Source organism: Telmatherina bonti (assembly GCF_933228915.1).
Source record: "Telmatherina bonti genome assembly, chromosome: 8".
Classification (NCBI taxonomy): Eukaryota; Metazoa; Chordata; class Actinopteri; order Atheriniformes; family Telmatherinidae; genus Telmatherina; species Telmatherina bonti.
Genome location: NC_136626.1, coordinates 32,567,431 through 32,634,717, shown reverse-complemented (window position 1 = coordinate 32,634,717; position 67,287 = coordinate 32,567,431). Strand labels below are relative to the sequence as shown.

At 40.2% G+C, this 67,287-nt stretch overlaps 6 protein-coding genes across 6 annotated transcripts; all 6 read left to right on the top strand.

Annotated features, from left to right (window-relative positions):
* Nucleotides 1–2,056: 2,056 nt before the first annotated feature.
* Nucleotides 2,057–6,237, top strand: lnp1 (leukemia NUP98 fusion partner 1; the record flags this gene model as incomplete). The annotated part of the gene is made up of 4 exons (XM_079245716.1): nucleotides 2,057–2,242; nucleotides 4,004–4,237; nucleotides 5,719–5,817; nucleotides 6,070–6,237. 4 exons carry the CDS (start codon nucleotides 2,057–2,059, stop codon nucleotides 6,235–6,237), a joined length of 687 nt encoding a protein of 228 aa, XP_079101842.1.
* Nucleotides 6,238–18,438: 12,201 nt separating this feature from the next.
* On the top strand, nucleotides 18,439–24,401 carry tmem45a (transmembrane protein 45a; the record flags this gene model as incomplete). Its single annotated transcript, XM_079244880.1, has 6 exons — nucleotides 18,439–18,474; nucleotides 19,973–20,180; nucleotides 20,332–20,544; nucleotides 23,756–23,940; nucleotides 24,017–24,159; nucleotides 24,305–24,401. The coding sequence occupies exons 2-6, from the start codon at nucleotides 19,985–19,987 to the stop codon at nucleotides 24,399–24,401; spliced, it is 834 nt and encodes a 277-aa protein (XP_079101006.1). The 5' UTR covers nucleotides 18,439–18,474; nucleotides 19,973–19,984.
* Nucleotides 24,402–27,386: 2,985 nt separating this feature from the next.
* Nucleotides 27,387–30,554, top strand: LOC306759969 (uncharacterized protein; the record flags this gene model as incomplete). The annotated part of the gene is made up of 1 exon (XM_079245715.1): nucleotides 27,387–30,554. The coding sequence occupies one exon, from the start codon at nucleotides 27,387–27,389 to the stop codon at nucleotides 30,552–30,554; it is 3,168 nt and encodes a 1,055-aa protein (XP_079101841.1).
* Nucleotides 30,555–32,914: 2,360 nt separating this feature from the next.
* On the top strand, nucleotides 32,915–37,177 carry sft2d2a (SFT2 domain containing 2a; the record flags this gene model as incomplete). Its single annotated transcript, XM_079245363.1, has 8 exons — nucleotides 32,915–32,980; nucleotides 33,078–33,167; nucleotides 33,344–33,429; nucleotides 33,631–33,712; nucleotides 36,489–36,524; nucleotides 36,626–36,684; nucleotides 36,773–36,802; nucleotides 37,138–37,177. 8 exons carry the CDS (start codon nucleotides 32,915–32,917, stop codon nucleotides 37,175–37,177), a joined length of 489 nt encoding a protein of 162 aa, XP_079101489.1.
* A 1,501-nt stretch (nucleotides 37,178–38,678) lies between these two features.
* On the top strand, nucleotides 38,679–58,459 carry chd1l (chromodomain helicase DNA binding protein 1-like). Its single transcript, XM_079245446.1, has 25 exons — nucleotides 38,679–38,852; nucleotides 39,059–39,171; nucleotides 41,688–41,794; nucleotides 41,886–41,997; nucleotides 42,578–42,609; nucleotides 43,691–43,772; nucleotides 43,882–44,044; nucleotides 46,364–46,519; nucleotides 46,613–46,705; nucleotides 46,793–46,889; nucleotides 47,577–47,650; nucleotides 47,738–47,848; nucleotides 51,211–51,325; nucleotides 52,115–52,268; nucleotides 52,352–52,532; nucleotides 52,747–52,892; nucleotides 55,019–55,182; nucleotides 55,271–55,464; nucleotides 55,558–55,656; nucleotides 55,743–55,813; nucleotides 55,992–56,106; nucleotides 56,314–56,422; nucleotides 57,812–58,025; nucleotides 58,122–58,208; nucleotides 58,296–58,459. The coding sequence occupies exons 1-25, from the start codon at nucleotides 38,759–38,761 to the stop codon at nucleotides 58,413–58,415; spliced, it is 3,003 nt and encodes a 1,000-aa protein (XP_079101572.1). The 5' UTR covers nucleotides 38,679–38,758; the 3' UTR covers nucleotides 58,416–58,459.
* Nucleotides 58,460–63,361: 4,902 nt separating this feature from the next.
* traf3ip2l (TRAF3 interacting protein 2-like) lies at nucleotides 63,362–66,306 on the top strand (the record flags this gene model as incomplete). Its single annotated transcript, XM_079245714.1, has 8 exons — nucleotides 63,362–63,953; nucleotides 64,038–64,080; nucleotides 64,176–64,240; nucleotides 64,316–64,413; nucleotides 64,801–64,869; nucleotides 65,095–65,211; nucleotides 65,299–65,373; nucleotides 65,488–66,306. 8 exons carry the CDS (start codon nucleotides 63,362–63,364, stop codon nucleotides 65,632–65,634), a joined length of 1,206 nt encoding a protein of 401 aa, XP_079101840.1. The 3' UTR covers nucleotides 65,635–66,306.
* Nucleotides 66,307–67,287: the final 981 nt, after the last annotated feature.

The window sequence follows — 67,287 nt, the reverse complement described above, 5'->3', positions numbered from 1 at the left end:
CATGGTCAGGGGGAACAGGCCCCAGCAGGCCCGGACCGGCAAAGCCCGGCTCCGCCGGTCACCGGCCATCCAGGGCAGACAGAGTGCGGGCCCCAGGACCCCAGGAGCCCGAAGGCAACCCCCCCCACCCCCATAGGCAGAAGGTACGGCCCATGCCATTGGCGAGTCAGGACAACCAGACCGCCACCAAATGGCACCGGCCGCGCTCCCCAATCACCAAGGCCCTTTCACCCCACCCACTCACTCACTCACTCACTCCCTCACTCACTCACTCACTCCCTACACACACACACTATCTATCCTGTTGCTTACAGACACCCCATCTTGCACTCCCCCGCCCCCCCACCACATTCATACACTCTCATAACACCCCGCCTCACACGCTCCTCTCGACACACCCTCACACTCATCATGCACCCCCTACTCAGTCCCCATCCACACACTCTTCTGCTTTACACTCAACCCACCCCAGTTCCCCTTATACACTGTCCCACTATACATGCCCATACTCCAACCCCATCCCTTCACCTCGCTCCACTTCTATACACCCACACACACCCCATCACATACTCCACTCTACACACATACATACCCCCTAACCCCCCTTCCATCCGGCCTCATATTCCTTATACACAAGCACACTACATCATACACGCATCCATCTCATTGTGTCACCCTCCTCTCTCCTTCCCAACATGCCCGGAGTGCAACGCCCCGTGGGGACAGAGGGCAGGCAGGCCCCGACAAAGGCCCCCATGACCACCACCCACCACCCCCAGTGCCCCCCCCATGGTTTCATAGATTTGTTTTTATTTTATCATTATTGCAGAACAACTTATAGTTGAAGAGCCTTAGCAGTAGATAACCTATAATATGAATCATGGAATATTTTCCTGTAATTAAAAAATATAGTATCATCTACATAAAAGAATACTTTACATTTTAGCATCATGTTGACATGCATGAGACTACTTTGTCTGCAGATGAGTCTTTAACTGATCTTTCTCTTTGACATGACAGCAGATTACTGTAATCTCTCTGCTGAGTGGGGGTTACATGACTTCCAGCATGAATGTCTCATAAGGGTGGCTGCTCAGATTAGTCCTTCTCCTTAAGACGCAGGTCTTTAGGGTTGTCACCTACAAACAGATCCTTTCAGGTTGTAAACAAATGAAGGAGTATGTTGTTTTTGTTCAAATTCACATTTCAGTGTTTCTTTTTTCATATGAAACAGTTTAAGCTTTTCACTCTTTCAGACTGTAGATTAAAAAAAACAAAACAGCGCTTTTTGTGCAAATCTATTATATTTACAGTATAATAATGTTTACATGAGTATGTGCACAAGCTTATGTGTTCAACATGTTTTCTTTATTGAATCTGCAGTTTCTGGCTTTGTTTTGCAGAACTCAGTTTTTCATGTGATTTTGTGATAAAACATTTTTTAAAAAACATAAATAATATTTAACCAAGTTGTATCTGGTGCACTACAGTAAGATATGCTCTCTGTTTGTCCACAAGCCCCAGGCGCTCCACGCGCGGTGGCAGACAGAGTTGTCAGCACTCCATAATTATTGATAAGTTTGATGTAGTCTGCCAGTGGAAAGTATGGGGAAATTGGAGTTTCAGTTGTCTACCCTCAGGCCCGCCACTGTAATGGAAAGATTAGAAGCAGCGGCCCCATCACCCACCCACTGCTAAAATACCAGTAGTTACTCCATGATCAGTTTGTTTCCTCCACATTTACTTTCTACCAGCAGCGTTAAATAGATTACAGAGGATCCTCTTTATTTAAAGACCTGAGCAAAAGCTGTGCTGTTTATTTTTGGATCACCCAAGAATAACAGAAGAGCAGAGCTAGAGGCAGTAGGGGCATCTAGTAGAAGTGAGTAACCTTTTCATTGTGGGACAGTTGTGTGCAGTGGAGCAGTGAGTCCGTTAGAGACTCAGTCGGTTAGCTGAGTGTTGCCTTTACCATCTGCACCAGTGAGCTGGGATCACATTTATATCTGCTCTGCTGGGACTTGCTGCACCAAGAGACCGCCAGCACGACTCCGTCATGTCTCTCAGACTCCTGCCTGCTATCGTCATGGACAACGACGACGATGATGATGGTAACTTCACCAAATGGATGAGTAGCTACTGGGGTCATGGAGCCGAAAGTGGGCATTCAAGAGATAGGAAGCGGAGTTTCAGAAGGCCAGGGAAAACAAACATTGATCGGAGGGCATCGCTCCCCACTGTGGTAAGGACCGTCTGGGTTTCATGTGTTACGTCTCATTTGCACCAACATAAAAAGCAGCATAACACTTTATTTTTCTACAAATTCTACCTTTTCCTTTCTGCCATGTCTGAATAATGTGTTACGTTTTTACAATAAATTATATAATCAAGACCCAATATATTCTCATGGGATATGTAGCAAAGTTTTTCAAAGAAAATGTCCAGAAATAAAGGTGAAAATGAGGAAAACATGATGTTAAGTATATATTTAGCAGCAAGTAAGGTTAAAGCATGTTGTCATGAACACTGTGGAGGTTGTGTTGGTCTGTTATGGTTTTTAGTTAATGTGTCCTATGCTGTGTTTTGCCTTAATGCCATTAGTGCAAGGCAATAAAAACAGTAATGTGTAGATGAGTGCACACACAGACACACAGATCAGCTGTACATGTGTCAGCCAAAAAATAAGCAAATAAATAACAAATACAAACCTGTAAAATATAGAATTTGTGATTCTTGCAGTAACAAAGCCCGTCAGAGGTTTTCTAAGGACACAACACTGTTATTATGAGCATTCTACAAGTCCACTATTTCTCACATCTCATACGATCATACGATGTCATACAAACTGGGTTTCCTATAAAACAGTTCAGGTATTCCAACCTACAGAGGTCATAGGTCAACAACAGGACTCATCCAGTGTGTTTGCAGTGGACTCAGGGACAAATTAGCCGTATTTATATGTATTTTTATATTTTCTAGAATGCACATGTGCAAGGTTTGTTTTAGCTCAAAGCTTTTCATGGATGATGATGCTAAATGGTACTTTGATTGATACTTATACATATATCCCATTCAACCAAGTCACCAGGGTATGAAGCTATTTATTTATTCTACATGTATGATCTGAATGTTCCTCACTCTGTGAGGCGTCAGTGCATCAACTCTTATCGTACTCAATCTTACTCAAAACCCAAATAGAAGAAAATTTGGATGTCTTTGTGAAAGCTGAAGACCTTCATTTGTAGATCAACTTCAGCACGTGATCCACAGCAGTAACATGATGAAACCTTTCAGAAACCGACAAAAAGCACAAATGCATTTTTAATGAGTCTTAATGAAGGCACAGATTGGAGTGTTTAATGTAGATCAGGGCTACTCAGTTCGGTCTCATGACTGCTGCAGTCCTGCTGGTTTTCACTCATCTTAAATGAAGTTTTGCACACTAGCTCATTATGTTGGTGAGGTGTGTTAGAGGAGGGATACAATGAAAACCTGCAGGACTGAATAATGCTGATGTAGATAAATGGACGTGCATACTTGTGGAGCTCTGCCTGTAGACAGCTGTCTGCTGAGATCTGGCTGGTCTTGTTCTCCGTAAAGCATCACTCAGTCTCAGAGATTTACACCACTGCTGCCAGAAGATTAACACATTTCATCAGTGAAGACAGCACAATATTCCCCTTCCTTTGTCAGAGAAAATTCTCTTTGCTTTATTTCAAGAGTAAAAGTTTTGTTTTGCAACAAATGATGAGGAGATTATCACTAATCAATTGAGTGGGGAGTCTAAGTTAAGAGGCAAACTATAATTAGGCTTCACTAACACCTTACCTAAAGACATTAGTGAGCAAGTGATTAACCTCATTCATAGAAAAAAGTCTAACCTCCTCAAAGCTACTCCTGATGTTATCAGATGTGGTGTGAAATGCAACAACGTGACACTGGAACGAGATGTGTGTAACTGTGGGCATGTAAGGACCACCTCTTGTCTCTGTGTGATCCACAGTCACAGTTAGATGCCATGAAGTTGAATAAGATCCATGCAGCGACCATGGCACCGGCTCCCAAGACGAGAGAGGAGAAGGGGGAGGTCAGACCTCATCTGAGAACTCGACGTCACTCCTCAGACGACAAAGGTCCCAAGACGACCATCCCAGAGAGCCGCATTGCCACAATCCCAGAGATCACAGAGTCATTTGAGAGGAGGCTTTGCCTCAGCGATAACAGGGCCATGTCTCTGGTGAGCTCAGCAGAACAGAATAAAGTTTTGCTGTTTGCTTATTTATTTTTGTTAAAGACGGTCATCTTGGTGGAGATGATCTATTTATGTGTTGGGTAAGTCAGTTTTGGTGACCATTGCCTTCCTTCATAAAGGTATTATAAAGCTCTTAAAGATTAAGGAGCACTTACAGAGTATTAAAAGGTGTGTTACCTCAATGTACTGGCAGGGTGACAAACTTGTACAATCTGCATGACATAACCAAAAAGCTAATATTATTCACTGATACTTTAAGCACTTTAACACTAAGTTATGATGAGATCCAACTGCTAGTCTGCCGTTTTACTATTTTATTTTAGGAAAAGTTATTTTAGGATAATAAATATAATTAATTTATCTATTTCTACTTTTAACTGAAACTGTGCAATGAGATTAATGTTAAAAGCAAGATATGTTATTGTTTCTCTGCAAAATGTTTTCATGTTGACAGGTGTGTAATATTAAAGTTAATGTTGGTGGAATATCTCACAGCTAATTAGGTTAAGGAGAAAATATCACCGCAGTCTTTTACAGATGCAGATGCAGAGTTCTTTTAGAATAGAAGTCCAGAAAGGATTTTCCTAAAGAAACCTGGACACAACCGAGCAGAGAGGAAAGGCAGCAGCAGCTTGTGCTGAGGACTGAGGTAGCTATCAGTGGTAACTCTGCAGGGGTTCATTCACACTGAATGAGTACACGTTTCAATAGTGTGACTCCATAGTACAAGATTTCAGGCCTTGAAATAGCTCATCTGCAGTCCAGACTCTAATTTACCCTCCAAAATAAACTCCTTGATGCATAACAATAACTCATGTCAAACTCAAAATGAGCAATGCTGATTTAGCGAAACACAAATCCTCATTTTGTGCATGTTTATGATGTATTTCCACAGTTTTCTGTTAAAGATGAGGCCGAAATGATTTGCAGTTCATTCAGTTTGAATTTTATGTGAAGTTTAGACAAACCGGAAATATTTTGTGAATCGATTGAACAGTTTCAGGAAATTTGCTGATTGCACCGCCTTAAAGGTGGAGTATGTAAGATTTTCAATATTTAAAAAAAAAGAAAATTAACTAAGAAAATAACTACAATCATAATTAGATAGTTTTTTTTTTAAACATATAGGTCCATATTTGATGTGTTATTAAATTACAAGTTTAATTAGTGACAAAGACCCTTCTTAAATGTTTGCCTACCAGTAAAAAAAAAAAGGGCTTTTTGTCATTCGTCATTAATTAAACTTGTAATTTAATAACGCATCAAATATGGACAGACTGGAACCTGCATGTTCAAAAAACTATCTAATTATGATTGTTGTTATTTTATTAGTTAATTTTTTTTTTTAAATATTGAAAATCTTACATACTCCACCTTTAAATAACATTTATTCTGAGGATAATTCAGCTGGAATTACAATTTGTTTGGATATGAGTAACAAAGCAAAAGATGTTTTTGTTTTATAGAGTGAAGAAGAAAAGCTGTGCCTGATCTGTCATAAAGACATGTGTATGACTAGAGGAGGAATTCAAGAGCTTCACTGTACACATCACTTCCACAAAGAGGTAAGACAGCTTGTACAGGTCTTATCTGCTGCATGCGTCCTGTCTGTGATGTTTCCTCTAATCCCAGCCTGCCAGACATCAGATCTCAGGTGCATGGTGGCAGTTTATTCCTCATCATGCATGATGTAAGCTGGTATGAAAGCAATGAACAAGTAAAAGCAACCTGCAGTGTGTCTGTAGAAGCATGGAGCACCCCAGCAACCAGTTGGAACACCGACTCACTCTGTCGTCTCCCCTTGGTGGGTGTTAAAGGCCTCTAGGAGGTTAGAGAAGAGCCTTTCCAGAAGAAGCAGCGAAGCAGCGGCCTGTCAGATGAGGAAGCTCCCAGTCGAGAGGAGGAGGTCTGCAGATGGGCCGATTAACTCTGCAAAGGAGCAGCACACACACCATCGTCAGCTTTCCCTGCGGAGACATCGCTGATGTCATGCTTGTCTGGAAAGATTGTGGATTTCCAGGTTTCAGCAGAAACCAGGCGTGTTGGGGTTTAAAAGACTGCTGTGGTCCTGACCTGACAAGAAAACTTTTCTGTCTTTACTACGGAGGCGTAGCGCTGTCAAACTAATAAAACTTATCATGCTATGACGTGATAAGTTTTATTGTAAAAGCGGGAAACTTATTAGATTATAATGTGTCATGTTTTGTGGAAATGTGGGATATATACAGTACTTGGTTTTAAATGAGGAAACTGCATGCAGTAGATCAGAGAAATGTAATTTAAATGGGATTAACTTGTACTTTATAGGAGATACTGTGATGGGGAAGCTCGGAGGATACTCTGATAAACCAAACAGATGCAACTTGCTGTCGACAACTTACTTCTCCCGGTTCTAGTGGAGCACATAGCCTTCATCATTTTACTTTTCAGAAGACATAAAGGCCATAGTCTAAACACTGGTATATGTTAACTAAAAGCAACACACACACCCAGACAGGCGCACATCATCTCACCGCAAACAAGCAGGTGACGTCCACATTCTTCCGCGGATAACAATAAATCAGAGCGAAACAACTAATCTTTGACCAAAACAACCAAAATGTTTCTGCTTGACAAACATAATTTCCATAAAATGTATTTTAGGTTGCAGTATCATCAGCATACACTCGGCTACTTTGTGTTTCATGTTCTTACAATAAAACGTATTACTTATAAGAGGATTTGTTTCATGTTTTCATGATAAAACCATCACATTAGAAAGTAACAAGGTCCCAAATTGTTTTTTTGTTGTTTTTTTTTATTAAGCTGACAGCTCTATGCTTCCGTAAATAACAGATCTTTCCCTTCAGAGTAAAAAATTTTATCCATGAAGATCTGAAATATGCACTGACAACATCTCATAAATACTTAGATTTTGTGATTTTTCTTGAGGGTTATAAAGAATCAACAATTCCATCTGAGTTTAGAGATTGAAGGTTTATTTGTCTTCAAAGTCTCCTGCTAATATTAGTTTGTTAACTGCTTCCAAATTGCATTTCTATATAGCAAAAGTTTCATTAAAGACATTTATCAAATATGTCAAACATTTGCTTAATTGGTTTGGAGATTATGAATTGTGAATTATTATGGCTTGTTGCAAAATCATCACCAAAATCTCAAAAGAGTCAATGCTTGTTGTTGTTATATACAAATGAGTAATATTTAATGTACAGTCCCTTAGATTTGACTCACTTCATAGCTTTTTTAATACAGAAAACAGTTTGGGATTAATCTAGATAGAATGTGGCACCATTGTCCTTCCAGTTTAGGGTCAGTGCTGATCTTGTTGTGCACGTGGTTACAGTCGATCAGCATGTGAGGAAATCGCATCAACAGGGCTGGCATTGGTGTAGAAAATCAATACCAACCCAAAAGAAATAAATAATTAAATAAGAATAATCCAGTGTGGTCACTAATGTGTTTATAATGTGTTGCAGTGCATGCAGCAGTGGCTGTGGAAGAAACAGACGTGTCCCACATGTCGAGTCCACGTATCCATGATGAAGCCTCTTTACTGGTCTTCGTCCCGTACCACTGTCCCATGATGGTCCTGCACCAGCATTGCCTGCATGTCCATGTTGACCCATTGGTTGAAAGATCTTCAGCAAACTTTCTTTCCTCAGTCCTCCTGCATGAACTCCCAGTCATACGTTGCCTCCTGCCAGTGGAGGGGTCTGGACGCCGTTTGCGAGTTAAGAGAGAGACGCTGTGACCTGGCAGAGCCTCACACTGCTTGTTTATGTCCCATCTGACGGTTCTGCAGAAACAATTGCTTTAATAAAAACAATTAAGTAACAAGTAATGTGGAGGATTTAAACAATATTTTGAATCTTCGTCTGGTTCAGGTTGAAAAATTCTGATCTTCTCACCTTTATTTTACACCAGACTTACATGACATGTTGCATTTACTGCAAGTTCGTTCCCTTTGTTTTAAAAAACATATCTCATGAACAAATCTAGTTTACACTTGTAAACCAGATGAGAGAGAGGTAATGTTTGGTTTGTTCTGGCAGGATGGATTTGGTATGCACGATTAATATTTAATGTGGAGATGATAGCCAATTCCAGAGAGCCCATATTACGTTGGTTATTTGCACATTTCAACAAACTGAAGCAGTTTGTTTTTTTTTAATCTAACTGCTTTTCCATCTGCATCCCTTTCTTCCTCTGCTGCTACCCACCAGCTGCAAAAGTGTAACAGTAGATTTCACTTTGTGGCTCTGTCAGTGCATGTGTGTGTTTATGCTTGCAATTATGGTCAAATTTGGCACCTGAGATACGAATGGTGGGTCACACAGCAAAAAAGGCATGTTTTGGTACTTTGGTAGGTGTTTATCTGCCTGGATGTCTGAGGAGATTTTGTCAACACAACGGCGTCACACAAGTGTGTCATGAAACGTGTACAAGCTTGTAGCCGAGGTCGGAGTGAAGGCAAGTTTGTAAACAGGTTTGGCCGGAGAATTTGTGGGTTTGAGGCAACTCTGATGTGCACTGCAGCTGGTGAACCTCATCGCGTGATAGTTTGCAGTTGTGCTCGTGTAGGTTTTTGCATGTCTTTTGTCTTTAGACTTTAAGCTTTTAAACATCTCTGTTGTGTTGTGTGTCTTGCACTGCCAAATGATACGTTGTGTCCAACAGTTCAGTAAAATCAGACTTCTGTATATACATATATATTCATCCATGTAAATATGTTACACCATGATTTTTTTTTTTAGCTATTTGCAGACAAGTGTCTTTCTATATGTAGCTCTAAAATCAGTACATTAATGTTGTTATACTTTAATATTTTAAATTTCACAGTATTTTCATGAACAGTGGTAACCTTACGTGACTATTTCTGGATTTGTGGCCAAACAACATGAATCTGTTTACATTCTGGTTTACACAGAATATATGTGTGTATTATTTTAACATTAAAGATACACAGGATGTTCAGTATCTTATATTCAACAATTTACACTACATTTCATACCAGCGCGAACCTCCGGCGGTAAAAAGTGAAGCCTATGCGGAAGTGTATAAAACTGCAGTTCCCCCTTCATCCACTAGGGGCTGCAAAACAGAGTGAATCCTCATAGACTCCCATGTTAAAAAGGCCAACTTCACAGCAGAAATAAACATGTTTACAGCCTGGTTCAATAATCCATTTTCGGTTTAATAGGTCAGGTTTACCTTCATGACAACTGTGGGGGGAGTGACCTTTTTTCTAACTTGCCCGTTTAATCTCAAAATTCTGCATATTTAGGGGTGTGTCCCTTTGATTGACAGGTACCTGATCTCCCGCTTCAAGTAAGAAGAACACAGAACAACTGCGGTTTTCAGCCGGTTAACAATTTGACTTAGCTTTAGCCCGCTTACTTCCATTAGCTGGTTAGCTCCTGTTATGTCCGGGTTATCTTGGTTAGCTCTTAGCTACAGGTACATCTCAGAGTTCGCTCAATGTCAATCATCCACCATGACGCTCACAGCCCCGTCTGAGCTCCACTTCGTTGCCCATATATGTGTTTTTTGGGCGAGGCGACATGCATGCCCCTGCCAAGATGGTGATGGTAGGAAACCGAACTTCAATTCAGCTCTTCAGAAACTTACGAGTGACGTCACAGAGGCTACGTCCATCTCTTTATATACAGTCTATGATTTCAAATCAACAATCCTTTTTTTAAAAGTCTGGATTGATGCTGATAAACACACACCATGTCTGTAGTGTCCTGTGTTTCCCTGTGTCTGCTGTGGTTTGGCTCTTTTAATAAAACACACTGATGCTAACACACCTTTGTGACACGTGACTTCAACTGTGCTATTTTCTGTTTCTTAACACACAATTTGGAAAAGTTATCTCATCTGACAATTCAGATAATTACACCATGGCCTTTTATAAAAAGCCAATGATAAGCATTTTAAAACATTCAAATCCCTTAATAACACAGTTCAAACACAGTTTTTCACAAACCAGGCAGCTGGAATTAGCAGTAAGTCAGCATCAACAATACAACAGCACTGATACTCAGTCAGTCAGTTCCTCAAATAAGGTTTTTATGTCTTTTTACAGCATGTCTACAATAATTTATAGGACAGACATGTTAAGCAGACACATTAACAAACACGGGCATGCCATAGAATTTCAACTCAATATGTCTGCCAATGAAAAGGCCCATTAGAATCCATGTTCTTTCTTCTGTAATGCTTCATGTTCTGGGATTAAAATGTATTATTGAGGACGTGCCTGTAAGTGGAGGAAGCAGAATTGTCACCTTATTTTGAAATTAATGAAATGAAATGAAATTTGTTTTGTTAATATTTTGAATTGTGCAGAGATCCAGCTAATGTGGCAGAAATGGCAGATGTGTTTTTTCATGTTTTGACAGCCTGGCTACTGTAGTTGCTACACCCTGTGGTTTTTGTTTATTTTATTTGATCTTCTTGTTTATTTACATTTTAACTTCCAATATATGTTCCTGGGATAAAAATTCAGACTAACATTAAAAAAAAGTTTCGTTCTTGTCAAACTCTCACTAAGAAAGCAGCTGCATCACTGTTCTTAATGACAGTTTTCTTGTTATTACTTTGCAAAAGTAAAGAATTTTCTTGCATAAAAACAACAGAAAACAAAGAAAAAACTTGCTTTAAGAAAAGAAAAGCTAATATACTGCCAGGATGCTAACAACTCAAGTAAAAATACATAGTTATTACAATAAAATAATAATTTTATATTAAAAGTGAAAACCAATTGTAAAGAATCAATGAATAAAATAATTTCATTTAAAGTCTTTGTGCAAATGTACATTGACTTATTATTTCCCACCCACTCAAGAGGTGTTAATGTAGGCAACTTAGTATATCCTTTTTATTTTTATTATTATTTTATTTTATTTTCATTTTAAACAAGAAAAATACTGGCTTAATACATAACCAATTCAAAGACATCATCCTATAACAAAACTGAGCTTAATAAACATCCAAAAACAAAGAAAGGGCTTAGGTTTGAAAATAATGCATAAACTGAATCAATAAACAGTATAAAGCCAAAAACTTGTTTAGACAAAAAATAAATAAAATAAAATGAGCAAGGAACAACGAGGTCTAATAAAAAGTGCATAAGCGATTATAAATGTCCGAAGCTTGTTTTGTGTCAATACGTTTCACAACTTTTTTTACATACAATAACTCATTCCTAAATGTAGCAAACAGTGGTTTCATATTTAAAAAGCCACGTTTGTGTATAAAATGTTTAGTTAACAAAATAGAGCTATAAGAAGAGTTCAGTTTTTTAACTTTTAACTTTAACATGCCATTTAATGCCTCAAAATCAATATTTAACCCTCCTTCAGCGACTGATTTAACAGCATCAGCTTATGTAATGGTGTTTCTTTTTCCAGACAAAATCAAATATTGTTCAGTTGACTGACTTAATGAAGCTGTCAGAGAAAGCAATGGAAAAGGCAGGGTGTAGTATTCTAGATATGGCTTCTATTTTGGTAACAAGAATTCGGCCAAAAATCGTTAAGTCCCTTTGCAACCAAGAGTTAGGCAGAGATTTTACTTTTTATTTAAACTTTCTATCATATTTAGATTTTCTCTGACCTTAAGATCTTTGGTAATAATAACTCAACATTTTATTTGAGCTTTCACTGGAATACCACATATGTCTGTTAATGGGTGGTCATTAATTGAAAGCAGCAAGTAAAGACCAGAGAGCTTAGAAAAAAATCTCTATCTCACTAATCACCACTGGTATTTGGTCTGGGCTCCTTAGGAAAGTTGTAGTATCATCTGCTAATTGAGTTATAGAGAGAGGATTATCTGCTTTCAGATGAATTATGTCTTGGTTGCTTTTAATATAAATAGCCAGGAGTTCAGATACTAAAATAAAAAGAAGAGGGGATCATGGGCATCCCTGACGGATGCCACGTTTAATTTCAAATCTCTTACAAGTTCCCCAGGGAAGAGAGACCGAGCTGTTGATATCACAATACATCATGTTTACAACTTTTGCAAATTGTGAGCCAAAACTACAAAAAATATTCTACGGCTTTTAGTATAAAGGAATGTTCTAGTGCATCAAAGGCTTCATAAAAATCTAAAATTAGAATAAATCCATTATCTTTAATTAAGAAGTTGTAGTCTAATAAATAAAAAACCCAAAGTAAAATTGTTATGAATGGACCTATCTTTCATAAAATCAGATTGTGTGTCACTTATAATTTGTCCAATACCCTCTTCATGCCACTTAGCAAAAATTAATGTCAATAGTTTATACCTCAGTATATTATTCAGTAATACCTTATTGGTCTTAGATTTTTAATACATCTCTTATCCTTTCCTGGTTTGGGTATTAATGTTATCTGACCTTGTTTCATGGTTGGTTGCCTTCTTTTCTGCTTTTCTGGTCTCCAGAATCCGTGGCCAGATGGCCTCTCTCGCTGCCTTGTCTGCTGCAGTCAGGTCCTCTCTGAAGCAGACTCAGACCTTCCTGCAGACCTCCGACTCCTTTGTCATCCTCCAGATCTTATCTTTATGTTGGCCTTTCACAAACTGGATAATGATCTGGCGATTTTTCGCGTGCTCTCTGCGTTCCCCCCGGTGCACCATGTCTACACACTCCTCCATCTTTTGCTCGGAGCTACTTTTTTCAGCAAAGCGACAACTTCGTCACATGTATTCTCGTTCAGCTGTTCTTTCATACCTTTAATTCGCAGATTCCAGCGGCTACTCTATTGTTCAAAATCTCTCGTTCTGTCTTTCAGTGTTGCATTTTCTTTCTCCAAAGCGGTCACTTTACTTTCCAAGGTCTTAACTTTCACCTTGCAGTCTTTCAGTTCGGCAGCATTGAACTCCAGCACCTGGGCAAGGCTGCAGATCATCGTGCTGTTTTCCTTGATCTGACGATTAATATCCTCCAACTTTTTCTCTTGTGTGTCGAATCTGGAACCCAGCAAGTTTATCGCCGATAAAATAGGTTCAAATGATCTACTGATCTACCCCATTTTCTAACAAGGGAACCCTTAGCTGGTGATTCGGCAGGGAGTCTAGTTCATTGATGTTTCTTTTCTCGGAAGCTGAGTTCACCACCTTCATGTTTTCAAGTTGTGGAAAAAAGTCTGTTTCTGAAGTGAAAAAGATTACAAAGTTTATTGAACAGAAAATAAGAAAGAACAGAATAATACAAATTGCATTTTAGAGAGACAGTCCAGAGGTCCGACGCAGCAGGTCTGGAATGCTCAGAGTTCTGGATTGAACCATCCTTTTACCCTCGGATAAGGGCGTCAATTGTCTGCCCTTGATGTTATTCTAAACAAGAAATGTCTGTTGCTTAAAAAGTTAGGTCAGACTGACCCCTAAGTTTATAATCTCCCTAACGACACGATAGTATCTGACTCCTTAGCTGTAAAACTCTTCAAAGGAAGAGAGTATTCTAATTAATCAGATCTCAGAATACAGACATCTCAGGGCCTCTACACATTGCTATGACTGTAAAGGGGAGTAAACAGACACTGTGTAACTAAGCTTCAGTTCTTAAGTTCATCATGACCTTTTCAGAGAGCCCATAAATGAAATATATGAAAATCTAAGTCAGAACATAAAATTTCCACAACAACACCCCTCTTCTGATCATAATGAAACCTGTTTCATATAGATCACCAAACAGAAGAAATTTTATGAACAACAACAAAACAACCACCTTATAAATGACACACATGATAATCAAACAAATCAACGGCCAACTAAGACCCTGAAAAAAGAAACAACAGAACTCAGGTGAGGAATCACATGCACAACAAACCGTGCCTAAATCAAAAAAAAAAAAGAAAGAAACAAAAGAAATTCTTTATTCAACAGGACAATCAAATTGCATAACCATAACCCCATATAAGAGAAAAGATTAAACACTCGTACATAAATCAGAACCATAAACAGTACACAAATTATATGAAAGAAGAAAGAAAGAAATGGCACAGAGCACACCCAAACCTACACGCCGAGCATAAGAAGAAACACAACCTCAGGCCTCAGTACAGCAGCCCGCGTTGCCTCCAGCCTCCTGAGTTAAACCATGTCCAAAACTCGGAGTGAGAATATGATATATATAGTCATGTTGTAGAAGAGTGTCGTGCTTCTTACCGTTTTTCACATTTTTGTTGTTGTTGTTTGTGGACATTTCTTCTTTTTTATTCATTTTCTTTAGTATAGATCTGAGAGTTTTTCTGAGAAGTGCAAATTACACTTTTGAGGAATTTTTTGGAGAGCGCGAAAAAAAAGTGTTCGATCAGGAACTCCCAATTTATAATATCTGCTCTGCATCCCCAGATACACCTGTTACTTGTTGACGCCAATGTTTACTCAGCTAGGGTCGCCACCCATGTTGCGTCCCGTATTGAACCAATACGTATTTTCAGAACTTTCCAGCAGCCTACACATGTCAGTCACACACATCAACAATAGGCCGCACCTTTGCCGCACCTTCCCGGATTGTTATTTTTCCAGAAATTTCCCGGATTATGAAACGGGAAGAAAATAAACAGACACAATTGTACAATTAAAATATTTTATTTATTGTGTTTTCTTTTTGAGGCAAATTTGGTAGTTTGGATGTGACATTATAAATACGTTTGTTTGTTTCAAAATAAATTCGTAGTAAGCTGTAAAGCTTATATTTGATATTCAACTGATTCAGGATTCATTTTTACCAAAGAACATTATGTTGTGATCGACTGGAAATCTGGGTGATATTCATGTGATGCAATTATGAGAGTGGGGTAAAACATACTGGAGCTTGTAAAAAAAAAGTGCATCAATTGGAAGTACAGATGGTGGGAGTGACAGAAATAATCGTGACTAATCGACTAATCGAAAAAATAATTTACAGATTAGTCGACTTTTAAAATAATCGTTAGTTGCAGCCCTAATCAACACTCAATCTAAAAATAATAACTAAATAAAACACAGAAAATACAACAGCAAAAATGTTCTTTTTGTGCAGAATCTGCGCAGGTGCAGCCTCCTCCCCTCTAGGCCTGTTGGACAGGAGCCTAGAGACAGGCATGACTCATGCACGCTCCTTTTAAAAATGTCTACTGTAGCCTACCTGGTACTCTAGCTCCTCAAAATAAAAAGCACATGTAAAATAGACGTGAAGAGGTGCGGCTGCAGCGTCAGTGAAGATGTTTATAAGTCAAATTGTTCAACGTGTCAGCGACCACGGGGTACTGTCTGACATCTAACAGCATCAGGAGAGCATGATCATTTATTTGAACACTGAGAGCATACAGTAATTATAATTATATTAGCCTATATAAATACCACATATACTGATTAAAAAAAAGTATTTTCAATGGATGAAACGTTGATAAATACACGCAAAAACACATATAGCCTACCTATCGGGAAACGTTTATTTTTATATGCATTTTCTACATTAAAATGTTTAGAGCTTTATGTTTTTGAGTAAATTTTTAAGTAATCTGTAGTAAGTGATCATTTGATGAATTAGCCTTTTTATTGGTGTTGTTAAACTGTTATGACATGACTTCCCTTCAAGTCATGAGACAGGCAGCAAACAAATACAGTCCAATACGTAGGAATAAACAACGAGGAGCGGCATTTTACGGCACGACGCGGAGTCTAGACACCACAACTGTAAACATTTAATGACAAATGTTTATTTCTGTTTCTTTTTTTGTTACAAAACTCACAAAATATTCTAAAGTAGGATATAGGAACTATTTTATGTTGGCCTCAATAGTTTTTGTGCCAAACAACTGTTGTTCTCTCATTCACCTGTCAAAAATCAGCTGATATGAACCAGCTGATTAACGTGTTGTTATAGCAACACCCTTAAGGGAATGATAAGATGGTAATTAAACTTACCCAATTATTAGTGACCATGATATATGTGATACAGTTGTGCTCATATGTATTCATCCCCTTTCATTAAAGAAAATGCTGAATTAACAACAGTCACTCAAAAAAACTGGAATCTTAAAAAAAGGAACAATAACTAAAAATGTGAAAAAATGTAATTTAGTAATATAAGACACTGTTTTTTCATTTAATTGAGTTGAAGAAAGAAAAAAAAAGGAAAAATTGGTCCTGGACAAATTAGAGCACTTTTCTGTTGAACAGTGGGACAAAATACCTGTCAACAGGTGCAGAAGTCTGACTGAGAGGAACAGAAAACACCTGACTGTAGCGGAAACATTAAAGGATTGTTCAACTAAATATTACTTTATGAGTGATGTAATATCTAATAAATTATTTAATTAGTTTGCTTTTTAAAAAAAACCATTTCTATTGAACCAGAATTAGAAAGTAATGTAATGATTTTCATAAAATTTTTATTTATTATTACTTTCGCCAATTTCAGCTTATTTTACAGGCAGCTGCTTTTCCTTCTTTAATGAAAGGGTATGAATAAATATAAGCACAACTGTAGGAATTCATCTCATTCCTCCCCTCTTACTGGATGCAGGTGAAGTGACACAGGTGTTATTTTATGGAAAGTTCAGTGTTGCACACACAGAAATCTTCTTTAAGGTTAATTAATTACACAATAGCTAAGTTTTGTGCATATGGCACTTTATTATATAAAGTATTTTCCTCATGTTAGAGGAGATCCATGTAATCACAGCTTTATGTTGCCTAATTAGCAAAACTTTATATCCAACAATGTTGGATATAACATAGGGCTGCTTGATTATGACAAAAATTTTAATCACAATTATTTTGACTGAAATTGAGATCTCGATTATTTCACATAATTATCCAGTATTTTTAAACAATGCTGTGCGTCGTGGTGTTCTCGACTCCGTGTCGCGCATTATAACCGTCTAATTCACGGTTCCAAGTTGTTTAATCCGCTTTTACCGCTTATATAGGAACTATTTTACGTTGGCCTCAATGTACGTTTGATGCCATACAACCGCTGTCAGGCTGCAGCGTGTTTCTTTCATTCACCTGTTAAAAGACGACTGATCTGAACCAGCTCATTAACGCGTTGCTATGGTAACGCCCCGTAACGAGGGATATTACAGTGTTTAACTCGCCAAACTATGTGTACAAAAATAATGCAACCAGTTTTCACTGAAATTGGTATAAACTAGATGAACTTCCACAACCTACTGCAGTTATTCTACATTGACCTGCAGCCGGAGCCGACTGAGACTGGCCACCTGGGAGTGCTTTAGGACAGGAGAGGCTCCCGCTGCTCCTTCCTTACAGTAACTGCAGAACAATATGTGCCTTCAACTCAGTTGGCAAAACACCAGAAACGTCTCTAATAACTCCAGTAAAAGTTGCTACATTTGAGAAAATAATCGCACCCTTTTATTTTTATGATCGTTGAAAACCCACATCGTAATTGAGATTAAAATCCGATTTATCGCCCAGCCCTTATATAACATTGTTGGAGCTGTGGTGTGCATCCCTTATTTTAATTAATGAAAGGTGACAACCCTATAGCAACATAATACTTGTAGTCATGTAGACACGATGAAGACTTGCTGAAGTTCAAACTAAGCATCAGAATGAGGAAGAAAGGAGATTTAAGTGACTTTGAACGCAGCATGGTTGTTGGTGCTTACTGGGATTTTCACACAACAATCTCCAGTGTTTTCAGAGAAGGTCTGAAGAACAGAAAATATTGAGTAGATAAAGAAAAGAAAAGAAGAATGAGGGATGAAACCTGGCTTTTATCAAAGCGACGTCCTCCAGTTGCGGTGTATGTGCAGGAGCTCTTGTCTCGCGACGGCCTGCCCACTGGCACAACGGAAAGTAGCGGTTTCCTGTGAGAAGAGATGGACCGAGCCGATCCGAGCCGGAGCGGGCGGAGTGAAAGTGCACACGTGGACACCTGAGACGGACGTGTTGTCCAGCCAATCACGACGCAGACTGGTGACGCCAGCGCTCCGCGCTCATCCAATGGGATCCACGGTGGTTAAACTAACAGCAGGAGAAAAATTAGAGGAAAAAAACGGTTGTGAAACGGATCTGGGCTGGAAGCTGCTGTGATTCAGCCTCAGAGAAGATTGTTGATGTTTATTTCGTCTCGTGCGGAACAACAAAGAAGACATCCCTCTTCCTTTCAGTGGAAACATGATTATTGTGACGGGAAGAAGGGAAGACTTTGATTTTTCTCTCTGAATACAGAGTCCAGAAACTTTAACATCTTCTGAAACAAACACTTTTGGGTAAGACCCTCTTTTCTTTTTTTTCTTTTTTTCTTTATTACTGGGACGGAATTCAAGCAGCCATATCCTGTCCAGAAGCTATTTCTAGACCTTGAAACTAGTACAGCTACTTTATATGCACTTATTGACTTTTATGTTACTAAAAGATGAGAAAATCATCTCTAATCTGCCTTAAAACTCCTCTGCTGGATGCTCCATTTTCACTTTGTTCTTGTCATTCTGTGAGATCAGATAAAACTTGCTTTTGCTTAGTTTTCCATGGAAAACTATGTTTTTCTTTATGGAGAAACTGCTTAAATAACATAGTTTTCCAATAATATTGTTCTTTTCCAAAATAACAAGTGACTACATGTTAAATAAACTCTGTAACTGAAACAGTTATTCATGTATGTCTCCAGCAATCCAATCATGTAACCAACTTAATTTTCATTTGGATTATCTACTATCTGATTGTGGTTGCCATATAACATGTGTGAATTGTCTTATTTGGAAACGAGCACAGATGTTGTTGCTTTTGTAAGGAAATCAGCCAGATACTGATCAATCTTCCAGTAGCTCTTGCGAGAGGCAAGTGGGGTCGTCATAGCTGCTGAAGTGGTTTCCTCAGACTTAAAATGTTGGAACATTTAAAGAGGCCATCTGACACACAGATGAGCCCAGTTTAACATCTCAAATATTCTATTTGAATTGAGTGTCCTTCAAAAGGCTCTTCTTTTGTTGCCGGGTACAATATACTCCGTCATTTCCATCACAAAGAGACCACAGCCACGGCCTTGTTAGATTCTGTGCTTATTTTATTTTACTCAAATGTTTCTCAATCCTTTTTTTTGTTTTGTTTTGTTTTCATTGAACTCTTGTGTCTTTTTATTTTTATAAAAAGTGTTTCTAGTGAAACCATGGGGGAGTGATGACACAAAAATCACAGAACAACAGAGCCTGAAATGACAACCTGTTGTATTTTATTTGTTTATTTTTTATTAGAAATATTTTTCACTGAGCGAATTGATGTGTAAACATAAACTGCAGGCAGAGATGCTGTTGTAAATCAGAGTCAGGTTTAATTGTTACGGAAATGTTGGCTAATGATTACAAAGAAGGAAACTGCATCCTGTGTCAGTTGATGCTGTCTGACTTTGTAGAGCTCATAAAAAGCATGTTTTCATTTTATTCTTATAAAGTTGCACATTTTAACACAGGAGGCTTTTTTCCATCTGGATTTACTCCCTCAGAGATGAGCTGAAAGACTGCTGCCAACATAAACAATCATTATGTCTGATTGCGTTACCTAAATTACAGACAGTCCCTCATTCTTTAAAAATTGAGCCTTTATAAATGCTGTATTTGCCTACATCTGTCTGCTGTATAGAATATTTACCTGTTTATCGTGTGACTTGGTCTTGTTAGATTACAGGTCTCCAACAATGAAAGTGATTAAGATGAAACAAACGTGATCTGTTTCAGATCCATTAATGCACTTATGTTTGCTAATGTGATTCAGGCATCGTGAGTCATGGGCAGCTTCAAGGGCCACGCTCTCCCTGGGAGCTTCTTCCTCGTAGCCGGTATTTGGTGGACGTTAAAGTACTCGCTCTGGCACGCCACCCGCAGGAACAAGAACATAGGATCCACTCGTCTGGCCAGCAGAGCCTCACAGCGACGCCTGGAGATCATCGAAAGCTCTGTCGTACTCTTCTTCTCGTTAGTTGGTGAGCAGCTTGTTGTTATTCCCTTTAAAATTCCAACATCCAGCTTTTTATTAATGTGTTATGTTTTAGTAAAGTAGCACACAAGCTGCTGTTACTGTGTCCAGTCTTTAATGAAGGACATCTGAGTGCCTCCTCCCCTTGTGCTCCTTAGGGATGCTGGCAGAGCAGTTTGCAGCAGATGGGCCAAAGCTTCAGTTGTATGATTTTGCAGAGAAGCACTGGAAGTATCTGATGAACTGGCAACACGCCACCATGTACCTGTTCTTCGGAATGGGTGCAGCTGTGTCTCTGATCATCCACACCACAGACGGAGCGCCTCTGGCTCTGGATCGGTTAATGCTGGCTATAGCATTCTTTAATGAAGGTACATAGAAAACCTTTTGTTCGTCATTGTTGTAAAAGAAAACGTATGACCTTTTTATTGATACAACTTCCTGAATTTTTTATTAAATGTCTGTAAATGTGTCAAAATATTATTGGGATACTGTACAACATTTCCCTTTCAACCTGGTCATCATAAGCCTTATTTTCATCTTCCTTCTGCCTGAAATGACATCCAAAATAAGTACAGTATATCCTCACAGCTACAAGGGATGTATGTATAATGTTGGTCTCACAAGAAAGTTGGGACATGTGGGATTACTACAGAAGAGTAAATGTACCTTATAGACAGTAGATCATTTAGATAGTTACCTCTTCCTGAAAGAAATCACATTACTTTCAGTGTAAACCAGGGAATAGAAGCCCAGTTAATCTAGGAATGACTAAAGTCATATCTGATGAAGAAAAGAGTTGGAAAAGTAGGATCTAAAAAAGTGAATCAAGGGATTTCCTCCAAATTCACCTTAGAGGTACCGAGATGATCCAGAAAGAATGAAATCCTGAAATAATTTACGATAAGAAGAGAGAATACTTCACTGTAAACCTCCTTCATCTCCATGGAAACTATGAGGACCTTCATGATTGTTTTCAAAGGCAGAGTCATAGAAGACACACAGGCAGAGTTTCACAGCTGGAATAAAATCTTTCACCACAAAACACTAAAAGTAAGACATGATTTATGATCATGGGAATTTTTTGTTTTCTACTCTGGCTGCTAGATTGTTGAGTCACACAATGATGAGACAAACATCTCTGTAATCAGCAGAGTCTCTGCTTTCATGTGACACCTTACTTGTGTTGTTTTGCTTAAAGCTGGAGTAGGTCATGTTGGGGAGCGAGGAAGATGTGAAAGTTGCGCCCTGTCTTGGCTCCTCCCCCTCTGGTTTTGTTCCTTGCGTGATCCAAGGCTTTTTTATTCGCAACTTTTTCCACCAACAATTTTCTCTTTCTCGGCTGTTTAGCAGGAGGCAAATAAACCAAGCCGGGTCGGGGAAATCCTTCCTGCATTTTCTCAGCCATGTTTTCCTTCAGGGTTTCTTCTTCACTACTTTGTATTTTCATCCTAACACACTGTTTATATGCAGGATGTGGCTATCAGGTATGTGCTGCTGGAGGGGGAGGAGGGGAGCCGGGAGAAGATGATTTTAGCCCAATAAAGAAGACCTTTGGCCCGAACTATTTCTATATTTTATGGAAGTTTTTTAGCAGCTTATGTTAATATATTTGTTTTTTGGCTTTTGTTAAGACCTCTTGATAGCTAAACAATAAGTATGAGGAAAACATCTCTTATTTTCCACTTCCGATGTGCATAAAATGCAGCAGATGGGAAGGATCAGTTATACTGACTAGTTGGGAATGTGAAATAAAAAACTCCTGCGATTCTGAACGACTCAGTGACTTGTAGAACATATTTTTAGACCTAAAGGGTCCCAAACAAAGTTCCAGGGTTGTTTTCTCTTCAAGTGACGTCAGCCACCCAGCTATTTGCTGAAAAGTTGGCAGAGCTCAACATGGTGTGGAGTGTGTTCATACAAAGAGAAAAAAAAAGTTTGTCAAAACTGAACTCTGAACTGGACAAGTGGAGGACAAAAACAGAAGTAGGCCTAGAAAATCATACTGGAGTATCTGATCTACATGGAAGGGTGGCTGTCAAGAAGCCATTTCAAAGCAGCACTGTTGGCCACTTTAGCAGATTTTAGCACTTTTTGGCACTTTGGTGCCTCGTAACGGCGGCTAATTCGGCATCCATCTTGCTTCCTGTCTCTTCTTTGAGCTCTGTCCCGCCAGTAAAAGTCAGTGCCACGTTGAATTATCTCGTGCGTTGTCACTTTAACCATTTCCAACATTACCATGATAATAAATGACATTTTATTCTATATTATATTCTATGATGTATGCTCATCATGTTTATATCCAGTTTCTGGTGTGTGATGTGGTGCCATGAGCCTGATGTCCTTGGTTGGAAAAATATTGTTGTGAAGTACAGACTGAGCCTTTGAAAGCTGCGGGCAACAACGGCTCCAGGAATGTGCATAAGGAAAATCACTGTACCGTCAAAACGAGTCAGAAACTCAAATGTTTAAATTGGAAAATGATGCAGTGTTGCTTTGAGGAAGGGAAACAATGAGGAAAAAACTGAGGTTATGCCAAATTACACCAAAACTGGACTGAAAATCAGTGCCAACATGTATCCCGGTGGAGGTGAGGACCCAAGTGCAGGAACAGGAGCCAGGAATGCTGAATGAAGAAGTTTTAATGGCCGAACTCTAAACTGAACTGACATAAATTGAACTAAACTAAACTGAATTAAACTAAACTAAACTGAATTAAACTGAACTAAATTAAACTGAGCTGAACTGACTTAAACTGAACTAAACAGAACTGACTTAAACTGAACTAAACTGAATTAAACTGAATTAAACTGAACTGAGCTGAACTGAACTGAACTGAACTGAACTGAACTGAACTGAACTGAACTGAACTGAAGCAAACACTAACATGAACACGAGCGAAGTCAATGACCCAGCCAACAGAACTGAAACAAAGGACTATAAATACTGGGGGGCAAAACAAGACACAGGTGAAATGGATGAACTAACAAACCAGGTGAAAACTATGAACAGGAACAAAGGCTTCACAGAAAACAAGGCAAGTGAACTTAACTGGGAAAAACTACTAAATAAAACAGGAAACTAGAACTAAAGAAACAACACAAAACACATCGTGAAACATCATATCATGACAACATGTCTGACTGGGGCATGACTCCTCCCCAGAGCCCACACCTTCAACATTATTGTAGCACTGTGTGATCATCTGGACAGAGAATGAAGCAAAAGAAGAGAAACATAAAAGCTTTGGAAAGTCCTATAAGTCTGGAAAAACATTTCTGGAGCTTGTTTACACTCTGATCAGATCAAATATTGATTTTTCAGCCTATTAACACTTTGCATACCTAATTTAATCTTTTTCCATTTAGGTTTGTACATGTTTTAGCAAATTGCTGCCCTCATTTCCTGTTCATTTGGAAATGTTAAAAGTAACAAAGATGGCTTCAAAGACTTCTCCACAGTCCTGTACTCTTCCTCGGCTTTAAGAAGTTATTTATGTTTATGGTAGTCAATGTCAGCATGCATGCTAAGATGATCATATTTGCCAGAATCTTGTCATTTTCAGTTTGTTGTTTCCTTCAGGATTTCTTTTCCTCTATCATCTGCATGGAAGGAGCATGCTGGACATCCACGTGCATCAGCTCCTTCTCTATGCCGTCTTCGGCCAGGCTCTCATCGCCTTCGTGGAGGTCTTCCACAGAGGGAACATCATCCTGGAGCTGCTGCGCTGCACCCTTACGCTCCTGCAGGGAAGCTGGTTCTGGGAGGTAAATCTGAACAAGAGCTTTCAAGTGCAGATTCTAACTTCTCCAAACTCCTGACGTTACCTTTCTTTGACCACAGATCGGGTTTGTGCTGTACCCTCCTAGTGGCTCTGAGTGGGACCTAAAAGACCACAACAATATGATGTTTATCACCATGTGCTACTCCTGGCACCTTGCTTTCGCCATGCTGCTTGTGAGCGTGCTATATTGCACCGTTGGCTGGTGAGAACCTGCTCCATATCAAGCTTGTTTATTTGTCCTACAGGATTCCTCCTCACTGATGTAAACATCTCGATTACCTCTAAGAGCATTTCTGCAAAACAGTTTATGTTATGTGCGACTGGTGTTTGTTGTGCTTTTTCTCCAGTGTGCTTCGCTCCAGACTGAAGAGGACTCCTCCTATGGAGATGGGACTTCTGAAGGCCAGAGAGCGGGATGCAGAGTCAGAGGATGAGATGCTATGAGGCGGACTCTTCCTTGCGGAATATCACAAACTAATCAGGGATGTGACTCTTGCAGCAGCAGCAGTGGGACCAGACGCACTTCACAGAGACAGAATAAGGATATGAACACATTTCACCTTAGAGATATATCTCTACCTCTTCCTTATTTAATCAGCTGTAAAACCCTTACTTGTCATGATATGTGCTGCCCGCCTTCTCACCAACACACGCAAACATGACCATATCTCCCCTGTACTGTTCTCTTTACACTGGCTCCCGGTTCAGTTCAGAATTCAATTCAAAATCCTTCTGTTTGTTTTCTGCTCCATCCATGGCCTTGCACCTCCGTACCTTTGTGACCTCCTGACTCCTCACCAGCCCAGCAGAGCCCTGCGCTCCTCTGATCAGCACCTCCTGGTGGTCCCTCGGTCTAGGTGTAAACAGTGGGGCGATCGGGCCTTCGCAGTGGCAGGGCCCAAACTCTGGAACTCTCTGCCTCTGGAGTTACGCTCCATCATGGACCTGCCTCTGTTTAAGGCCAGGCTAAAGACTCATCTGTTTAGAACTCATGTTCTCCTGTTCATGAGTTCAGCTGGTTTTATTTTCTGATTTGTTTCACCTGTGTTTAGTTTCTTCTTCTGCTGGGTCCTGGGTGGCTGGTTCATTATGTCAGGGTTGGAGTGGAGATGCAGACGGGAAGCCAGGATGCAGGAAGTAGATGAAAATTTAATCCAAGAACAAAATGAGGGCAGAAGAAACAAAATGAACCAGCAACTGACAACGCAAACCAAGGGGTATAAATACACAGAACAAGAAACAAGACACAGGTGAAGCAAATCAGAAAATAAAACCAGGTGAGCTAATGAACAGGAACCCAGACATGAGTGAACTAAGGAAAACTACAAACCAAAACAGGAAACCAGAACTAAGGAGAAACACAAAATAACATATCATGACATTACTTGCTATTTATTTTGCCACAGTGTAATAATTTACATATAATCTGTCATATCTGGTGTATATGGTATACATTTGCACATGAGAGTTAGCTTTTTATAAATTTACTGCTTTCTTCTTTGTTTGAGTTAGGTGTCATGTTGACCTAAAAGCAGTCTTCATCAGTGCAGTATTCGAATATTACTTGAAAATGTGTCTTTACTTATGTGGCTTTTTCCTTTGTTGGTTTCATGATGTAAAAAGTTGAGTTGCACGTGTGAGTCAAACCAAAATGGAAGACAATAAGAAGTTTATTAAAGCTGTATAAACTTTCAGCTGTTATGTAATATGTAGCCCAACACAGATTGTAATATGGTGGGAGATTAAATCATGAGTTTGATCACGATATAATATTTTGATTTAATGGATCACATTTCTGTTTGCAGTTTGTGTCATGGTTTGCTGTTTGAGTCTGTGCAGGTTGCCATGGGGACTCAAGGCGGAGTCTGGAGCTTCAATTACAACCACCTGGAGCTCATCTTCCTGATTTATCCTGCTATTTAAGGACAAGCTGGAGCTCCAGTCTTCGCCAGATTGTCTCTCTTTACTGCGTGCACGTCAAGACCATTACAGACATCCTCCTGGATCAAGATCATTTTCCTCAGCCAACTTCCCCAACTGCTTATGCCTGCCTGCTTCTGCCTCAAACCAAGGCCAACCACCACAACCAGAGGCCACCCCCCCAGCAACCTCCACTATCATCAGAATTCCAATTATCTGAGAAGTTCTTCCCTAGACCAGACCAACAGGATCTGAGTACTAAATAAATACTTCATTTACCTCTTCATCTGTACGTTCTGCTTTTGGGTCCACCCCTCCACCCCGGTCTCTGACCGTGACAGTACAATCTGGCCATAACATGGACCCAGCGAACACACTCCAAACAGCCCTGACTGAACAGGGAAAACTTCTAGAGGAGCATGAGAAAGCTTTGCACTTCCTGGGTGAACAACAGGGACATTGTAACCATCGTCTGGACCAAGTCTTTGAACAGATACAGAGCATTCATAACTTACTGTCTGTTTCTTCTGCAGCTTCTGGATCTTCCTCCACTTCAACCCCACAAAGCATTACTCCTTCACCGGATCCGGTGTTTCGTGATGCTGCATTCCCGACACCTGAGCCATTCCTTGGGAACGTAAGCAAGTGTGGAGGCTTTATCCTTCAATGCTCATTAGCCATTTCTCGTTCTCCACGATCATTTTCTTCCGATGCCGCAAAGATATCTTTTGTCACTGCTCTCCTACGTGATAAGGCGCTGGACTGGGCATTGGCCTATTTTCAGTCTCGTCCAATGGATTCAATCTCTTTTTCTTCATTCTTAGATGACTTTCGTAAGACCTTCGATCACCCTTTGAAGGGAGCGGATGCAGTCAAGAGATTGCTCAATCTTAGACAGGGCAGTCGACCTGCAGTAGAGTTCATTGTGGACTTCCGTGTTCTGGCAGCTGAGACAGGGTGGCCTCCCGAGGTGTTAAGGGGAGTTCTGCTAAATGCTCTTAATGACCATCTAAAGGATCAGCTTGCGTTCCGGGAGGAGCCAGCCTCGTTCGAGGAGTTGATCACCACAGTAATACAGGTTGATAACAGACTTGCAGAGAGGCGGCGGGAGCGAGGGGTTCGGGACCCTCTGTCCAGTCGGAGGCCGGTTCTCGGCCCAAGGACCCTTCCAATTGCGGCTGGTGGCACATTACCGTCTCTACCTGCTCCTGAAGGTCAGAGTGAACCTATGCAGGTAGGGCGAGCTGGGTTGACGCCAGAGGAACGCCAACACCGGTTACGGAATCATTTGTGCTTTTACTGCGGCTCCCCGGATCATCTCGTGTCCAGTTGCCGGTTGCAGTCAAAAGACCACGCCCGCCAGTAGAGGCAGGACTACTGGTGGGCGGGATTCAGCAGCCAAGTCCTCCACGTTGTGTACTACCGGTAACTCTCTCGTTGGACGGAACTGACCACCAGTTTCAGGCCTTAATCGACTCGGGAGCTGAACAGAACCTAATGGATCCCACTATGGCCACTAAACTCAAACTCCCCGCTGTTCTCCTGTCAACTCCTATTTCTGTTACTGCTTTGGATGGAAGAATTCTTACAACTATCACGCATAAGACCCGTCCTCTTACCCTACTAGTGTCTGGTAATCACAGTGAGAGAATTGAGTTCCTTCTTTTCCCTGCGGCTAATGTACCCATCACCCTAGGATACCCCTGGTTGGCTTTGCACAACCCTCATATCAACTGGAGTAAGAGCCGCCTGGAAAGTTGGAGCCTTTTTTGTCTGTCCAACTGTTTGAAGTCGGCTTGTCAACCTTCTAGTGCACCAGTTTGTATTCCTGAACAACCGGTGGACTTATCTATCATTCCGTCAGCATACCACGATTTAGGTGCCGTTTTCAGCAAGGACAAGGCTCAGTCTCTCCCACCACACCGGCCCTACGACTGCGCTATAGAAATACTCCCAGGTGCATCACTTCCTAGAGGTAGACTTTTTAACCTGTCCAAACCGGAGCGGCAGGCCATGGAGAACTACATCCGCGAATCTCTAGATGCAGGTCTAATCAGGCCATCGTCTTCTCCCGTTGGGGCAGGGGTTTTTTTTGTGCAAAAGAAGGACAAGACTTTACGCCCATGCATTGATTATCGGGATCTGAACAGCATTACCATCAAGAATAAATATCCTCTACCTTTAATCACCTCGGCTTTTGAATCCATTCAGGGGGCCCAGATTTTTACTAAATTGGACCTCCGGAACGCATATCACTTGGTCAGGATTCGTGAGGGGGATGAGTGGAAGACGGCCTTTAACACCCCTCTCGGACATTTTGAATATCTCGTCATGCCTTTTGGACTCACAAATGCCCCCGCTGTGTTCCAAGCACTTATCAATGATGTTCTTCGAGACTTCCTACACCGCTTTGTTTTTGTTTACCTTGACGATATCCTTGTTTTTTCAAGGTCCCTTGCAGAACATCAGCAACACGTTCGGTTGGTCTTACAACGGTTGCTGGAGAATCGTCTTTATGTCAAGGCAGAGAAATGTGACTTCCACGCCTCATCAACTTCCTTCCTGGGCTACGTCTTCCAGGGCGGGCAGGTGAAGACAGACCCAGCTAAGATCAAGGCCGTTGCGGAATGGCCTATTCCCAGTACCAGGAAGGATTTACAACGTTTTCTTGGCTTTTCTAATTTTTATCGACGTTTCATCAGAAACTACAGTATGGTCGCGGCTCCCCTCACCAGGCTGACCTCTGTCAAGATTCCCTTCTCCTGGACTCCGGAGGCGGATCAAGCTTTTGGCCGTTTAAAGGAACTATTTGTCACAGCACCCATTCTCGTTCAGCCAGACCCTGAGCGACAGTTCGTCCTGGAGGTGGATGCCTCTGAGACTGGAGTTGGGGCCGTCTTGTCCCAGCGATCTGGTAAGGAGGACAAATTACACCCCTGTGCCTTTTTCTCCAAACGGTTGACCCCCTCTGAACAGAACTATGATGTCGGCGATAGAGAACTCCTAGCGGTAAAGCTTGCCTTGGAGGAGTGGCGACACTGGCTGGAGGGGGCCAAACATCCTTTTGTAGTATGGACAGACCACAAGAATCTCGCCTATTTGCAGAGTGCAAAGAGATTGAACTCCCGTCAAGCCCGTTGGTCACTGTTCTTTAATTGTTTTGACTTTGCTATTTCCTATCGCCCTGGGTCCCAGAACACTAAGCCTGACGCCCTGTCCAGGCAAAACTCTGCCAAGGAGTCTTCTGAACCAGCACGCATTCTTCCTCCTTCAGTGGTGGTTGGTGGAGTGTCATGGCATGTGGAGGATCAGATACGCCAAGGATTGCTTTTGGATCCTGATCCCGAGGAGGGACCCCCCAACCGCCGTTATGTGCCCGTTTCTGCCTGTTCTGCAGTTCTACACTGGATCCATTCATCTAAGTTTGCGTGTCATCCAGGAATTCATCGGACCATCACTTTGGCTCAAAGACATTTCTGGTGGCCGTCTCTGGTATCGGACGCCAGGGAATATGTCTCAGCCTGTCAAGTCTGTGCAAGGAATAAAACCTCCAATCAGCCTCCTTCGGGACTTCTGCAGCCACTAGAGGTTCCCAGCCGACCCTGGTCTCATATCTCATTGGATTTCGTCACTGGTTTGCCTCCGTCTCAAGGAAAGACAGCCATCCTTACTATAGTGGACCGCTTTTCCAAGGCTGCCCATTTCATTCCCCTGAACAAGCTGCCCTCCTCGTCCGAGACCGCAGAGCTCCTGGTAAACCATGTCTTCCGTCTCCATGGCATTCCAACTGAAATTGTGTCTGACAGGGGACCACAGTTTGTTTCCAGGGTTTGGAAGGCTTTTTGCACTGCTCTAGGTGCCAAGGTTTCCCTGAGCTCTGGCCACCATCCTCAGTCCAATGGCCAGACAGAACGACTCAATCAAGAATTGGAAGCTGCTCTGCGTTGTGTCGCATCTGACAATCCCTCTACTTGGTGCCGTCATGTGAGCTGGATCGAATATGCCCACAATTCTCTGTCCACTTCTGCTACCGGTTGTTCTCCATTTGAAGCCTCCCTTGGCTATCAACCTCCGTTGTTTCCCACGGAGGAGCGGGATCTGGTTGTACCCTCGGTGCAACATCATCTCCAGAGGGCTCAGCATGTCTGGACTAGGACAAGGGAGGTTCTGCTCCGTACCGCAGGTCGCAACAAGCGCCTGGCTGATCGCCACCGTCGTCCTGCTCCTGTGTTTTTGCCTGGTCAGAAGGTGTGGGTGTCTGCCCGGAACATTCCATTGAAGGGCACTTACCCTAAACTGGCCCCTCGCTTCATTGGCCCTTATGAGATCGTCTCGTTGGTGGGCCCCTCGGCCGTCCGTCTTCGACTCCCCTCTTCTCTCCGCGTCCATCCCACATTCCATGTGTCTCAGCTCAAGCCTGTGTTGTCCAGTCCATTGTGCCCTCCTGCCAGGCCCCCTCCACCCGCCCGGATCGTTGGGGGTGGTCCTGCCTATACTGTGCGCCGTATCCTGGATGTTCGGGGTCGGGGTTTCCGGTATCTGGTGGACTGGTTGGGCTATGGTCCGGAGGAGCGTTCTTGGGTTCCTCGTCGCTTCGTTCTGGACTCCTCCCTGCTTGCTGATTTCTGCCGCTCCCGCCGTCATGTACCTCCTGGGTCGCCTGGAGGCGTCCCTTGAGGTGGGGGTACTGTCATGGTTTGCTGTTTGAGTCTGTGCAGGTTGCCATGGGGACTCAAGGCGGAGTCTGGAGCTTCAATTACAACCACCTGGAGCTCATCTTCCTGATTTATCCTTCTATTTAAGGACAAGCTGGAGCTCCAGTCTTCGCCAGATTGTCTCTCTTTACTGCGTGCACGTCAAGACCATTACAGACATCCTCCTGGATCAAGATCATTTTCCTCAGCCAACTTCCCCAACTGCTTATGCCTGCCTGCTTCTGCCTCAAACCAAGGCCAACCACCACAACCAGAGGCCACCCCCCCAGCAACCTCCACTATCATCAGAATTCCAATTATCTGAGAAGTTCTTCCCTGGACCAGACCAACAGGATCTGAGTACTAAATAAATACTTCATTTACCTCTTCATCTGTACGTTCTGCTTTTGGGTCCACCCCTCCACCCCGGTCTCTGACCGTGACAGTTTGCTTCAGTACAGCATTTGATATAAAGTGCAATGGAAAATATCCCGTCCCTTGAAGGAAATTGTAATGTTGTCATTTAGTAGTTAATCAGCAGCTCAAGCTGTTCTGGAGGGTGATGGCTGCTGGTACTTGAAGAAGCCTCTGACTGAACAAGCTATGTTGTTTCCTTACTCTGCGTGTTGAGCAGTGGTTCTCCAAAAGAGCACAGGGCGTCTCTATGGCATTCAACGTTCAAACCATTGTGATGAATGTCCACACAGAGACGAGCTGACTGCTCCAGTTTTGTAATCATCTGGAGATTTTGTTTGCATGGAACTGGCGCTTTGAAAGCCTGAAAACACAAACTTTTTAAACCAGACCCCAAAGTGAATGAATGGTGCAGATGTGTTGCAGTAGGTACACATTGAAAACATGCAGGACACTGATGTAAGAGGTCTGGATTTGGTGATCTCCTTTCTAGTCTGTTGTCCAGCTGAATCACCAACCCTTCACTTTATATAAAATAACTGCTTCTTCTGGAAAGGAAACACAAAACAATGATGAAAAGATACAAATACATGAAAAATCAGTATAGCAATAGGACAATAAAACCACAGTTAGATGGGCAAGAAACAATTACAGCCACTAAACTGCAACCAAATGCAACATGTCAAGAACAAGAAACTGCATGTTGAACAAGGTGAGGTGCTGATACTTAGTGGGACACATGAAGTTGATCTTTGGACATTACAAGTCTCTCTGTGCTAAGTTGCACCTGACTCACTGACAAGGTGAGGATGTCATTGAGATGTGAGTCAGTCAGTGAGTCTGGACTTATTGAGGTTCATGACACTAAAAGTATTGTCTCGTTATCAAGCTCTGTTGGCTATTATTATAAACAACAACTAGCGGGCCAAAAACTAAATGCTGCCGGGCCAATTTTGGCCCGCGGGCCCCAACTTGGGCACTCCTGATATAAATCATTAGTTTATGCTTTCATTAACTTTTTATTTTTTTATTGTCAAGATTTACTTAAAATAAAAAAATTAATTACATTAAAACAACATAAAAAAATAATGCCTGGTTATTTATTTTTTAAAAAGCTATTTGTTGTGTCTGTTGGCAACAAAAATATGCAAACAACTCTGTGTAGAAGTTAACTAAAGGGTGAAGTAAGAGAAAAATATTTTCCATCAGCAGGATAACAGTGAGGTACAAGTTGGCGTTCTAATAAGATTAATCAGGATTATTTAAAATCTTTCATTCATTCATTTTCTAAACCGCTTAGTCCAGTTAAGGGTTGCAGGAAGCTGGAGCCTATCCCAGCTATCACTGGGTGAGAGGCGGGGTGGTTGCCATCCCATCCCAGGGATGACATAGACAGACAATCATTTCTAGGGACAGTCAACCTAACATGTATGTCTTTGGACAGTGGAAGCCAGATTACCTGGAGAGGACCCACAAATACAAGGGAGAACGTGAAAAAACCACACAGAAAGGCCGCTGTTCTATTGTATTCTATTCTATTCTATTCTAGTCTATTTTATTCTATTCTATTCGATTCTATTCTATTCTAAGTGTTCTCTCTTAATTATTGATCATTTAATCTCCTGGTTGGCTCTGTATTTCTGTTTTTCAAAATAAAACTGATCTGCTATGGAGCAAATTTAAAAAAGAAAAAAGAAAAAAAGAAAAAAAAGTCGGAGTGAGACCTCTTGTTCCTATTCAGGCGTGTCTGACAGACAGTCGCACACCTGACCAGGTGAGATACTAACTGCTCCTCCGGCTCCCTCCTCTGCAGCAATGTGACGCTGTTTTCCATCCTCGAAGATTTGGTGAAACTCAACAGTTTCTCCGTGAAGGAAACGAGATTTCTCCTCCGTGGCTGGTTGACCTGGCAGGGATCTCCAACCGAACATGGATAAATTAAAATCGGTTTTAAGTGGAGAGGAAGCGCGAAGGGAAGACCGAACCGTCTTAGAGGTAAAAATGAAAAGAAAAACCAGCTTCACCAGTTTGACAGCGACTCCAGCTGAGCTTCTCACCGATCATACTTCCGAACTTTTTTTTCTTACTGCAGTCTGTGAATGAAGCCTCCACTTTAGGATGGGGAACACGTTTGAAGGGCTTCGTCGCCTGTTTTGTGGTGGGAGCCGCGTGCACAGTTTTGGTAATTATCGTCCAATACGATAATTTCTACATTAATCGGTTGTTGCCCTCCATTTTAAGGAAAAGCGCAGTTGGAGCATTTCTGGTTCTTCCTGCTCTGAGGAATGTTGAAGATCCATCCTTCCTTACCTGCAAGTTGTGTCGCATAACAATTCATCTGTGTTGTGTGTTTTGCAGGGAGTTTGTGTGTTATTTCTCCCCAGGATCGGCCTTACTCTCTTCATTGTGTTTTACACGTTTGGAAATATCTGTGCTCTTGGCAGGTGAGTTTAATAAACGTTAGAAAACTAACAAAAAATTCAATAAAACCAGCTGAAGGACTTTTTTTTTTTTTTTAAATCTTCCTCCACATTTTCTATTATGTGGCCAGTATTCAAAATATATGTATGTAGTAGGCTACAAATACTCTGAAAGCAAATTTATAAAGGACCTCTATTTTAATTATTTGATATTTTGTCTATTAGCACAATGTTTCTGATGGGTCCAGTTAAGCAGCTGAAGAGGATGTGTGACAAAACCAGAGCTTTGGCCACAACAATTATGCTTGTGAGTAGAATTTTTTTTCTTAAAGAATCCCTGAGTGAAGAAAATCTGTTGAGGATTTATCCAATTTGTTTGTTTTACTCAACCAAACTTCCCAAATATATTTAGTTAATTAAGCTATGAAACAACAGTGTTGCCTCCATCATATTAATTCAGAGTAGTTGTTCATAAACTTAATAGAATTTTATTTTATTTCACAAAAATGGCAGAGCAATACAATATATAGGTAATATGACAGGAGATTTTTTTCAGATATAGTCATGTGAAAAAAAAAGTTTTATCTGTCAGGATAAGATATCAAAATAGTCTGGTGCAAACCAGGTTTTAGTGCATATACAGTAGTTCAGTACATGTTACACCACATCATTATTTTACAAAATCAGAAGCAAAATTCAGTAATAACTGGTTACAAATTAAATGAATTGTTACTGCTTCCATGTGAATTGAGCTGCCGAAGGAAAGACATCAGCAATAATCTTGGAGAAGCAGCCATTGCTGCCTATCATAAGGTTAGTACCAAACCACTGAAGCCATGGAAAGGATTATTTCTAAATAGGAAACTATAAAGACGGCTTCCAGTCGACCCAGTAGTGGGCATCGTCGCAAATTCATCCCAAGATGCTCTAAGAAATGGTCAAACCCCCCCAATACTTGCATGTCAGACTCAGCTGGTCTCAGGACTAAAAGAAGATAGCACTAGCGCTTCTCTTTCAGAAGAACATGGCAGAAATTCACCAGAATGAACAACAGAACATCTGGAACAAAAGGCCTTATTCGGCAACGGTTCTTACGAACAAATCTGTTCTAAAATACTTACGAACTTTTAGGGAAAACTGTGGCATTCATCAAAATTTTTATATCGTGGATTCATTCGCAATCGTAGGAATGTGTGCGAACGCCCAGAAGAAAGATACGAAGAATTTTGTGATCTAAGAATACGTTCATGAATCTGACTCGGGGTTTTCGTAAAATACTTCTAAGTACAACCTAAGAATAAATTCAGGAAAATTCGTAAGAACATGTTGGTGAATAAGACCCAATGTCATTTATTGCAGGGATTTTAAACTCATTGACCACTACCCCGGAGGTTTTGGATGTTTTCCTGCTCCAACACACCTAACTAAAAAAAAAAAAAGGCTTATTGTGCAGAACTTGACAGAAAACTGTTTGAGCATGGAAACATCTAAAAGCGCTATTCAACTTAGTCCCACAAGGGCAAGGGTCCTGCAAGTTTTCAGTATTTCCTTGCTCCAACACCGCCAACACAGTTCTGCACAATGGCTCATTTCAGTCAGGTGTGTTGATACAGGGAAAGATCTAAAACATAAAGTATGGTGTTCTTTGAAAACTCAAGTTTGAAACCCCTACTTTTAGAGAAATTAGAGTAGTTATATAGAGAATTAACCACAGCACCAAATCAGCACCCCATTGATCCATAAAGGTTATCATACAGAAAAGAATCATTTTTCTTTGTAGAGCACTTTAAAGACAACATTGTCAACTAAAGTGCTGAACACACAGTTAAAACATAGCACTATAGCCCCACGATAAAACAACAAAAACAAAGAGGTAGCAGTAAAAGCAGCTTGCCAGGCGAATTAAAGCCAGTGAGAACTCAAGTGTTTTAAGAAGACTTATAAACAGGAAGTGAATTGGTCTGCCTAACATGCAGCGGTAGGTCATTCCACAGTTTTGGGGCTGTAATTGATCTTACTGGTCTTAGGCACGTCTAACAATAACTGATCCACCGACCTAAGAGAACAGAGGGGGTGTCAAACTATGGCTGCTACAAGCCATTTAATCATGGGATATACTTAGTTGTTCTACACTGATTGTGCTTTTTTTCTTTAATTAAAACATATATATAATAATGTAGATTATATCTTTTGTAATTCAATTAAGAAAGTTTATTTAAGTTTAAGACTACTGAGGGATTTTTAAAAAAAAAAGTAAAACCTTAAGAAAGAGGGAGGTTTTTCTTTTTGCATGTGTCTCCATGCAGAGTGCTGATAGTCCAGCTGTTAAATGCTGTGGATGTTCTGGTCAACACATTTACTTGGCAGTGGAAAGTAGTATCAACTTTAATGAAATGCAATGAAAGAAGTGCAAAAAAAAAAATCACTTAAGTCCTATTTTATTCTAATCTACAGTCATTTAGTAGACGCTTTTATCCAATGTGACTTATATATGAGAAAGAACAAGCACGAAATCAAACACTAGAGGACATCGTAGGAAGATGCTAGTGGACTGTCCAGTTGGACGCAGGTCCTTACATGAAGTGCTACAGGTTTTTTTTTTTTTCTTTGTTTGTTTTGTTTACTCCCTTCCCACCCCATAATATTACCTATGTTATAATACAACAAATTAATACCATAATGTTTGTTGCAAATAACTGGGATAAGTTCTCCAACTTTCCGACAAATACAGCTATACTAAGTGTGGAAGTGCTCCTTGAAGAGCTGAGTCTTCAGCTTGCTCTTAAAAGTAGACAGGGACTCTGCAGAGCGGACAGAGTTTGGGAGATCACTCCACCATCGTGGCACAACAGAGGAAAAGAGTCTGGCTAGTGATTTAGTTCCATGTATTGGTGGTAACATGAGGCGTCTTTAACTGGTGGAACGTAGCTGTCGAGAGAGAGTAGGTCTGGATTAGGGAGTGAAGGTAGACAGGAGCTGTTCAAGTTATTGTTTTTTTAAGCCAGAAGCAAAGCTTTAAAAAAGCTAAGTGCATTTTTTAAAATAAATATCTTCTTAATTATATGCCCTATTAATTTTTCCAGACGTGCCTCGTGTTGACTCTGTGTGCAGCTTTCTGGGTGAGTGATCAGATACGTCAATATGTAATCTAACAGCTGATTGGTACTTTGCATCACTGTGATTGTTACACATTGATTCCTATTTTTTCCCCTTTTTTCAGTGGAAAAACTTTGGGCTTGCTTTGTTATTTTGCATTTTGCAGGTCTTGTCGTTTTCCTGGTGAGTCCATATTCCTTCTCCTCTGTATTTTATCAATTTGAGTCTAATTATGGGGACTTTGTGACATGAGATGTGATGTTGTTTACAGGTACAGTCTGTCATACATCCCATGTGTGAGGTTGGTCTTCTTTGCAGTGTTCATACTAATTATCTGTTCATATCAGGGGTTCCCAGGTCCAGTCGTCTAGACGCCCGATCCTGCAAATTTTAGATGCATCCTTTCTCCAACGTGCCTGAATCATATGGCAGAATTCCCTCAACTACATGTCATTCAGCTTTGCAGAGGGCTGGTAATGACACATTCATTTGATTGTGCAGGAAAAAAAATGCATCTAAAAGTTGAAAGATAGTAGCTCTCAGGACTGGACTTGGGCACCACTGGTTTAGATGTTTGGTATCAGAGGGTTGTTTAAAACCTGCTTGCATGTCTGACCCTTGTAAATTCTTTTCCAGGGAGGCGATTTTGAAGATGGTGTCGATGTGCATGAAGTGAACACGAGGTTTTGATGTGAGGGTTCAGGTTGAATGAAGTAATTTAAGGCTATAGGCAAATCTCTCAATGAAGTTACTGAAACTGCCTGCTGGTGGCTGTTTTGGGAGTCTGTGACTCATTCTGTTTCACACCTTTTTTAATTAGTAAAAAAAAAGCACATCTTATATCTAAAGTTTTTATATATATATATATATATATATATATATATATATATATATATTAATAGAGCTGATCGATTTTTGACATCTATTGATTCATTTTAAGCTGATCTTAATCATGGCTTTTATGTGCAACATTGTGTAAGTATTGGTCTTAAATTAAAACTAATAAAGCTTTTGTTAATTAACAAATGTCAGTCTTGTTATTTTTATCTATGGGAGATATTTATTTGATATATTTTTATTTATATGGTGCTAATTTAAGTCAGTCAATTCAACACAGATACAGTTCAATCCACTGAAATTCATCTAAATCCAGGAAGGATGACCATCTGGCTCAACTGGTGGAGGATGGAGATGACAGAGGAGTCAACAAGCACCAGAAATCAGAGCCAGTGTTACCTGATGTGGAAAAAACATACAAATGAATGATCTAATCCTGTCATACATTTAATACAAGAAGAAAAGAGTTTAAAAAAAAATTGATGCTCATTGTATCCACAAGTATCTCACTTTGCTCTAAAGAGCTCTGCTTCAATAAACAAATAGTCTGACCTTTATGAAGTTAAGCAGCATCTGATTTGTTAGATATTGCTATATGCATAGAACATCACATTTGATAAAAAAAAAAATATTGTTAATGATGTCTAATAGATTGTAAGTTTATTTTAATGAGGATTGTGACTGATAGTCACACAGTATTTAGCATAATATATGCTATTAGAGTTTTAAATACCTGGAAATACATTTTCATTCTGGATGCAGGATTTTAAAAAAAGCACTAATTATCTAAGAGATGCTCCAAGTAGTCTTGACTTTATTAAAATGGTCACCCATTCTATTTATTTATTTAGTTGGTTTCTGTGTATTTTGTGGGTGACCGCTGTAGGTTGTGTTGTTCGTGGTCATTGTGCATTAAAACCGTGTAATGCACGGCTCCTTTTTGTGTAATCCTTATTGACAATGTGTCTATTAATATTAACCCGTAATTAATACAAAATTCCTCTATTTTACAGCAAACACAAACTCAAAATAACTACAGCTTGGACCCTAATTATGTTAACTTACAGCTTGAAATTATTTAAAGAAAAAATACTTTATTAGAGAGACTATAGTGTAATTTCTTTTTTTTTCTTTTTTTTTTTTGGAATAATTAATTGGGGACAAGTAATTGTAAATGCCCCGCGACCCTGGATCGGACTAAGCGGTTAGGAAAATGAATAAATAATTGGTAAATTTAAAAAAAAAAAAAAAAAAATCAGAAGTACTTTTCTTTGCAGCGTCATAGCATAAGCGCGCGCTCCCTCTGCGTCACGTGACCATCCAGGAAGTGAACGTAAACAGCAAGAACCAGACAAGCTTGTCTGAACATGTCTCTGTAAAGTAACTTCTGCTCATGTTGTAGCTCTGTTACCGAAGAAACATGACAGACATTCAAATGAAAATCAAGAACCTTGTAGCCGAAAAACCGACGTCGTCTTTTGGTCAGACTGACTTACAGAAATGGGGTTTACGAGGTAAGACAACTTGAAAAAACAAACAAACAAACAAACAAAAGTTTCTAAATTTCTCATTCATTCGTGCTTAAAAAGTTCAAACTGCATTGTGATAAAGAGTTCAGCCCACAGGTCATAGTCTTTATGCTTGTGTAAATCAATATATTTTCTACAAATATGGTATAAAAGTGTCCTAGCGTGGATTAATTGTAGTTTCATCCCCACAGGGATCCAGCTGAGAGGATACCAGCTGGATGGGGTGCACTGGTTGACTCAATGCCTGAATAACCAGCAGGGATGCATCTTAGGAGATGAGATGGGTTTGGGTAAAACCTGCCAGGTGTGTACAGTCAACCTTCATCAGTCAACCTTGAGAAGTAATGATTTATGTGAAACTGTGTCCATCTCCTGCACAAATGCTGCTTTACATTCATTACCTCAGTGGGAACACATGTAGTTTGTTATTATTGTGATCTGGGAGAATAGTTAAAAGAATACATTTAAGAAAAGGTTTAGAAAATCTTTTCTTGGTTCTAGTTTCTTTTTGTTTTACCTAAAGTTAGATTGTTTAATCCAAACTGGAATTTGGGGCAGCTAACAGGCCAAAAATTTAACGTAAGAAACGCTACTGTATGTCCTAGAACAGTGTTTTTCAACCTTTTTTGAGACAAGGCACACTTTTTTTCACAAGGCACATCAAAAACCAATTTTTTTATTTTTTATTTTTTTTTTATAGTCCATATTATTAATATAAGTCTTAATATAAGTAAAATAAGAATCTGCAGAGCAGAGAGCCTTGAGGACTTGGGAATGCCAGTTTTAGATGTTTTCATACTGATTCAGCACACTTGATTCAGTTTAGTGGTCCTCCTCATCACATTCTCTGCAAGCCTGGTAATGAACCTGTCATTGCGGGGGGGGGGGGGGGGGGTTGTTACAGTCTGGAAACATAAAACATGCAGAGCAGAACATCTGACGACTTATTAAAAAAAACAATTTGCAAAATTCAGGAGCACCTCACCATATTACAAAGTACATTTTTTAGTACCTGAACATCCACACTGCAGCTGTAGGTTTATTGATGTATAATATCGTTCCCTGTTAAAATGTTCTGGAAGCTTTTTGTTGACATTTGAGATTTGACATGCAACATTAAATGCATTTAGTTGTATAATAGTAAAATTTAACTCTATAGTAAATAAGGTTTTTAGAGGAACAACATTTGTTGGTGTGTCTTGATTCAAGCCAACATTTCTAAAAGTGATTTAGTGTTTTGTGGCATATTGATGTTCTTAGTTAGCTGGTTGGGAAAAAGAGTTTGATGTTCAGACTGTATCAGCTTTTTCTCACTTAAAAATCGATGCTAACTGGGAGGGAGTTGTGGGAGCACTGGGTTGTTAATATGTTTCTGCAAAGAGGGAAAAAACACTGTGTTTTACTTTTATACATCTATTTAGTTTGTCAAGCAGAGAATCAGTGAGAACGTCCATGTCTGCATTGTGACCGGTACAGTGTTAGTGCTGGTGTTAATGGTGGAGAAATCTGCTGTAATAAAGCTCCATTGGGGTCTCTTTCCCAACTGCAGACATTAAAGCAGGAAGGCAACTTTTAGTCACAAACATTAATCCTGATTGTTGTCAGTAGATTCTTCCTACAGACTAACATACAGAAAGCTTGAGCCAACATTGTTTTTATCCTTAATATTTTGCCTCAGAAGAGTCATATATCTTTGCTATTTGATAGCTTGACGGTCAACTTGGACGGTTTTCAGATTTTTCAAGTGAAATTTGCTACTTTTTCACTCATTTTCAGCCCAGTCGTCAGACTTGCCTGAATCTCTCAGAAATAAAAAGGCACGTAACTTTAGGAATGATATTGTGTTGAATCTGGGTTACATGTAAACACACAACCTGCTGTTGAAGTTTTATGTTCTGTGCTGAATTTTTCTGCTTCTTAAGCAGATTTCTTTCAGATGCTTTTTATCTGCTGTTAAAAATGTTTTTCAGGCCTTATATGTTTTTTTTCCCTTCTCCACTTGTCCAGTTACCTTAAACTTCTTACCGACATGCTGTGTACCACGCTTATATATATCAAGTTTTTTGCAAAAAGCTTTTGGTGAATCAACTAATTTTTGAAGATAAAATTTTTGAAATGTGACTGAATCATGTCTTTGTGGCAGGCTGACAGCAACAAAGTGGGTACTAAATAAAATGAGTCATTTGCTGGTTTATCTGTCACATTTGGATTAAACACTGGTTTATTCCCTTTTTTGTTGTAGAATGAAGCATAAATGAGTTTTTTAGCTCAAGGAATTCACCTGTATGTTTTCTACATATACCAGACAACTTAACATGAAACAGCTAAACTGAAGTTTGGGAGATTTTCTCACTTTTGTTTCTTCTGTGGAGGCATCATATCTTGCATCCTGTCTCTTCTATGAGCTCTCTTCAACCAGTTAAAGTCTGATATTGACTCGTTTCTTACTCTGTCCCTTTCCCTCTTTCTTTCCCTTTATTCCTCCAATAATATTCTCCTGTGTTTCTTTGCTGAATCAACCATGTTGCATGTTAAAAACGGCCAGTGTGTTGATATCCAGTAGCTAACATGAGCAAAATGCAGCTGGAACCTAGTTGTGTAGTTTTTAGCCACAAGATCCCAAATCAGATGTAAATAATGTGAATATAAGAATGTCAGTGTTTCAACAAAAATTAGTCCAAAGTGCAGAATTATAAGATTTGAGACATATGAAGTGTTTTTTTTTTTTAACAAAAAACATAAATAAATTGGATTTGTGTGAGTGGCAAAGTTCCTGTTACTCTCAGCACAAGAAGTCCTGATAATTATCTATCTCTTCAGACGATCTCTCTGCTGGTGTATATGTCCGGAGCTCTGGGGAAGAAAGGTCCGTTTTTGGTGCTAAGTCCTCTCTCTGTGCTGGAGAACTGGAGACAGGAGCTGGAAAGGTAAGAAAACTAGAGATCAACATCCGTGATATTTAACTGGCTGTCCGCGAGCCGTTCATATGAATCCATCTCCTCTGTGATCTGGTCACAGCTTTGCTCCGTCTCTGACTGTGCTGTGTTACAAAGGAGACAAAGAGAGGCGAGCTGAGATGCAGAGGGAAACAAACTCCCAGGACTTCCATGTTCTGCTCACCACGTATGAGGTCTGTATGTGTTTATCATCATGACTAGGGCTGGATGACTGGATACCAAGGCCAGTATCAGTATTGGTCGATACCATCGTGATGAGATCGATATTTTTCTTTCAGAGGCCAAAAGCCAAAGAATATAAATGAAAGCCAACCAGCTTGTGTTTAGCAAATATACAGTTTTTTTTTATTAAACAATTATATGTGATAAAAATTAGTTATTTTAATATTTTCTAACAGTGTTTAAGTTCTGATTATTTTTTACAAACATTAAAATTTCTCTGTTCTATCATTCAGTTTAATACATAAAGTAAAACATGTTTTACTTGACAAAAAATATCTGTACTGTTTTGTTATGATAGCCATGATGAATAATTTAAGATAAAATCTTAAAATAATTATGAATTAAAAACGAAAGTATCGGTATCAATATCTGCGATACTTGCCCTAGATTTATTAGGATTGATACTGGATCAAAATTTAGTAGCGGATCGATATTAAATTTTGCAGTATCGCCCAGCCCTAGTGATAATGCAACAGTTTAATCTGTGATGAAAGAAACGCTCCTCATTTAAAACATCTGTATAATTTCCAGCTCTGCCTCAAAGATGCTTCATTTTTAAAAAGGTGAGTAAAGTCCAGATAATTTCAGAGACTCTGAAACATTTACATATTTTTTAATGTTATTTTGTCATTTTCCAATTTTAAGAGCAGCTCAAAATGACAAAATTCTCCTAAACACTGAACAAATGTACACTCAACTTTATTAAAATTTCATAAATTACTCTTCAGACATATAAAAACAAGGTCCAATAATTCCACATGAAAACATAAAAAGTTGCACATGTGTAAAGATGAACCCTGTTTTCACTGTCTGTAACGCTCACATGTGGTTCCCACATATTTATAAAGTGTCCACTGGTTTCTGGCGATATGCAGGTCAACCCTCTAACTATTAAAGTAGCGGTCCAGCAGGTTTTCCATGTATTCCTCCTACAACAACTCAACGAGTCAATGTGCAGAACTCGATAGGCTGTTGGATCCGTTTGATTTGAGTCAGCTGTGCTAAAGAAAGAATACATTGAAAATCAGCTGGATTGTCCTCGTAGCACCGAACTGAGTCGCGCTGTTTTAGTCTCTTTCCCATATCTAGAGTCTAAAGTCTTCCAGGATGTTGCAGCGTCTCTCCTGGCTGAAGGAGTCTAAAGTCCAGTGATGTAAAGTGGAAATTACGAGCACACAGGCTTTATCTTTTAGAGGGATTTTGACATTAAAGACATCTGACAATAACCTGGATAACACTCCTCCTTGGATGTTCCCGTAGACGGTGAGGAAGACACTGTCGAGACACTTAGATTAAGCAGAAACTTACCTGCCTACACATTTCAATGATCATAAGTGTGTCCGGCGTAATTTGCGCCTGCCTGCCTACTGAGCCTTAGAGCTCACGGCACGGGCCTGATAATAGAAATGCATATGATGCAGCCTTCAAGTTAAAGGCCATCAATGTGGCTATTGAAGGAAAAGGAGCTGCTGCGCGCTCGGTGTAGGTGCAGCTTGTACCCAGGTGCGCTCTAAAGCTCGGAAATAACGCTAAATGATCCATTCATTCTTTAAAAACTAACTATAAACTCACTATTAAAGTCGTATTCGCTTGATTGAACAACTTAATGGCTAAATCAGCTTCATATGTGAAATTTGTGCTCAGGTGGAGGTGGAAGGTGCTCGTTGTCGATGAAGCTCACAGACTGAAGAATCAAGACTCATTATTGCACAAAACCCTGACACAGGTACTGAAATGCAACCAGGGCTGGGCTGACCAGTGTCTTTTGTATCTCTCCTCTTCCTCTACCCCAGCTCTTCAGCCTGATTCAGTCTGTTTGTGTGTTTCTTGTGTAGTTCTCAGCTGGTTTCAGGGTCTTGCTGACAGGAACTCCCATTCAGAACAATCTGCAGGAGCTCTACTCCCTTCTCAGCTTCATTCAGCCCAGCATCTTTACAGCAGATGATGTGGACAGCTTTGTCAGCTCCTACTCCTCTGTACAAAGCCAGCCTGCTCTGGGTATGTTACTGGATCATCATGTAATGCTGCACAGATTAGATTCAGGGATATTTTATATTAATGTTACCATGAAAGTATGAAATCCAGCTTCTTATGAAGGCTGAAAATGGGCTATGCACTTGTGACTTTCATGACAGCTCAGACATTAACTCAAAGGCAAACCAGCAGAGACTAGAATATTTTTCTCAGTGGTATCTGGGTTTTTATTTCCTTTGAAGACGGTGAGCTTGCGGCGATGCAACAGAAACTCTGTCATGTTGTTCCAGTAAAGATGGAGAAGACAGCGTACCGTCCAAGCAGAAACAGCACTTTTTCCTTTGTTTTTATTGCTTCATTAGAATCTCAGAGATGCCTTTACACGTCCACAGTTAATACCACATTTACTTAAATAATGGTTAAATTAAATGGTTAAATAATGGCTAATTAATGGTTACATAATAAAAAACATAATAGACCGTTTATTAGGTTTAATCTGAATTAGGTCTAGTTTCATACTGAACAAAAGCATTTTTTGTTGTTTTATTTATCTTAGAAAAAAAAAGGTTCTAGAAGTTTAATTTATCTCTGAAACATAGAAAATCTTATCAGTTTATATCAAGCCTAAATATTTATTATAAACAACAGGTAGAATAATTTGATACAGACCACAAACAAAAGTCAGTAACAAGAGCGACATATATGGGGTATATTTATATTTACACTATGTGCTATGAAATATTGTTGACTTAACATTTAGGCTAATGCAACTATTTAAGAGTGGCAGCCAGTGTGGATCCCCTCTCTGCTCCTGATGTAACTCACATCTCTTGGTTTTTATAAAAGACACTCCACCTGCTGCGGTCAGTCTTGTTTTACCTGCCTTGCTGGCTGTTTCTTCTTTGTAAACACCACTCCAGGTTCCTCTTCCAGCTGCTGCAGAAACTTGCACCTGGAAATGTTTATTTTTGCAACATTAATGGTCCAGTCCAGTTAATGCAGCAACAAACCTTGCAGCATCTCCACGTATCAACCTTCTACAGCAGTGTTTCTAAATCCTGGTCCTGGGGGCCCACTGCCCTGCATGTGTGTTACGACCCAAACTCCACCAGGGCAACTGAGCCGAACAAAAGAAAGATCTGTGGCAAGGTGTTCACACATGGACCCATATAGATTTATTGTTCAAAGGGGAGATGAGGTGAGAAGAGACCAGAGATGGTAATGAATGAGTTGGGGTTAAGGATGCAGCGTAAAATCACAAAAGGCTTCAAAACAGTCAAATGAAAAGAAAAACAGGCATATAAAGCAGCACCGGTTTAACCGTAACAAAAAGCTTTACAGTAGTAACATTACTAGTGTCACACAATCAACAAGATTTCATCACTACAAATAAAGAAGCTAAACAAGGGAAAACAAAGCTGATCTATCAATACCCACTGGAAATAACAAAGATCAAAGTCCAAACACTGCAGCAAGCTTGGAGCAGACCACTACTGAGCCAGTGGTTGCCGATGAGTGAAGGACTCCAGGTGTCTTTTAAGTCCCGGCCATTAGTTGAATCTGCTGCGATTGGAGCTCCAATTATCCAATGAGAAGGGAGGGGATGAGCGTGTGACGGGTAGGACCAATCACAGCCAGGAGGCAGCAAACGGAGAGCCGCAGGAGCAACAGGTGAAGTCTGTCAGAGAAATGGCAGGCAGCCGCAGATCAGGAAATCAGCAGGCAGCCGTAACAACGGCTTATAGGTAACCCTACTGTAACACACCTGACTCAAAATAATGACTGATTATCAGGTTTTTACTAAAACAAAAAGTGAAGTTAATCTACATGAGGTGTGCTGGAGTTGGTAGAAACTAAGACATGCAGGGCAGTGGGCCCCCGAGGATCAGGATGAAGAAACATTGTGCTTGAGGAGGGGTATCAAACTCCAGTTCTCCGGCAGGTTTTTGTTGTTTCCCTCTGCAGACACTGCTGATTCAAATCAGGTGGATCCAGCAGCTTCTTGTCAACCTATTTATGAATTTCGGTCATGTGTGTCGGAGCATGGAAACAACAAAAACCTGCAGGATACCGACCCTCGAGGACTGCTAGAGAATAGTTCTGTGTCAGAACCTCTAAACTAAAGATAAAGTGGTTTTGGGCTGTAAAAATGATCCGTTTTAAATCTGTCCAATGTGCACATTTACATTTTACTGAAATCATATTTTTGATGCTTTATAAGGGAAAAGCATGTTACAGGTAACAAGCTTGGTTCCTACGTTGCCTAAAATGCTCATCATGACGGTATTTCATGCCTTTGTAGCAAACATTTGGAATGAAAAGCTTTGGCACTTCTGTTTCCAGCTGCTGAGCTGCAGAGCATCCTGGAGCCTTTCCTGCTCCGTAGAGTCAAGTCCGAGGTGGCCGTTGATCTTCCCAAGAAGACGGAGCTGGTGGTGTATCACGGCATGTCGGCCCTGCAGAAAAAATTCTACAAAGCTGTTCTGTTGAAGGATCTAGGTTAGGCTTGTGCTCTGTGGTGTGCACGTTAACTCCATGTGACTTGACTTTAGAAGACTGAAGCCGTATTTAATCTACCTGTGAAACTTTCAGAGGCTTTTGGAAATGAGCAAGGGAACAAGAACCGTCTCCTGAACATCCTGATGAACCTGAGAAAGTGTGTTGACCATCCCTACCTGTTTAACGGTGAGACATGCTTCATGACAACGCTAAACGGAGAGAAACTAGAAGCTTACGTTGCCTTTAAAACAGTTTTTTTCTGTACCTCTGCAGGGGTGGAACCAGAGCCGTTTGAGATGGGAGAGCATCTCGTTGAAGCCAGCGGGAAGCTCTGCCTTCTGGACAGCATGCTGGCCTTCCTGCAGAAAGGGTTGGCAACTCTTCCTGCTATGTAGCTCCACCTGCTGGTGCCTTTGGCTCCGTCTGTGATGCTCTAAAGCCGTGTTTTTCTACCAATGTGCCACGGCACACTGATGTGCTGCGAGAGATCATCAGGAGTGCCATGAAAAATGATCCAGTTTCACCTAATTGGTGTAAAAAGCCGCTATGTGTTTATTCAAACAGGCCCAGGTGAAAGATCATACATGTTATGTGATTTCTATTCAAGACATTTTGACAAGATAGACTTAATATATTATTAATTTTCTTCTTCTTTTGTTTTTTTTTGTTTTACCATTTTAGGTTTGTGGTGTGCCTTCATATTTTTTTCGGTGAAAAAAGTGTACCTTTGGCTCAAAAAAGGTTGAAAAACACTGCTTTAAAGTTGTGGAGAAAACTTCTGATGAGACCTGTAAATAGTTGAAAACTAGAAAAAAGATTTAAAGCTGTCGAGTGTAGTATATAAATATATGAATCCAGCAGCTCCTGCAGTTAACACGGTTATGTTTTGTTAGAATTGGTGGGATTTCTGCTTTTGTAAACATCACAGAGCATGCCCGTACATCAGTAGCAGCTTCTGAAATACAGCCGAAAAGATTTAATGTTGGAGAAAGTTTGGAAAACCAAGAAGTGTCCTTCAGATGAAGCCTGACATGTTGCTTCTGCTGTTTGTGGAAAGGGGCCACCGGGTCCTGCTGTTCTCTCAGATGACGAGGATGCTGGATATTCTTCAGGATTACATGGAGTATCGAGGTGAGTTTACATTCCAACAGCAAAGGTTGACACTGTGCATTTTCTATCTGACGGTTATTACGTGCTGAACGGAGCTTTCCTGTTCAGGATACAGCTACGAGCGTCTGGATGGATCAGTCCGAGGAGAGGAGAGAAATCTAGCTGTGAAGAACTTCACCAGCAAGGATATCTTTGTTTTTCTACTCAGCACTAAAGCAGGTAACTGGAAACTTCAGGTTTATGCTGCGAATGTAAGATACAAAAAGCAAAAACTCATATATATTAGACACAAACCCTGTGATGGACTGGCGACCTGTCCAGGGTTGCACCCCGCATCTCGCCTAAAGATTGCTGGGATAGACTCCAGCTTCCCTGCAAGCCTCAATCAGACCAGGCGGTTCAGAAAATGAATGAATGAATGAATTAAATGCAACCATTTATTGTAATTTTTTTTTCCTAATAGCTGGAAAAGAGTAAAATATTGCGTTAAAATTAATTTCCTTTCCAGCTGTGTCTCTAAATTTGTTTAGTGCATAAACTTCCATCAGCTGTTGCAGACTGATGAAAGCAAACCGAGATAAGAGCCCCTGCAAAATGACACAAAGGTGCAAACAGGGCAAGCAACTTTATTATGCACAGTATGATGGTGGGAGGAAAGAAGCCTTGTTTCCAGTCAGAGCTTATCACTTTCTGTAAACTAAATAAATCCCCATCACAAGTAGAAGATCACTGAACATGCCAGATTTTATAGAGAGTGCACATGTGACGTAACCATGGCTTTCTTTTGGGGCACCCGGTTACTGCTTATGTTTGTACTTTTGGCTTTCTTATGAGTAAACTGTGTTAAAAAGACGCTGAAGAGAAATGTCAGTACTGTGAGACGCTCACAAGACAAGTGGAGATTTGTTACATTGCAAAAACTTAATTATTAATGACTTAGCTGGTTACAAGCTGCTGGAAAATAATGAAACTCAGGTTTAGATGTTTCACTGCCACTTGTTTCAGTGTGAGACATCGTGTTTATGTCGCTGGGGTTTGGTGGAAATGCTACACATGACATTCATTTAAAAACTAACAACCACTTAATTTTCCTGCATTTTCCTGCAACCATTTTATAAACTGATGCATTAAAAAGATCGTTCCTGCCAGCAGCCATCAGCCTCTGGAACAAGACCTCCTCAAATTAATTATTATATACTACAATATTGAATTTCCCTTTGGGGATTAATAAAGTATTTTTCATTTCATTTCATTTCATTAAAACCTACAAGTCCTCCAAAAGTCACCTGCCACCACACCAGTATAATGAAAATTTATATAAATTAATGGAAAAAAATTGTTCTAATATTTTGATTCTGAAATCAAATATATGATCTGTTCTTTTTATTTATTTCTGATAAATCTATATCATTCATTCATTCATTTCCTAAACCGCTTAATCCAATTCAGGGTTGCAGGGAAGCTGGAGCCTATCCCAGCTGGCTTTGGGCGACAGGCAGGGTACACCCTGGACAGCTCGCCAGTCCATCGCAGGGCGATAAATCTATATATTCTGGGAAATTACAAAAGGAGAGCACAGATGTCTAAATATACAGAATTAATTCATTTAAACATCTTGTTTTAGCAAAAGGAGCAGTAAATATATGAAAATCAGTTCTAAAGAAGTTCATTTTATTTATTAGAAGAACAATAAATATAGAAAAACTGTTCTGGATTTGATGGAGGATCTCCTCTGAAACGTCTGAAAAGAGAAAACAGTCCTGAATGTGTGACAGAGAGAACAACACGGGTGTAAGCTACCACCTCACCTGCTCTCTCATCGTCCCGTTCCTCTAGCTGACATGTTGTAAATGCAGCTTTCTTTACTTCTGCTCACATAAAGCCCAAACAGTCCTTTACATCTGAACCACGTTCAGCCAGAAACTCGACATGTTTCTGCAGAAACGTGCTTGTCTCAGGATGGAAACGGAGGATGAAAACCTGCTGGTAATTTCCTTTTAGAGCGCCGATCACGAAGCTGCTACTGCTGATGAGATGAATTACTCGTTAGAAATTCTGAGTCAGATGAAGATTTAAAGCCAAAGTGTTTAAGAATGATTCTCATCTAGTGGTTTGCTAATTAAATTCAATATATTTTGCTGTCTAAGCACATTATAACCACTGCTGAAGCCACAGAGAGTCATAAATGTGAGAATGTCAACATCTTTCATAAATTGGGATGTCCTGTAAGGTGATGAGGTACAGATCGATACGCAAGTCTGTTTTGGTTTTGATGCAGACACGTTACATACTGCAAAAACTCAGCCTTAAAAAACAAGTAAAAATATACAAAAATGAGGTAAATGTTGCTTAAAATAAGATAAACTATCTGCCAACAGAACAAGAAAATTTGGCTTGTCAAGACTTCCCAAAACAAGTAAAAATACTCTTAAAACAAGAGGAATTCTCTGGCATAAACACTAAGAATTATCTTACCTTTAAGAAAATAAGCATATGTGTCAATTTAAGATTTTTAATCTTACTTAGATTTCAGTTTTTGCAGTGGGCACGCTCTCCATGTATTTGGTACCAAGCTGCCTCAGCTTAATAAGCCAAGTTAGTTCCACAATGCACCTTTACAAAACTAGAACCACTTCTGAACCTTCGTAAACAAACACCGACGTACAAAATGGCAAATTATTGCCACAGTGGTGTGTCTGTGTGCATTCTCCACACATTGGATATAAAGTATTTTCATGCCCTGATAAGTTTACAGGCTTTTGTGATGTTAAAAGATGAAAACAATAAATAATCTCTGAAATATTCCCACCTTTAAAATGAGCAGTAATCTGCACAGTTCAACCAAAAACTGATGTGTTTGTTGCAAAATATATTAGATTACTTGATACAATTAGATTAATGGTGGGAAACCTATTAACTGACACTTTAAGTATTGCTGGATTTTATCTGTTTTACTGTGTAGGAGTATGATTCATCCTGAATTGACAATATTCATCCACTCATGGTTGCAAACTTGTTCCAAATCTGTCAGAAAAGGAGAAAATCTCGTTTGCCGTCCTCTTCAGGTCATCTCTCTGACTTTTTATTGGGTGGTTTTTCTTTGGGAATTGTGGCCTAAAGGTTCCACCTTTGTCTCCTCAGACCAGAAATCCTGTTCTCACATGCTTTTAGGAGACTAAATGTATTTATTTGGAAATTTGTAGGGGGGCTTTGATGTATTTAAAAGGCTTCCATCTTCATCCTTACCTCAGACTGCAGGCATAATGGGAATATTATCATGGTAATACAGGAGATTTGTCATCACATGTTGGACTCAACCAGAACTTCCTGCAGCTCCTTCAGTGTTGCCGTCCGTCTCTGCAGCTGCTTTCTCTTTTCCTCAACGTAACTGTTCTAGATTTTCTCCGTTGTTTGATGACTTTCTGCTTGCTCCATGGTTAATCCACTGCTGTGGACATTTTTTTCTCCCAACCTCCTCTTTGTTGCTTTCTGGTAACCTTAAACTGTTTTTATATCCAGTGTACTTCATCAGTCTACAGATGAAATAGGAGCATTGGCTTCACAACGCTCTGTCTTCTCAGGGGGAGTGGGCATGAACCTCACAGCTGCTGACACGGTCATATTTGTGGATAGTGACTTCAATCCTCAGAACGACCTGCAGGCTGCAGCACGCTGCCATCGGATCGGTCAGAACAGGTGAGGCGTGCGCCGAAGGGAAGCTTGTATCAGAATTCTAGTTTTTCAACCATCCCACCCTTAAAATCTGCTGAATTAAATGCTTCACAAGCAGGAGGGTATAACCTGAGGCTATCTCCTCTTGCCAGGAGGGTTATGTAGTCGTGTGTAAAAGAGCATTTCCTGTTTGCAGTAAAAGATTGTATCCCAGTAAAGCTGTTGATAGAAGTCCTGCGTTCATGGCAATTAACTCTTTTTTTTTTTTTTTTTTATGTAACAATGTTTTTAATATATTTTTCTTTTTAGATAAGTAACAAAATAGATAAGTAATAATAAAGGAAACTTCCTTTACAGTAGGGGTCTCCAGCGCCACAATCCTGCAGGTTTTCAAATGAATGAATGAATCCACTTCTTCTTGATGTTGATCAGTGTGGTTTTACATTTTGCTCTGTAAAAACACAACGGATGGTCTCAGACAACACATCTCATGGCTCACATGTTGACTGGAAACCACTTCAAATGAAGGCCTCATTCTGCTTAAAGCAAACCTACAGCGCGCATAAGTCCCACCAAGCCAGACACTTTAAGGAATCTAAACTTTGAAACTATCTTGGTTCATTTATTTTTGTTCATCTTTATTATCTCAAGACAGGAAAACTTTTAATAAAACCCAAAGCTTTTTTTCTTTTTTTCTTTTTAGTCTTGACTCTACTGCTTTCATCCTACTTTTTATAACTGTGTGTCTCAAATGGCTTTTCTTTATAGAAGTTGAATAGAAAGTGTTTTAACTTTGGTTGTGACCCATCGCAGGCCTGTGAAAGTGATCCGCCTCCTGGCCAGAGACACGGTGGAGGAGATCATGTACTCTCGCGCTGTATCAAAGCTGCAGCTCACAAACACAGTTATAGAAGAAGGACGCTTCTCTTTACTGGATCAGGCTCAGTCAGCTGCTGCAGGACTTCAGGTGCGTGAGCTTTCAGTCAACGCTGCTGTGTTCAAGTTGTCTTCATCACTTGTCTTCATCACTCTCTCTTCTGCTCCACACAGCTGAGTGAGATCTTGAAGTTCGGGATCGATAAGCTTTTGTCCTCAGATGAGAGCTCTGTTCAGGACGTGAAGCTGGAGAAGATCCTCGGCCTGTCACATGACGGCCAGTGGGTGGAGGATGACTTCACTCCGACCGAAGAGGAAGAAGACGAGGAGAATGGGTTTGAAACTGAAGGGCAGAGTATGTTTTCATCGCTTACTTAACTTTAATATCCCACATTTGCAGTGCATTCGTCTGGTTCTTGTGCTCACAGCAGCTCATCTGATCATTTAGTTATTTATTAGTTCCATCTTCTGTGTTTCTCAAATTGTCATTAAATGTCATGAAATGAGGAAGCTGCTGGTCATCTCTGTGTGGCTGTGTAGACTCACCATCCTGCTGTTCCATCTTTTAGACCACATGTACTTCTTTGAGGGGAAAGACTACAGTAAGGACCCAAGTTCTGATGACCAGAAGAGCTTCGATCGCTTGCTGGAGGAACAGCTGGCCGAGTTTCAGAAAGCAGCTGGGGAAGGACGAGCTCTACGACACAAAGCCGGGGTAAGAATCTGACGCTTTGTGTTGAAACTGAGGAAAATTTAAAATCTTTGCATTGTATGGAAAACCCATAGATCAAACAATGTATTCCTATTTACATGATATTCAACTGTCTCAGTCTGAAGTCTTGTTACCTTTTGCAATGTTTTTCCTCATTTTTGCAATTTTGATTTAATTTTTTTTTTTTTATGTATTGCTCAAATTATTCACAATTGTTTCCTTATTTCAAATGTTACAATTGTAAAAGCACAGCCATGTTTGTTATATTGCATATATACACACTTGTATGTGAGTTATCAAATAAATTTAAAAAAAAAAAAAAAAAAAAAAAAAAAAAAAAAAGAAACTAAGGAAAATTTTTCATAGTTTAAAAAAAAATTATATAAGTAAGGCAACCAAATTCTTTGTTGAAAATATTCTGAGTTGTAGCGTTTAAACGTGGAAGAACAAGTCATTTCATTCTCCTTACAGTTGAAAATTTCTTTTATTATTTTTTCCTCATTTTTTAAAACCAAACTACATGCAGGGGATCATACTTTCCAGAGTGTATGCAACAATCATAACAGAGTCCAGTTAAATATCTGCATATTTACAACAGATCCATTTTTCCCAAATTATGTCTTTGTTTTTCTTTTCTTTTTGGAGATGAAGGGTAAAGGTCTGTTTCTTCATTGAAAAAATGTCTAAACATAAAGAATTAATTCATTTAAACATCTTGTTTTAGCAAAAGGAGCAGTAAATATATGAAAGTCAGTTATGAGGAAGTTCATTTTATTTATTAGAAGAAGAATAAATATAGAAAAACTGTTCTGGATGTGATGGAAGATATACTCTGAAACGTCTGAAAAAAGAGAAAACAGTCCTGAATGTGTGACAGAGAGAACAACACGGGTGTACGCTACCACCTCACCTGCTCTCTCATCGTCCCGTTCCTCTAGCTGACACGTTGTAAATGCAGCTTTCTTTACTTCTGCTTACATAAAGCCCAAATGTCCTTTATATCTGAACCACGTTCAGCCAGAAACTCGACAGTTTAATATCTTGACAAGCTCATTTATAGAACTTCTATAAAGCACTGAAGCCAGCAATTACTGTTTATTTTTATTTATAACCATAAAAATCTTGGGGTTGATGTGACTTTTTCAGCGAGTCCCGCCTAAACAAGCACTAATTCAGCATCCATCTTGCATTCTGTCTCTTCTCTGAGCTCTCCCCAGCCGGTAAAAGTCAGTCTGATGTTAGCTCTAGTCTGATTTCTTACTCTGTCAGTTTTTAGCTCTTTTCCTCCTTTTCTCCAACAATGTCCTCTTGGTTTAGTTTGACAAATCAGCCACAGTACAGAACAACCGCTGTGTTGGGATCCATTTGCTACTGTGTGACGTAGTGTGTAAAGCAAAACTCGGGTGTAAAGTGATTGTTCCGTCTGTACGGAACTATTTGTCGGCGCGGATTAATCCGTAATCACACTTCACTCTAGTGCACGTTGGGCGAAGAGACTCGCCTTGGTCTGGAGCCTGCCTGTGGAGTTTAACAACGTAGTCGGCAAGCAGGAGCTTGGCTAACTCAGCAGTACTGTTTGTTATGCTGGTGGACGTTGCAAACTGCGTCACTGACAATACACCACACCTGTATATATGTGAATCATACCTTTGTACTGCCTGTTCTGCCTGGGAATACTGGAATAAATCTGCTTGCAGCAGGATGCAACTGCAAAATCTGTTCTTACTGACACTCCAAGAAGACATAACTACTCCTGAACCTTGCATTATAATCCTAACCCGTTCCTTGGGGTTTTTTCAGTGATGACATTATAAGTAAAATTGTTAATTGCGGTTTCTCTGCTGGGCATCGACTGCTCCAGGCTCCAGGAATGTATAAAATAAGTCAGTGTGCCATCAAAATGAATCTAAAAAAGACATTTCATAGATTTAAAAGTTAAAGAGTACTAGTTTAAAATATTTTGTTCCTTTAAAGTTGTGGACATTTTGCACAAACCTCTTGATAATCAGTCTAATTCCTAGGTTATCAGATAACAATAACAAAAAAATCCAAAGCTAGTGCTTGTTTTCACTGTTTAAATGGAGCAATCTGGCAGAAAATGTGTTAATTTTTTCCCTTTGTGTTTCTAGGTTTCACTCTCTGTGGTGCTTGGAGTCCCAGCAAGGAAGAGGAAACCTCTCACTGAGGAAGAGCTGGAGCTCAGGCGGCAAAGGAGGGAGGAAGCCGCAGCCAAGAGAGCAAAAATGCAAGAGGACATGAAGAAGCAGCAGCAAGAGCAAAAATACAAGAAAAAGTAAAAAATCACTTTGAGTTGTCTTCTCCTTTTTTAAGACATCCTAAGCTAAGATTAATATATTTAATGCAATCTCTTCCTCATGCAGAATGGCATGGTGGGAGTCCTGCGGCTACAAGTCCCGCTGCCTGCAGCCTGTGGACAGTGAAGAAGATGACGAAGAGGAGGATGACAGCAGCACATGCTCTACAGAGTCGAACACTACGGATATCCGCTATGTACTCGGAGATGTGACTCACCCGCATGCTGCTCGGGAAGATGCTATCATCGTCCACTGCGTTGGTAAGTTTGTTGTGTAATCACTGCAAAAGGTCACTTTTGGTTTTTTATTGCTATAAAAGGGAGCTCTCTTTCTAAATGATCATTTCTGTGTAGATGACTCAGGCCGGTGGGGCAGAGGAGGCCTGTTTACCGCGCTGGAAGCGAGATCAGATGAACCACGGAAACAGTACGAGTTAGCTGGCAAGATGAAAGGTGAGATTAACCATGATACAGACGAACACAATCATCCCGTCTGCTTGAGAATCAAACAATACACTGGAAACTTGATCCCATTTCAGATTTGGACCTTGGAAACGTGCTGCTCTTCCCCATCGACGACAAGCAATCTCGACTGGACGGCCAGGATCAAGTATGCTCCACTCAGTTTGCTCTGCTTCTTTGTAGCAGTTGTGATTAAAGTGCTCGATACGGCTGAGCTGGGTTTGTGTGTGTGGCAGCAGAAGCTGTGGTCGAGCATTCATCGAGAATGCTGAAACGATGATCAGATGATGTGATAACGTGCTTCAATCTGCTTCCTGTCTCTGCAGTTAGCCCTGATCGTGGCACAGCAAAGAGACAAAGCCAACAACTTGTCTGGGATATTTCTATCTGCTCTAGATGAAGGTCTGAAGAAAATTTATGCCGCAGCGAAGAAAAGCAAGGGTATGGTGAAGACACAAGTCATTATCTGTGTTCTGCATGTGTGTGTGTGTGTGTGTGTTACTGTCTAAAGAACAGGAAACTGAATTCCTCAGATTCTTTCAACAGGGCAGGTGAACTGATTAGAGCACTTTCTCATGAAATCTCTCACATTGCTCAGCTCTAAACTTTGCTAACAGCTTGTCCTCTGTTTTATTTTTGCCAACATAGCCAGTGTTCATCTTCCTCGTATTGGTCACTCCACCAAAGGTTTTAACTGGTATGGCACGGAGCGGCTCATCAGGAAACACCTAGCCTCCAGAGGCATTCCCACATTCATGTATCCTTTTAACGCTCCAAACACTTGGCCTCTTAACCCTTTAACTGCCTCCTCCACTGTTTAGTGGAGTGCATTTTTAATGACTATAATGCATGAAAAAGAAAAGAAAAAGAGTAAATAAACCTGTTTGATCCATCTCTACTGACTATTATGAATATGAAATGCCAAAATGAAGTGTTTATCTTATTACTGTTATAAATTTTGACCTTTAGCCTGTTAAATACTTTATTTACTATTCTCTTCATTTGCTAGAACTGTTCTTATTATTATTGTCCAAATGGCCCTGCGATGGACTGGCGAGCTGTCCAGGGTGTGCCCTGCCTCTCGTCCAATGACTGCTGGGATAGGCTCCAGCTTGACGACCACCTTTAATCGGACTCAGCGGTTAAGAAAATGAATGAATGAATATTGTCCAAATGAAAAGAAAAAAGCTAAGAAAGATTACTCTGTGTTTTGGTTTTGGACTTCCGTGCACGTCACAGATTGTCCATGGAATACACAATGTTTGAACATGAGTGTCCATATGTGCACCTGGCACCAGGACACTGTAGACCGCCGTTTGATGTTCGACTTTGTACCCGTATCATCGATGTCGCGGCTGCATGTCTTGGACAGTCGGATGAAGAAAGGGGCGGAGCTGTGAACTGATCGCCACCTGGTGGTGAGTTGGCTCAGATGCTGTGTGGGGGGGGGGGTGCCAGTCAGATCTGGCAGACCCAAACATCTAGAGTCCCCTGTCAGAGCGAGCTTTAACTCCCACCTCCAGCAGAGCTTCAGAGGATATTGAGTCCAAGTGGACTATGTTTCATACCAGCTGCAGCTGTCCTGAAGGTCATCGGTGCCTGTTGTGGCGGTAATCCCAGAACTCGTTGGTGGACACCAGCAGTAACGGATGCCGTCAAGCTGAAGGAGGAGTCCTATCTGCCTCCTCTGGAAGCTGCTGATGGATATTGGCAGACCAAGGAGAATGCAGGTTTGATGGTTGCCAGGGCAAAAGCTTGGGCACGGGAATAGTTTGGTGAAGCCATGGAGAACGACTTCCAGATGGCTTCAAGGAGATTCTGGTCCACCATCAGGAGCGGGAGGCGGTGCTCCATCAACACTGTGTGTGTTGAGGATGGGGGACGGCTGACCTGGACTCAGGATGTTGTGGGTCAGTGGAGGGACTACTTTGACCATTACCAACAGGTCTTCTGATGGGAAGCAGAGCTGGGGGACTCAGGTGTGGGTTCTCCTATCTCAACAGGTTGTCAAACATTTCCTGATTACTGGTCTATACATAAAATGCTTGTCGTTGAATTTCTGTGCTTTTGTTATCAAGTTTATTGGGCTGTAAATTAAACGGACGCCTGATAAATAGAAGTTGTTTCCCTTTAACATGACTGACAGATACTATTACAGCAGAGCTGTCAAGACCACAGCTACACCTCCAGCACCAACCTCTGCAACAAGATCTGCTCCTGAACCAACAGCGGGCACCTCTGATGAAGCCTCCGGCCCCTCAGCCTGCAGCTCCACAGAGCTCCCTGGTTTCATGAATGGAGTTTGTGTATTTTTCTACAACGTTCCTGCAACAGAGAGGAAGCGCCTGTCCCGCTACCTCGTCACATATCCTTTCAGGCTTTAGGTTTCAGTTGTAGCTGGTTTATAAACATGTTTTCTTTAGTGTAAGAACAGTGTTACACATTCTTAGCTGAAGTGTACGTATGATGGAGATGAGGAGGACATCATGAGTGCAGAGGTCACACACATCGTGGCAGAAGTCGAGAACAACATCCACATACAGGTCAGTAACATTAGGACTAGACGTTTTGACCATGATGAGTTATTCCATAAACAAAACATTACTTTTCCTGTGTTTCTTGTGCACCAGGAGCTTCGGGATCTGGTGCGTCAGTTCACCGAGGCTGTTCCTGTGCAGATGGCCTGGCTGGAGTCCTGCTTCTCCAAACAACGAAAAGTCAACACTGCAGAGTTTCTACACCTGCTCTGACAGCAACGCCTTTCTAAACTTCATTTTTATTCTTTAATCATGTAACTGACAGCCTTGTATGAACTTGTAGGACATGTTTATATATATGTGGAATAAAAATCAAATAATTCAGCAGCTGTGCTGGAGGATGATCTGCTGGGATGATTACGTTGGTTACATTTTATAGGAGATCGCAAACATGATTCCTGAAACATGGAAATGCATGGAAAGCAAGCATGAAAAAAAAAAAAAAAGTCCTGCTTCCATTATGTTGATTATGGCGGCTGGTATAGTCCTACCTGGCTCACTAAGCAACACGTGCAAAGTAATTATATCTTGTGCATAGTGGGTTTATGAAATTTGGCTTTGTGTCAATATTTTCCCTTGCATGGCCATACCTGATCTAATCAGTGCCTGGGTAATAAACTTGAGTAATCAAACCTTTTATTAACGCAACAAGCAGATATGGTGCACCCAAACAGAGGTGGACTTTCCTGTTTACACAACAACCTGCAATCTCTCTGATCCCTACGCTGCCAATGACCCCAATAAAATGCTCAATCAACTTAATGTTGGAATTGCAATTTAATTTTTGATAGAAAACTATGATTCTCAAATTGCAAAGCACTTTAAAGGGAATTAAAAATATCTAACCGATGCAAAGGTGATGATTTTGAGCTGAAAGAATGCTGCTCAGTCATGAAAAAATAACCAGTTTAAGACAATGACAACAAGAAATGTGATTATTTCATGCAAATGAGTAATGGAGAAATAAATGAAGACACATCCAGGCTGGCCCACAATGAAAAGGGACAACTATGTGATTTATACGACTGATCTGAATTCTAAAGAAAAATTTTGCTGAGCGTAACTAACCTAATAAATCTGTTGCGGAAACGACAATATCCACATCAAAAGATCAAATAAAGCGAGGAATCATTCTCAAAGCAAACTTATGTAAAGTTAACATCATTATCTGGTCAAACATCTATGTTGATGATAATATTTATCAATAGACATGATGACATCACAAAGTTAACTGGCTAAAACGGCTGAATTAAAAGATTCTTGTGATTTGATTAAATCACATTGATTGATTAGTAAAAACTGGTTCAACATTTTATCAGTGACATATATGTCTTAATGGTGCAACATCTGTTGAATCCATATGGTACAGGATTATCCATAATATGATCAGCTCTTTGGAGTAATTCTGTTTTGCATCAGGTGATTTTATTTTTTCAGAATTTGTCACACTTTTTCTGATTGTTGTGAGCTAAAACGATGGATCAGCTTTGGTGAAAAGTTGTGACTAAAGTTCTGCTTTTGATTGTTTTGTTTCCGATATCAAAAGCACTTTAAATATAATTTTTTAGAATTTGTTACATTATTTAAAATTTTGACATTCTTAATTTCTTCATGAAAATATGCACTCTGGGAGAGTTTTTTTTTTTTTTTTTTTAAACCTTCAAGCTCCAACTTGTTACTCAAACAGAAAATAATAAATAAATAAAATGTAGAAAAAATATACAAATATTATTTTCAGCAGATTTGGATATTATACACTCTTATCGTGGTCTTTTTTTTTTTTTTTTTTTTTTTTTGCCTGTGTGCATATTTCTGACATTCTTTGTGTGTTTGGCAGCAGAAATGATCACATTTAATCTGTATTCCACAACCATGTTGTACGTGGAACCAGAGGCGGTCTTGGCTAGTTTTGCGCCCTGGGCGAACCACCCATCATTTTATAATTAACACACAATATGTAAATTAGATCCTACTTAACATGCATCAGTTACCCAAATAAAATAAACCATAATAATGGACAAATTATCGTTTGTTAACATCCTATTATTAACTAAGCATAACACACTAAAATTATTCGAAAAAGCATCATAAAGCTTACAAAATATCATGTCAATGTATCCTGACGTCACTTGAATGTTATATAAGTTATTTAAGTTAGCATATACCCACGTATAGCATTAAAAACTCCAGTCAGGACGTACTATTGTTTACCGAATTCACAGACCAACATGTGAACTTGGACTTGTTGTGTTGCAAACACAAACTAATATATTCTGTGGCTAAGTAGCAACATATTAGCAAGAGGATAGTAAAAAGTGTTTCATTACATGTACAATAACGTCACTCATAGGGACCTGCATAACTTTATCTTTAGAGCATTTCTCTTCTTTCCTTCTCTTTCTGAACTGGGCACCTCATGGTTTCTTAGGTCTTTAGCCCATTATAGCACGCCTTTGACTCGACTAAACATCTACACCTTTGGGGCAGGGGGTACCGCCAGGACCGTCTCTGTCTCAGAGTAAGTTGTTTGTCTAACTTCCCTGTAAGGTGTATTAAAATTTCACACAAATATTGAAGCATTTATTTGTTTGTACTTTGCTAGTTATATTGCAACAAAGTTCATTTCTTTTATTTGATTCTTTTAACCATCGTTTTGACTACAGTACTTTTGTTTTTACATTTTTATGTAACCTTTAAAATAGTTTACCTTTCACTGTCTGGAATAATTCTTGTCAACACAACCTTACATGTGTGATTTCATAGTTATGTTTTCATTTACACCCAGTATTACCACTCCGAACCTTAAATTATGAAAAAAAAAAAAAAACATCTAAAAGTTTATGTGCATTTCTAAAACTGAGAATGCAAATATAAAATGTTGATTTTAAAAACTTAAGTACAAATTTAGTTAACAAAGTTAGAAACAACTATTTAGATTAAAATAAATAAATGTCTATGGTAGATTCTGTCCAACTATTTAAAAAATAATCAATCATGACGGTCATGATTTGGCTTGTTACATGTGTGGTTCACGTCAGAATGTGGGATTTTATAAGGAATGAATGGTGTAAATCTACAATCGTACACTTACATTTATTGAAATATAATAAATATTTCAACAATATTATATTTATATTTTCTATTTAAGGATGTTTTAGAGAAAACATAAAATGTTATATGTTTTCAAAAAATTTCACATACCCCCGAATGCCTTGAAGTACCCCCAGGGGTACGCATACCCCCATTTGAAAAACCGTGTTTTAGAATATATATTATGATTGCCCAGGTTGTCCTGGAAAGATTACTTGACTGTATGGGAAAGGGTTGAGATTATACATGTATTAATAGACAGAGAGGTCAAAAATAGTAATAAATGGCTTGGAGTTATAAAGGTTAATAATGAGAGCACTTAGAAGTCACTGCTCCCCATTGATTGGGCCACCCCATTAAAGATTTCCTGGATACGCCACTGCTGCCTCTGATCGTGAACCCTTTGGCTGACATCAGTCTTCATTTTATGGCTGGAAAGAGAAGCTGAGGGGCCCAAAACGTCTAAAATCGAAAAGACAACAAATTTACGGATGTCCTTAGTAGGAGACAGAATATGTTGTCATCACTCCGGGGTGGTTGGGATGTACTGAAAGGTCTGTAGTCACGAGGCGGTGCTGCTCGAGCTGCGCGCTCCGAGAGGGGAAATAAAACTCGCTCGAGTCTGACGCAACAGTATCTGGTATCTGTCAGGACGCAGGAGGTGACGGTGCGGACAGCTTTCAGTTTATCCTCCACTGACAGCTTCACTTTAGTCGTATTCTTTGTTTTTCTTCGCGTTACCGAGTTTCCTGAACGAGCCCTGAAGCAGCGACGGTAAGTTGTACATGACATAAACACCGTGTTGCCTTCAGGTACATGACATTTACCCCGTACAGTACGTCGCGTACTTTTTTTTCTTAAAAATGTAAAGTTTTTTGTTTGTTTTTTTAAGTGAATAAAACACCGTTTGGCTCTGTTAACTGTCTAAATATTCCTTTAAACAAATTTTATTTTAAATATAATTTAATTGGCATGAGCAGGAGCAACATTTCGGGTCATAATTGTTTGGAAAATAAGTGAAAGTGTTTTCAGTAGCTGTATGTGAGAGGTGGGAACTCAGCCCAAATTACAAGAAGATGTAGAAATATCTGGGTCAACTTTAGTGGAAAGTGCCACACACAGATCAATGTACGACCACAGACAGATTATTTTTTATATGTGTCATGTAAATTTCCAGGAACTATTGGCTGTATTGGAAGATTAAACTCACCTAAAATGAGGTTACAGGGGTCAAAATGTCTTAAAATGGTATTAGTTTCCATTTTCAACCAGCGTCATGGAGTTTTTCAGTCATTAAAAGCAGGTGGAAAGTGTTTAAAATGGTCTTAATGATGCCTCTAAAGCTGAATAGGAGTGTGGCATCATTTATTAAGGTATGTAAATATATTTCTTCTTTTGAAAAGCTGTGTGGTTTGATGTTATTTCCTCCGTGTCATTGAGGGACATCATTTTGTTATTCCTACATGTGGCTGAGTTGCCTCCTGAGCATTTAAAGAAAAGTCCCCTTGTGTGGGAGACAGTGTACTTTCATGTAAGTCAAAGACTCTTGTAGAGATGTGGGTGGATTTTGTAAAAAGGAAGGAACTGAGAGAAAAAAGCTTTACCATTCAACCTTTTATGTGCATGTATTAGAGCGCAGAGTCTGTATTTAACTCTGAATGAGATTTCTGGTCTCACATTTTTTTTAAAACAGAGAAGTTTAGGTGCAGCTTGAACACAACACACATGGACGTCAGGAAGAAAAGGCCCAGTGATGCTGCCTACTTCAATGTACTCCGTCTCAGCTCCGAATAGGTGCGTGTGACAGTAAATATGTCGTGGTTTACAAGATGTACTTCACTGTAGAGTCCAGGATTTTGTCGTACGATGCATCTTTTTAGCACGGATGTTGTCAAACCGCTGTAGATCCCTCTTGTGATAAAGTGAACCTGAAACACATTGCATGTTAGTGGATGCAGCAGATGTGGAGGAGAATTTCCACTGAAGATTAATGGTTTAATAATGGTTTTCACAGTTGCACCAGCCAGCCGAACAGCCACCATAACACACCTGAAGAGGATGATGAGACCATGAGCACAGAGGAGCAGGAAACCAGCGCTTTCCCCAAACGGCACACCACCTCCAACTACGGTGGCCGACACATCTCCTTAGACCACGCTGCCGTTTCTGATGAGTCCATGTTCAGAAGACAGAGGTGGGGCAGACGGGAGGAGCACTCGCTCCCCCTGACCAGCTCCAGCTTCTGCTCAGCCCAGTCTCCCCACAGCTTGCCTCCTGGATACAACCAGCCGACCCCGTTCCCAAGCCAAGTCGGCTGGCTCCACCCGAGCGTCGCCAGCAGCTGGTCGGGGTATCCCACCAGCCTGCCGTCCTGTCTGAGCCAGAGAGATTACTCCAGCTGCTCTGAAGAGAGCTGCCTCTCCAGATACAAGTCCGTTTCCCTTCCTGGTCAGCACAGCAACATGATTAGCTTGGAGCAGCCGCTCTCTCTGCGCTCCAACCCGCCTTCGGCTGAGCTGTATCACCACACTCTGTCTCCATACTCCTGCCCACCGCAGGGACCAGCCTGTTGCGCTCAGTGCCCTGTAGATGCCTTTAGTAGGCGGCCTGTAGCCAACAAACACCCCTTTGCTCAGCACCTTCCAGTGTATGGCCCGTACTGTAAGTCTGCAAAACAAAGCACTCATGCTGCTGCAGCACAAGCAGTGAAGCCAACGATGGTTTTATCTTTACTTTTCTCTTCAGATGCAGCCGACTGCAGACTCCCTGGAGCTCCTTTCACACAGACGTGAGGCTTTTAAATCATAACTCTGCATCCCAGCTCCCACGCTTGTCTGACAAGTCATGTTGCATGTGGCTAAAGTAGTTTTTAACTCCACACAGAGACCCCGACTCGCCAGCCAAAGGGAGACAGCCTCCTTACAGCACACCGTTGTCTCTGGAGCAGAGTAAGTGTTCACAAACGCTTCAGCTGATCGTTCACAACGCGCTGCAAGTCCTTAAACGTTTCCTTTCAACTGCAGGGAGGGTCTTCGTCACTTACGAAGCAGACAACGACAAACACGTCAATGAGATCATCAACTTTGTGGCGCTGCTGAGACACAACGGTTTCGATACTCATGTACGTAGAAATAAAATGGTAAAAATCAAACAATTTAGAAAAAAATGAGGGGAAAAAAATCACCATCATATGAGATGATTGCTTTTAATTCAGGTCCAGGAAAACTCAAATCTAGTTTTAACTCTGATTTACTGGAAAATGCTAAATAGAATTTATTAATCTACATAATATTTGTTTTTAAATATGATGCAGAGCAGCTAAACCACATCTAAAGGTAATGTCACTCAAGTAAACTCGCTATGTTGTGAGTTTTATCTCTGTTTTACTGTAATAGTGAAACTAGGAGCGTTGCTGGTCCACTCGGCTCTGACACTCTGTCCTCAGATTAACGTGTAAACGTCCGAGTTGGGTGTAATTTAGTACAATGATCCGTACTGTTTCTTTCAGATTGATATTTTTGAGCAGCAGTTCAGAAGCATAAGCAAGATTGACTTCATGGAGCGATACCTGAGCGAGGTAAAGTCTTCATAAAACCGTGTGGAAAATATCAAAGAAATGTTTTTGTTTTTAGATTTCATTACGTTCAAATGAACTTCCCAAACTAACTAAATGTCACTTGGTTGAGTTATTTGGCATCTAAAGCCTTTCATGTTCTGCAAGAGGGGACTTGTTTTTTTTAACAAATGAAAAATAGCTGAGAGCAGCGTAGATATTAAATATTTATATAATCTGCTTTTACAGAAAGAATATCTGATCATCATCATCATCAGTCCCAAGTACTACAAGACAGTGACGGCTTCCCCGTTTGAGCTGGAGAACGACGAGAGGACCTTCAGCACAGTTTACATACACAAACAGGTCGGAGTCCCGAACTGAAGGTTTTCCTCTTAAAGCTTTTAATCCTAAAGGTGCTGAAGTGTTTTTTTTTATGCTGTGTCTCTTCAGCTGCAGAATGAATTCATCCAGAATGGCAGCAAGAACTTCAGATTCATTCCCATCTTGTTTCCTGGCGCTAAAAAGGTCGGCAGGAGCGCTTGGCTCCGCTCGCTGCTCCGTCTCTGAGACGTGACCTTGTCATTTATGAAGTGAAACAAGCATTTTCTCATCATCATCTTCTTTTCCTCTTTTCATCAGTGTCATGTTCCCAACTGGCTTCAAAACACGCATGTTTACGGCTGGCCACGTGATCGAGACGACATCCTGCGGCGGCTGATGAGGGTGGAGAAGTATAACCCACCTCCTATCGGGGAACTTCCAACCATCGTTTCCATCCCCATATAGGAAAGCTAAAATCTGATCTGAGGTCAGACAGGACTGTCAGCCAAAAGCTTGCTTCTTGGAAAGCCGTCACTCATGTTTTTTTGAGGTGATCAGGGATTCACGTGTGTCTTATTTTAGTGTGGGTGCTTTGTGAACGGTTTCTAGGGGATACGTTGTGATTCCCTTTCAACTGAACGTACAGAGATCTGAAACGGAGAGGTTGGAGAAGTGCTCGCAGCCCGTCGCTGCACATCATGCTGAATTTTTACCGGTGCTGATTACGTCCCTGGAGCTGTTGAGAAACTTCAGTCTGATTACACATTTTCATAACGTTTCGTATTTTAAGCTTTGTGCACGTCATACGGTCCGGGAGCAGGTACGAGGATCACCTGACTGTATGTTTTACCAGCTTTCTTTTATGATCTGTAAATACTGCCGGCTAGTAAACAGGCTGAGCCATGATGCTTGATTCCATGTGCCTATTTAATGCAAAATGAGCCCCGACTGTGCCGTCGTGGTTCTGTGGGGAAAAAAACAGGGATATACTGATTTAAAATGCTGTTTTTATTGCCTGATGCATATTAAAGGTTGTCTGTTTTTTTACTGTGAAGATTCAAACACAGCTGTGTACAAACAGCACTGGAGCCTTTAGTTTTCTCACTTCTGATATTAAATTATGTCCAGATGAACTTGTTTTTTTCCTGCTTGTAATTTTTTTTAAACCACGTGGTTTTACTGGTAAACAGAGGCCGGCTGCCAGAGAGGAACTGAACAGGTAATTGTCATTCAAGCAGGAATAGGTCAATAATTGTAACTGTATGAACGGTGTGTTGGCAGGTGGTTTTGTTTGAACTTGGCTTGGTGCCCCCAAACTTCTGTGGTAACAGCAGGCAAGCAGAGACTTGGCTTAATTTGCCTGCAAGGCAACGAGGGCATTTTTCAGACGGTGAGCTATGGGAACAAACATTCTAGGTGAAGAGAAGATGTACCAACATGCCACCTGTGGCACCTCACTAACAAAAATTCAGGCGAGTCACAGAAAACCTTTTAAGGGCAGGGAGGACCAGAAACGAGCGATGGAGAGTTTCTGTGTTGAAATGATTGCACAGGATGTTGTGTGAAGATAAGTAGCTGACACAGCTGCACGTCTGTGTGTGTGTGTGTGTGTGTGCTTCTCCATCAGCAAATTTACACTCAAAAATGGGGTCATCGCCGCCTGCTTGTGGTGAGCAGACGGATCGGAAGCAGCAATGTGACAATAAGAAATGGTTTGCGTATGCAGAATAGGAAGCGGTGTTCATCCTGACTCGTGCTGCAGATTAATATTCCTTCTGAACCTCCTGACCCAGGGAGGTCAAACATAAGGTCCGGGGCTGAAACCCGGCCTGCAGGAGGGCCCATGGGAGAAATGTTGTAAATGTAAAAATAAATATTTTTATCCTCCTGAGGTTTGATTTAATTTTTAATAACCATTTCAAAATCAGCAGAATAACACATTATATATATATATATATATATATATATATATAAAATCAATTATCCTCCTGAGGTTTGATTTTTTTATTTTATTTTTTATCACCATTTAAAAATCAGCAGAATAACATGATATATACATATATATATATATATACATATATATATATATATATATATACATATATATATATTTATATA

Bases quoted from the DNA above. Each gene is read 5' to 3' on its own strand.
- chd1l (XM_079245446.1), top strand. From the start codon at position 38,759: ATGACAGACATTCAAATGAAAATCAAGAACCTTGTAGCCGAAAAACCG. The intron at 52,893-55,018 runs GTAAGAATCTGA...TTGTGTTTCTAG, and splicing joins CTCTACGACACAAAGCCGGG to GTTTCACTCTCTGTGGTGCT. The intron at 55,814-55,991 runs GTATGCTCCACT...CTGTCTCTGCAG, and splicing joins GACTGGACGGCCAGGATCAA to TTAGCCCTGATCGTGGCACA.